Source organism: Bidens hawaiensis, unplaced genomic scaffold, assembly GCF_021521415.1.
Source record: "Bidens hawaiensis isolate Kalapana, Puna unplaced genomic scaffold, B.hawaiensis_p1.1 tig00017586_1, whole genome shotgun sequence".
Taxonomy (NCBI): domain Eukaryota; kingdom Viridiplantae; phylum Streptophyta; class Magnoliopsida; order Asterales; family Asteraceae; genus Bidens; species Bidens hawaiensis.
The window spans coordinates 70,401-137,500 of NW_027492663.1; the positions used below are offsets into that span (position 1 = coordinate 70,401).

The following is a 67,100-nucleotide window of genomic DNA, read 5'->3' on the forward strand; positions in this document are numbered from 1 at the left end:
GGGAGACGTTAACATTCAGGATACAGATGGTGAGGCTGACGATGAAGACGATTATGAGTTTAAGGATGATTCGAGGCCGGAGAGTTTAGATGACAAAGTACGAAAGAAAGAAATGAGTAAGGGTATCGATTTAGCGACAACTCTTGAACGTATCGAGAAAAATTTCGTCATTACTGACCCACGGCTTCCCGACAACCCCATCGTAAGTCTTTAACGGTCGCTATTCAAAAACTTTTTTAGGGACAACAATATTAAGTCGTTGCCAATAGCCAAATTTCCATTGTTCATGAGTTGCAACAAAATGAACCATGCAAAAGATTTTTTATATGATTTTGCTATACAATTTATTCTTACAATTGGTAAGAATATTCAAAATTTCTTACGCTTACATGATCTGTATCTCCAGATTTTTGCATCCGATAGTTTCTTAGAGTTGACGGAGTATAGCCGCGAAGAGATCCTGGGAAGAAATTGCAGGTATACGAAAACAGAATAAAAAGTTGTAAGGAATTATACATCGTCGGTATTCTGTCAGAAAAATGCCTCTTTGTGATACATGATGCGGTGTTGGTATCCGTCGCAAATACATCTTGTCAATTATCTGTCGTTAAATGCATTACCCACGCCATGCTTATCGACGAATTATCGACATAAACCACATTCACTGACAGAATATCGAGGGATCTGTCTATATATATAAAACAGTTGATTTTTCAAATTTTCAGTAAAAATGACCTAAATATGCCTAATATAGTTCACACTTTAGATTTATCTATATTTGTTTTCTGAAGGTTTCTTCAAGGGCCCGAAACTGATCCATCGACTGTGAAAAAAATTAGAGAGGCAATTGATAACCAAACGGAGGTTACCGTACAGCTCATCAATTATACGAAAAGCGGTATATTAATACACACATACACATATCTTTTTTGGCAAATATGTATCCAGTAATTAATTTGAATTGTTTGTGCTAAATATCTTTTGTGACAATTAATCAGGCAAAAAGTTTTGGAATTTGTTTCATCTTCAACCTATGCGTGATCAAAAGGTACTACTCTAGGAAATAACCAAATTCATTTACACAATATAAATCAGTCGGTCGGTGGTCCCTTGGTGAACCATCCATTGTGTATACCGACTGATATGTTTGTCAGTGACAGTCAGTTTTCTAGTAGTAGTTTTCTAGTAGTGACAAAATGAACCGTTTGGTTTCTAGTTATTTGAAGCATTTCACGAAAAATAACTTTATGTTTAAATAAATGTATATAAAGATTGTATGCACTTTTTGTTGTGTAGGGAGAAGTACAATACTTCATTGGAGTACAACTAGATGGAAGTCAGAATGTTGAGCCACTTCATAATTGTATCCCTGAAACCACTGTTAAAGATGGTTCAGTTCTGGTAATCACAAGCCTATACAAAACCAATATTATCCAGCATGTGGATGGTCACTAAAGTGTCGTGTTTTGGTTGTTTCAGGTGAAAGAGGCTGCGGAAAATAGTGATGTAGCAGTGCGAGAACTTCCGGATGCTAATATGGTAAAAACTCAAGTAACTAGAAAAGTAGATATGTGATTTGCACATAATTTTCCATGAGCAGTTAGAATATACAAAGAGGTTGTTGTAGTAATTATGACCGAACTTTACGGGAAAAAGATGTAAATTTAGCGACTGTTTTGTGACAAAAATCACAAAGTTGCAGTTTAGTGACATACTACACGGGTATTGGTCGCAACTTTTTTGGTTGTTTTAAATTGGTGACAGAACGGTCACATATTTGGGACCGAAATATTGTTAAAAACAATGGCAAATTCACTAGTCGTGAAACGGTCGCAACTTTGATTATTGCAAGACTCATTTAAGACCGAAATTTCTAGCGATACCATGTTTTCTAGTAGTGAGTATAAAAGTCGTTACATGTATTTATAAATTAAATCTTCCAACCTGTAAGCACTTGTCAAAATATAGATTTTTTTTTTCTTTTAAAAATGTTTGGATCAATGTCACAACAATTTTTGAGTGAAATTTCTTAATAATACACAGACCCCGGATGATCTATGGGCAAAACACTCGAATACAGTTCAACCGAAGCCTCATCGAAGGGACACATCAGCGTGGAAGGCTATTTTAAAGGTAGTCTATCCTTAAAAATGTCTCAGATTTGATCCGTCGCTAGTAATACACGTTCTGATCCTTTGAGTGACCGAGACATCTAACCATTTATGGCGTTTTTAGGTTATTGAGAGTGGGGAAAGGTTAGGATTAAGGCATTTTAGGCCCATAAAGCCTCTAGGTTCTAATGACACTGGAAGTGTTCATCTAGTCGAGTTATGTGGAACTGGTGAATTTTTCCCTATGAAAGCTATGGATAAAGGCGTCATGATTAACCGTAACAAGGTAAGCACATATTGCATATCTTGTTCTTTTATGTCCATAACATAATAATGGTACTCCACCATGAAAGTTTCCTACCAGTTCTAGTACTCCATTTTCGTCGTTACTTTTGCAACTAAAACTTTTCTTTGCACAAAATAGGTGCACAGAGCGTGCGCTGAACGGGAGATCTTAGACGTCTTAGACCATCCTTTTCTTCCGGCATTATATGCTTCGTTTCAGGTCAAATACCATATCTGGTTTTCATAGCTCCTAGATTTATAACTCAATCAGTGATACTAATTTGTTTAGTTTATCTTTGCAGACACCGACTCATGTCTGTTTGATCACTGACTATTGTCCGGGCGGAGAGCTTTTTATGCTTTTAGACAGACAGACGATGAAGGTCTTGAAGGAAGATGCCGTAAGGTAAAAAACCTAATTCAAACTTGATTCTTTTTTAACCGAGACGAATAAAAAAGATTCCTAATTAGTGACCAGATTGTTTGTTCAGCCGCTAATAGTATCAACAAACAAGTAGTCGCTAAATCGGTCTTAACCACAGATATGTTGCTTTTAGTGACTAAATTTGAGCAAACAAAAACTCTTATGTTTTCCGTACAGATTCTATGCTGCCGAGGTGCTCGTGGCATTGGAGTACCTTCATTGTCAAGGTACATGTTGTTTACGATCATCTATGAGTTAATGAAGCATTGGATGATGCCGACAAACCTTTTAGTGACCAAACTGTCATTGGTGGTGTAGGTATTATATATAGAGATCTGAAGCCAGAAAATGTATTGATACAAAGCACTGGACATGTAGCTTTAACAGATTTTGATCTTTCTTGCTTGACATCTTGCAAACCTCAGGTATCTCTAATCAATACTTCTTTAATTTCATTTCGTAACGCGATTAAAACATGATAAATTACATTCTAGCAAACATATTTTTAAGGCATGATTATGCGCGTTTTAGATATATTAACAACACATGTGGTTTCATGACATGTGACATCAAATTGATGTATTAGTTTCATAGTTTTAACTATTTGGGGAAAGTTAGTTTTTATGGAGTGGTAAAATATCTTTGAAAGAATTCAAAAGATTTGAAATATTCTGTGTATTAAATAAATAAAAATCAAATAATAATAAAGCAAATCAATTAATGATATTGATAAAACGTTAATAACTATTCTAGTATTCAAACTAGACATAGAATAAAAAGTAATTAGCAAACAAACTTAAAGATAAATGGTAAATTAAAAGTAATAACTATAATAAAACATAAACTCGAGAAGCATATACGAACACTTTTCTACTTGAAATCGACCCAAAGAGTCGTTGCTACCAATCTAAAATGTGTTTCAATTAAGTTTGTGGTTTAATCATTAATGAAGTCCTTAATTTCTTGATTCAGCTTTTGACTTCTGAAATAAGTGTAAAGAAGAAGAGGCATCAGAAAAATCAACAGACTCCAATTTTCATGGCCGAACCTGTTCGTGCATCAAACTCGTTTGTTGGAACAGAAGAGTATATCGCTCCGGTTTGTGTAGTTATTACAATTTTTATTTAACTTGCAAGTCAAGTTTCATATAATATACAGATTTTTATTTTAACTTTTTGCATTTTTTTTTCCAGGAGATTATAAGTGGAGATGGGCATTCTAGTGCAGTAGATTGGTGGGCTTTTGGTAAAAACTTCACTTCTATACATATTTTGGTTAACTTAAGAAAATTTGCTATTATTTAAAAAGTTGAAAGATCCATATGTGGTGGTGTTCTAGGTATTCTTCTATATGAGATGTTTTATGGGTACACGCCATTTAGAGGAAAGACGAGGCAACGAACATTCGTTAACATTCTTCATAAAGATCTAAAGTTTCCTAGTAGCATAGCGGTATGTTTTTTCCACAAGCGTAGTTTTAGAAGTGGCAGTTTTGACCCTTTTAAATGTAAATCTGGCTTGTCGAGACCTTTGTGTTCCCTACTTATTGGGCCCATAACTTCATTTGTAGCCTAAATTATACCATTATTATGTTCGGCCTTTTATGTCCCATCTAGATGGTCCATATAAGTCGGCTAACTTTTGAATCAGCTCCTAGCTTATCACATATAGTTAGCTTCATATGTTCGGCACATGTAGTATATATTCATGTGCCAATATAAGAAAAATATCATATGAAAAGAAACCGATCATAAAGAATTTGAATGTGATGCAGGTAAGCCTTTCTGCCAAACAGTTGATTTACAGATTGTTGCATAGGGATCCAAAGAATCGTTTGGGCTCACGCGAAGGCGCGAGTGAAGTGAAACGACACCCATTTTTTCGTGGCATTAATTGGGCATTAGTTCGTTGCGAGGTAACCATTTTGAACTCCAGCAGCTTACTAAAAGTTGGATTTATAAAAAGTTTACACACTTTATATTTTGTATATTTCTTTCAGAACCCTCCTAAGCTAGATACTCCTGTGTTTGGGGAGAATGAAGATGAAAAAGTCAGAGAGGTTGACCCCGGACTTAAAGATTTGGAGAATAATGTCTTTTGAGATTTATGGAAGTGTTTGTGTGTGCCTTTTGCTTAAGTTTGTGAGTTTTATTTTCATGATAATTTGGATTTTAAATAATTTCTAGCTTAATTAATGGTCGAATCAAATCAACATTATATGTACTGTAATATTTATTATTTTTCTGGTTTGTATCAGATTATTATTTTGTTACGTGTTCCGTTTATTTATTATGTAACACTCGTCTTTGCCTGTAAATATGTCACATTATTATTATGTCATTATGCCCGGGTCTAGATGCTTCAAAGATGTAGTTTAGGATAGTTATGATTAGCACCAAAAACCGTCATGACAGTTGCGGCGTTCGAAGGGTGTCTAGAACATTCAATTGATCAGTATATATTTCACACGTTTGTGTGCAAACTCACCTTTTGTGTTACATTACAGTCATGAAATTTATGAATTGAATTTGAATGTACTTAGGAATTATAAATGACCTATAACTACAGGAGTCAGTAGGTTCTTACTTCTTAGCATATTGGAATTTTATCAATACAAAGTTGTTGAGCCCAGCCCATCAGCCCAACAGAAAACCAGCAACCTAACATAAAATTGGGTTTGACGGTTTGACCTGACCAGTGACCCCTACTGCTAACACGACTTAAAAACCCGACAACATCCGGACCAACCCATCACCATATGCTCCGGCCCTCAAGTCTCCACAAAACTAGTCTCGATCCTAACCTGGTTTGAGTCAGGCCGGTCCAGGTTTGACCTCATCTCTACTCAAAATTGCAATATAAAAATATCTTAGTTTAAAATACGATATATAAACAGGATCAGTTTAACAGTTTTCATTTTAATTGTGAATTGTACAAAATTTTTAGGATGCGCCGATTAAATTACAAGTGTTTTTCATTGTTATAATGGTTTACTGGTATCATTAATTACAATTCATGTGTCGTATGTAAAGTTATATGTATCGTTGTAATTAGTTTAAAAATTGTTATAATTGGACTCTTCAGACATACCATTGTAACAAATTAGACATACCATTATAGGTGTATTAACATCAAGGCATAATGTCTTTGTTACATATAAGAATACTTAACCCAAAATAAATATAAGAATATGTTATTTTATAGTATTTTTAATAAATAATAAAGTGTATAAGACTTAACATTTTTAAAATAATATAAAACTAACATTTTTTAAATTGTTTTTCCAATTAAAAAAAAATCGATTCAAAATTTCGAATAATGGAAACTAATTAATTAAAAGACAAGATAATGGACGTAATTAAGGTGCATTGTTATTTTCATTAAATTTTTATCTGTCACCCTTCAATAATGTCATATAATTGTCTGTCTTAACTCCTATTCATAATCACTTAATCATAAATATTCATCATCAATATATCATAATGTTACATGACAAATTGTTTGAACCCCGTTCAAATCTTGATTCTCTTATGAAAATTTCCAGTTAAAATGTTGATTCTCTTATGCAAATTTCCAGTGAACCTTTGACACCATAGAGGCATAGATTGGTTCTCAGCATGCCAAATTATAAACATTTACTAAATATATAAATGGTATGACATGAACATCAAACTTGCTACTATGGGTTCGCATCTATAATTTTTATGGGTTCACTAAATTTTTTTATATGTTGGTTCTACACTTCTAAGAAGCAAGTACGTAAGTTTTTTTAAAATCAATATGTATACATAGCCTAATAGATTGTGTGGGTCCCCTCCCCCTCTTACACATGCGTGTGTTTGTGTCATTAATGTTGATTGCTTACCATCCTATTTATATCACTCGTTTCCTGAATTAAACAATATGATTTTAATTTTGTTATTCAATATGTTGATGATAAGAACAGCAATAATTTGGTTGGCATATTTAAGTTAGCTCTTCAGACTTAAGAAAATGTTATACTTGAGCATCAATTTTATGTTTGTATAGGATCATAAAATCATATCAAGCATTTGCATAGTGGCAAATAGGGGGTGTAAACGAGCTAAACCCGAGCTCGACTAGGCTCGAGTTAACTCAGCTTGTTTCTTCTAACAAGAACTCAAGCTCGAGTTCATGTTGTTTTGAGCTCCTTTTCTAAATATCGAGCTCGGGCAATGAGTAAGTTATTCAAGCTAAGGCTCTTGACTAGAAAAACAAATGTCCATCCGTTTTGAGGACCATCATTTTACACTTACAAACTATTGCTAACCATAGTTGTAATGTCTCAAAATTAGGAACCGAATTTGCGATATGGACTTAAAATCTATGAAATTAACTCTAGATATTAAAAGAAGTTTAGGATTTTTCTTTTTTATACAAGTTTAGGGATTTTAGCTTTTACTATTTAGAAAAGTGTAGTTGAAAAACAGAAAGTATATTAGTTCTTAACTACAGAGTTTGGTATAACACCATCTTCTTTCTCGGTTTAATTAACCGCTTAGCCCTTTCAGTCTTTCATGTGTGACCCATTAGGATTAACCCTTCATATATTTCTATTGTCTGATGTCCATAGTATCAAAAAGATTGGACAATGTGAAGTTTAAAAGTATGTGGGTCTAGAAATGTACAGGGGCTGGAGGGCATGAAACATAGGCAAGTCAGGCAACTCCTGCCATCTCTAAAAATAATGGATAGTTTTTTCTGTGAGAGAACCGGTAATAAATATGGATAGCTAACAAGTATGCAACTTTTTATTGTTCACCAATAAATCCAATAATGCCCCTCATGGATTCTTTCAGTATCGTTTCGATATAAGATTATGAGTTTTTGGTAAAGGTAAATGAAATATTCAAAGGAATAGAATATTTCTATATGAGAGAATGGAATTGATAAAATAATGAAATGTATCGTTATCACTATTTAATTAACCATTGAGAATGACAAATCATTACCATATTAAGTTTGGTAAGCACGAAAAAACACATGAATAAAATACAAATGACAAAAACAACGTTGCCTCAAAATAAAGAAAATTACCAAATTTAAAAATGGTAATGGCGACAGTTGTGATAGTCAGGCGGTGGCGATGGCGAAGGTGGTGGCGATGGTGCCAGTCGTCAAGTGGTGGCGGCGGTGGCGGCAGTGACAGTGATGGTACGTGATGGCGGCGGCAACGATGGTGGGGACAAAGGTGGTGGTTGGTAGGTGGTGTTGTCGAGACACTAGAGTGAAAGAAGGAATGAAGTTGAAAAAACTAAGGAGTGCATATTAGTGGTTTTGATGTGTTTAGAAGGAATGAGATTCCGTTTGGTATCATTGATTGCATTTAGGATTGTTCAAAGGGTATGGCCCTACCCTTTTACTTAATACTCTACCCAGACCCTTTACCCTTTTAGGAAGAAATGTGGACCCGATACCCTACCCTCTAAACAATAAAAGGATTGGGTATAAATAAGGGTCTCAAGGGTCTAACTCTTTACCCTTTAAAGCAGTAATTGCAACTCCGTTTATGTATTTACTAGTTGCATGCCTCATATTGTCTTTAATATATGAATCCTAGAACAATTATATTTTCAGTTAATAACACAGTAAACTCTAACTTCGAAAGTTTATCAACCATTTGAACCGATGCAAATAATATCCACATTCACAAATTACATATAGAGAACAATTCAGTGATTTTCATACATGTGTGTGTGTATATATATATATATATGTTTTCAATCAAAAGTATGGTCTTTTATTTTTATTTTTCTTAGTAGTTGGGAAATTCATGATGAATCATATATAAAATACAAACCTCTCCTATATTTCAAATTAATCGCGAATTTGATGTATATATATCTAGAAACTAGTAAACGGGTCAAGGGTTTGAATAAGGGTCGGACCCTTGAAACTCTTTTACCCTTTAAGGTGAAATTTAAATACCCTTTACCCGACCCATATTATATGTTCGGGTCTAATTAAGGGTTTTACGAGTCAGGTAAAAGGGTTTCAAGGGTATGACCCTTATCTTGCTCACCCCTAATTGCATTACATTGACCAATCAAACACCTTTTTATGTCCATTTCCTCATAATAGTCCATTCCACCAGTCATATGAAACGTTACCTATGTGCAGTGGTTTATTATAGAAAAGCATGTTAAAGTGTCACACTGTCATATAGACGGTGAGACTTCAACTTAATATCCTTTTAACTTTAATGTATTTATTGTAGTGATTTTAACTTAGTTTAATCAACTAAACAAAACAAAGAAAGGTCATCATTTATAGTTTTAACTTGCGTCCTTAGTCATTTGTGTTTAAATAGTCACTTTAACAATAAAGAGAGGAGACCATATCAACAGTTTTGCTAGAGTTTTATTAGTTTTATTCAGTTTTGTGAAATCGATCGGTTCATTTGTGCAAATCTATTACTACGCAACTAAAAACTGCTTGTAATTGTCACTTCGTCGTTTATACTTTTCTGCATTATTGTTTTTCATTTTAGTTTTTCTTTAAATGATAAATTTTTAAACTCATAAATTTCACGTTTACCTTACACTTGCAAGAATTTGAACCTATGGACGTTTTAAAATAGTTGTGTAGTGTTGTACAAGATGCAAAATAAGAAGTGTATAACTATCACCCCATAATCTATCGCGTTCTCAAGTTAAAAAAATGAAAATAAAAATGGAAATTTTATGTGTTAAAAATCACTTCATTCCATTTTTTTTTTCAATCCATTTTTTTTTTCAATTTGAAAGGATTCAGAACAAAGGAAATAAGCATATATTTTCTTTATTTTCTCTTAGTTTCTCTCTATTCTTTCTTTTAAAGAATTTGTGAAACATAATGTTTTCTAAAATCCTTCCTACTTAAGGAAATAAACATAAATTTTCCTTCAAATTCTCTCGCTTTCTCTCTATTTCTTTCATATAAAAAAAGTTGAATGTGGCTTAATAGTAGAGCACTCACTTTACTAGTGAGAGGTAGGGGGTTCAAACCTCACTATCACTAATTTATATGGGAGAATATGAGGGATGACCCTGGCTTGCCAGGGTTCGAGTCCTGATCTCACCCGGTTTTACCGGCTTCTCACTGTCGTGCCGTTTGGCGGGCGAGGGGGTCGGGTTTTATCCGGGGAATCCGTCAATAGGTGGACCGCTAGGGGCTCCGTCCGTCCGGACTCGTGGCCGGCTCAGGCTACCTTTAGCCATTGGGGGCCGCATACAGAGTACCCGGCGTTACTTAGTTGGTCGTTCCAAAAAAAAATATAATGTTTTCAAAAATCCTTCGGGCTTCTTTCTTTTTCCTCAATAAATGAAACTCGAAAACAACGGGTGTATTTGAAATTAGTTGTATTTATTTTTGGATGCTAAAAGAATTATTGTTTTCAACCATCAAATTCAACACATACCTCATGTCATTAGCTTTGGGAAGTGCACCAGAAGTTGTATATTAAACGTGTGAGAATAATTTTTCCGTAGAAGGAATTTACCATGCACGGACAAACACGTACCTTAAATCTAACTAGGTTATTACCCGACGTGTTGCTTCGGGGCGTGCTGGGCAGTTATGTGTTGGTTATACCCGGGCGTCGTTTCCGTAAGTTGACGCGAAATCGGTTGGTATCGGCAACGTTTTTTACGGTATCAAAACTGAAGCAAAAAAATAATTCCTCAAACTAACGTATTTAAAACAAATTAAAAAACAAACACCACACCATCTTACTTTTTCATTCTTGATTTAGCATGAAGTTTATAAATAAATACAAAAATCTATTTCTATTTTAAAAAAATGGCTTCAAGATGGCTCGAACTCGAGACTTACAAGTTGCAACGGTAAAAAACAATACCACCACAGCAACTTCCTTTTTTTTTTAATTCAAATGAACAATTACAAAAAAATGGGGCTCAAAGAGATTCGAACCCGAGACATACCACGTGTCCACTTGCAACTACAACACAACAAAACCACCGCACCAACTTCTAATTTGGTTGCCTTAGTTTCAAATGATTAAATAACAAAACATTTGTTGAAATATTAAAAAAAAAATTAACTTAGTCGCTGCCATGTGGCAGCCACTGATTGGACCCCCTAAAATCTACTGTAGCTAAGGGTTTTCATTTATATATAATATAATGAGGGAAAATTCCCATAATATCCATTTTAAATAATGGTTTTCCAAATTTATCCATCATTTATAAAGAGTTTCCAAAATGTCCGTCACTAAAAAAGCAGGAGGACTTTTAATCTATTTGGCCGACCTGACCGACCCATCCAGGTCCGAAGATTTGGCGTCGGAAAAAATCGAGCACCAAAAAATCCCGAACCCATAGGTAAAAAAATGTCTAGCTCCGACAATGGGTGTAGTGTGACAATATGTTATGTTGGTGAACTTATTTAAAACATATAACGGATTCTTGTGTACTTATAAATAATAAAGGAGGAAACAAAAGATGTTTTTATTTTTATTTTTGTAAAATTTACGCATAAAAGCTTTTGGAGAACCCGTGGCCACATCTTGTTTTTCTTTTCAATAATCTCATCATGGGAATTGTAACACCCTAAGCAAATCCCACATAGGCCGTGGACAGGAGAGATCCTTGGTTCATAAGTAAATGCACTGCCACTCTTAAATCACCAACGCGTTTTGGCCTTAATGGTAGTGGACGAGAGGAGAGCTCCACAGTTAAGCGTGCTCAGGTGGGAGTAGTAGCAGGATGGGTGACCTCCTGGGAAGTCTCCACTTGAGCAACCAAAAACAAATCCGTGAGCTCTTCGTGGGCAAAGCGGACAATATTGGTGGTGCGAGGGGCCGGATGTTACAAGTGGTATCAGAGCCACTTGTGCCGTTCGGGATGGTGGGGCAAACCTCAACAGAGAAGGTAAGTCCCCGGGGGTGTCGCGAGGTACACCTTAGGCAAATCCCACATCCTGGATTGGATGGTGGGGCAAACCTCATCGAGGACGATGAGTCCAAAAGGGGGGGGGGTGTTTGTAACACTCTAGGCAAATCCAACATCAGCCGTGGACAGGAGAGATCCTTGGTTCATAAGTAAATGCCCTGCCTCTTAAATCACCAACACGTTTTGGGCTTAATGGTAGTGGACGAGAGGAGAGCTCCACAGTTAAGCGTGCTCAGGTGGGAGTAGTAGCAGAATGGGTGACCTCCGGGGAAGTCTCCACATGAGCAACCAAAAACAAATCCGTAAGCTCTTCGTGGGCAAAGCGGACAATATTGGTGGTGCGAGGTGTAACACCCCGGCTAAAGCGGAAACGCCTGAGTGTGACGTACAGATTGCTCAAACACACGTGACACTATTAGGTGACCATAATAACATTATTTCATTTAAATCTTCATGTAACACAAGTTTATTAAATAATACAAGTTGTAAAAAATAAATAAACAAATGATAAGTTGTTCTTTGAATATCCTATAGGCATGCTATGTGTCTTCTAACTTTCATTCTCGTATCTTTATACCTGTAACATATGTATAAAATAAAGTCAGCTATGAACATAGCTGGTGAGATTCCCACAGTTTGATATAGTATGTAAAAAATCATACAATTCATGGACAAGTGATAAACGAGCAAGTAAAGTCCTTTCCAGTTGGTATCAACCAACGTACTCGGGTAATCGCGCAAGTAAGGTCCTTTCCAGCTGTTAACAACCAACGTACTCAGATAATGAGGCCCTTTTCCACTCGATACAAATGGACCTGAGTGCAAAGGGGGGCGTATGATCATACTTATTGAGGCTACCACGTGCAAGTAAATTTGAGCAAGTAATCAAGTAACACACAAGTCCTTATAGTGAATTGTAGTTTGTAAGCGAAATCGTAATACTTTGAATTTGTAATAAGATACATATGCTACCCCAAAACATGAAAACGTTTAAAAAGGGGTTGTGAGAAACTCACATTGAAATCGAAGCTAAACTTGTAATATAAGCCGAAAACATGATAACGAAACGAAGCAACCGAAAGTGTTGTAAGGTTGTAAACGGCGTATGAACCGAACGCGTCACAAAATCCGACTTGAATGATCCACACTAGCTAGGATAAATAATACGAGACTTTAATCGAGAATCTAACGGGATTATATATTGATAAGTTATGTTGAGATTATAATACAAGTTTTACCAATCTTGATTATTATAATATTATTCTAAGTCTTAATGATTTTAACGAACTAAATATTATTTTAACTAATTTTCGATTAATAGTTTAACACAATTATAGTAAATATAATGTTTGCGAATTACGGATCTTAATGATAAATTTAACTCGAAAGATATTATGTTAACAAATTACAATGGTTTACAAAATTGAACTATAAAGTTATCTTTAATGGTTTGACGAATTATAAGTTAACGAATTAAAGTTTAGTGAATTAAAGTTTAACGAAAGAACCTAACGAATTTTAGTTTAACGACCGAATTTAAATTAATGATTTGTTAAGTAGCTAACATGAGAATTATATTACTTGTTGAACACGGAATTTAACGGTAAAATCTTATTTTTAGTATATTAAAAGGTATCAAGTAGTTAAATAGTAATATAATATTAATCGGGTTTTTCAAGAAACTTTAACGAAAATAAAAGTTGATTTTTAGATGAGAAAAGATTATATATATATATATATATATATTATAAAACTTTATTTAGTTTGAAAAAATAATTTTATTTGATTCATTATGATTTTTATAAGATTTAATTGATTTTAATATAATAATTAATAAAGAATAATTAATTTAATAAAACTTATATTAAAAAAATGAGGTTCTGACGAAACCCGGGTCCAGGCGCTTTAAGTTCAGCGTTTAAACCAGTTGATCCAGGGAGACATTCGTTAATAGTTTGATTTTGAGTACTTATATATATTATTTGATTTAAATCATATTAACAATAAAAACAAAATAAGAAAACTGATATATGGTTGACCCGGGTTTTGAACCCGTGTCTCGTGTTTATCAAACCATGCGCTAACCAATCAGACTATCAAAATCATTCAGTTGATGTAACATCCTAGAAAAATCCATAATTATTTTAGACTAAAAATGTCAACATTGAAATTTGAGGGATTAAAAATAATCACAAGACAAGTAATGGGAAAAATGAGATAAGGAAAATAAAGATATCTCATTCCATCCCACATGGAAAGATGGAAGAAAATGGAAGCATTTTACATGGTATAAATAAGGAAGATAATTTTCATCCCATATGGAAACAAAGAAAGAAATGGAAGCTCTTTATAAGGAAGCAAGTTTCCATAATGATGTTTTAAAGTGGCTAATCAATCTCCAAAGTCCTAGCGGAGGGTGCGAAGCACCCGACGCGCACAGACTCTGACACGGACACGGACTCGGGCGATGGGCGTAATGTGGCGTTTTGATGGCGCACTTTGCACTTCGCACACTCGCATCGCCAAGAGCCGCTTTAATATTTTTGGAAAATGAAAGTATGATCAAGAAGTGGCAAGTTATCAAAGACGAGGGACTAAAAATGGAAATCTGAGTTTTGGAACCCATCGCGCTACGCGATGAGCCCAAACTCAAGGCCATCGCGCTACATGACGGCCTATGATGACACAGCAACACGTGTCGCGACCAGGGGACACGTGGCAGACGCTAGGGCTGAGTCAGCAGCTACACGTCATTTTTCTGACATCGCGCTACGCGATGCCCTATGTTTAAGGGCCGTCGCGCTACGCGACGCGACCCAATATCGACTATAAAAGGGAGGTTCATGGCACATTCAAATCACACCTCCAAAACACACTTTTTCACACACTTAGTCTCGTTTTGCGTGCCGACCTCTTAGTACGTGCCAAGCCTCAAGGTTCTGACGGTTTAAGCCTCAATACGCGAAAGAGAGTAGAAGTACTGCCCATACCAGCTTAGGCATATAAACTCCAAATACCCGTGTAAGGTAGGGGTTCTGCCTAAATATTATTTTATTATTATATTATATGGCTTAGACCATAGTCAGGGGTATAGCCCAAAACCTTGATCGAATAAATGTTTCTTCATGCTTAAGAAACGTAAGCATTCACATACAAAGGATATAGTCAAAAATAATATTTTATAATTAAGAAATATAACATTCACCGGTTATAGTTAAGATAATGTTTCTTCATGATTAAGAAACATAAGCTTTTACATACAAGAAGATATAAGTCAGAAATAGTTTCTTCACAATTAAGAAACATTATATGCAAAAGATATAGTTAAAATTTATGTTTCTTCGTGACTAAGAAACGTAAGATTTTACATACCAGGATTATAATCATTCAATGTTTCTTCTTGAAAAAGAAACTCAACACATGATTTGTAAACAAATGCAAAGACTACGGGTCTAATATTTTATTCAAACAAATGATCAGTCAAGGTTTAAGGCTATTAAAACCAGACTAAAGATATGTAGCTGGATCAAGAGACGGTCCAGATATTTATATAAACCTATTTTATGATAGGTCAATCATCATTCATTCATAAAGGTTTTCAAACGAGGTCACCACATCATTCAGACAAGCAATCACAATCACTATCACAGGTGAATACGTTAAACCTTTATAAATCAGTCAAAACATATCTATACTCTATAAGATAGACAGGTTATTTGTCTTATAGAGTCAGTCAAATGTTTACATGAGGTTACGTGATCTCTAAAACGTTATAATACAAATTAAATAGTAAGAACAACTCAGACCAAATACACATGTGTCTGGATCCAAACATAACTGTTCAGCCTAAACAATCAAAGGCTACGTGGCCGCGGGCTAACGGTCATATCTTGTCCTCCGGAATGGGCTACGTGGCTCGGAGACTTATATGTGTGTAGGGCAGTGTTACAAATACCAGGTATAGCAATATAATTGCTGAGATATGTTAAGAAATCTGTATTTGTATTATGATTGTTATTTAAAATGCTTTTAGAGTCAACGATTCACCAGCATATCGCTGACGTATTTTTCCCCACATTACAGGAAAGCAAGCATAGTACAGATAGCAAGGTATAAGAGTCATTTATGGAGTTAGATGCTCACAGATGGAGATGGCTCGGTTTTAAATAAATAAAATATTGTAAACAAGAATAAACAAGGTTTGTAAACCAAATACTTGGATATTTATTATCCAAGAGATTTTCATACTAAATTATTATTTTATTATAATTAAAGACTTCCGCTAATAACCCGCAACTCTGATGTATTTACAAAACAGGTACCAACTATTGGTCACACGCATAGGCCCAGATTCGGGGTGTGACAGTTGAGTACGAAAATAGTGATATATAAATATAATTTCCAGATTCATCTTCTTCGTAGATAAACCCTAAATTATCAATTGATTAAATCAAGTTCTGTTTGATTTAATTGTGATATGGATTTTGCTTATCGGCTAACTATGATCACAAACATATAATTAATTACCTAGTGACGAGCCTATTTGACGAAAAAGACTTCCTCTCCGGAGCCGGACTTCAGGAAGGACAATCTGGGTTTAATGAGTGATGGTTAGCTTAATTATGTGATTGAATGAGTTTTGTCATAGGTTAGTGGTGTATTTATACTAGTTATAGGAGCGTATTATCGTTTAATGTGATTGACTGAAAATCCGGCGAATATCGCGGATTAATTGTTGGTAATATGCAATTACTATATTGATTCGTCCGTAAAACAAGGGTCTAAGATCGTTAAGTGATTTAAACGAGTCAACACGGGGATTACGGCTTGTTTTAAGCCTTGCCGGAAAGTCGCTGCCGCCACCGCCGGTGGTTCGTCGGAAAAACGGGGGGTCAGGGGGGAGTTGGCTGGGTTTATATTAAATTAATATATTTTAAATATTTTACACAAAAATCCCCTGAAGTATCAAGAACCTTTAAATTGGAATTGAATACTTATAATTTCATTTTTAACCCTGAACTTTGAGGTGTTATAATTTAAATAATTTTGATTTTGAAATATTTACGCGTTTAACCCGTGAAGTTCGTTTATCGATAATCTTGGGATGTTATAAACGAATCTTGGGAATTTAATAATACATCTTTACGTATATATAAATATAAATTTTTGAAAACAAAAATCCAAAAAATTCGAAACGGTTCGGATTTTCGGGTTTGAAAAGTAACGAATGTTACACGAGGGCCGGATGTTACAGGAATTGTTGTTGAGAAAGATCCAATATATCAAACATATGCTGTATTAAAACATATACATGGATAAAAATATGGGTAATTCTGAAAGTGATTTGAAGTATTCAAACATCGCTGCCCCCCCTTGCGAGTTTAAAAGTTTTGTCATATTCTCTTTAAACTTGTTGCCCCCCCATTGCGAGTTTATAATTTGTGGTTAAACTCGCAGCCCCCCTTGCGAGTTATCTAGTTTTACAAAAAATAAAATAAACCACCTATAAATACAAAGGGGTCTCTCAAACCACCTAGAATTACAAAAATTCAACATGTGTACATAAAGCTGACGTGGCGACTGGTTCGTGTAGATAATCTAAACGCCAACAAGCAGTCGGCCCGATGACTGCATTCATGTGTATGTCGGGCTGACTAGATCGTGTAAATGCTGACTAGATCACGTTATTAAAAACTCGGGCCGACTGGTAAATTATGTGGGACGAGTAGATTGTGAACATGAAGATTTCAAAAACGTTATCAAAAAATAGGGCCGACTAGATCATGAAAAAGCCGACCAGATCGTGAAAATGCTAACTTAATTGTTAAAAACAATAACGGTCCAAATAGATCGTGAAATGATGACTAGATCGTAAAAACACTAAATAGATCGTGAAAACGCCGACTAGATCGTGAAGTTTTAAAAAATGTTTTAACAACTATTGTGTATTATTTAAGTGGATACATACACAATTCATAATTGGATCAATTTAAATTATAAGAGTTTTGTATTCCCCAATAACGTCAACTATCTGCAACAGACATGTTGGCAAATGCAAAATGTAGGTTCGGATGGTTGGTTAGCAAATTGCAGTTTGAAGGAGATATTGAACGAATTTTATAGCTATGTTTATGTTTTAATATTAAATTCACAAAAAAGTAACAAACAAAGTTATATGATTAATATCATTGAATTTATTTTTAAAAACAAAATACATGATATTTAATAGATGTATCGCTTTCTTTACATCCTTGCCTTTGACGGCATACACATCATAATGTCGGGTGTTCAAGGTTTCGGTTGGGTCGTCTCTTTAAGTATACAACATGACCCCCTAACAAAACATTCCCAGCAAAATATGGCAGATGGAGCGAAGGCGATGGTAGCAGGAGTAGTGTGATATGGAGTACACCCCCACTTCCACACTTATTGCTCACGTCCTAATTCCGTGGCCACCTATTCTAGCAATGGAGACAGGCCATACTAATATATGTTGATTTTGGATCTGGACATAGTTTTGTTTTTTTACAAATCTGGAAGGCGTTTTGCAAGGGTATTGGGCAAGTGTTTGGGTATATCTTGATGGTTCATATTAGCTATTCGGGATTCTTGCCTATTTATAGTATAAAATGTTAGTATTTACAAATTAGTCGAGACAGTTGTGATTTAACATTCTAGTCGGGCGTTTATGATAATCTAGTCGGACCAGTTTTTTTAATAACGTGATGTAGTCAGCATTTGTTCACTATCTACTCGGCATTTTCACGATCTAGTTGGCCCTATTTTTTATAACGTTTTTTGAAATCTTCATGTTCACGATCTACTCATCCCACATAATTTACTAATCGGACCGGGTTTTTAATAACGAGATCTAATTGGTTGTGATCTAGTCGGCATTTTCACGATCTAGTCGGCATGTTCATGATCTAGTCGGCCTGACATAGACATGAATGCAGTCGTCAGGCTGACTGCTTTGTTGGTGTTTAGATTATCTACACGAACCAGTCATCGTGTCAGCTTTATGGACACATGTTTGTTTTTTATTGGCTTTACGAACTAGTCGTCTTGAATGATTAAAAGGTCGTCTCGCTATTTTAGTGATAGACATTTTGGGAATTCTTTATAAATGGTGGACAAATTTGGAAACCATTATTTAAAATGGATATTATGGAAATTTTCCCATTTAATTATCATAACATTCTTTCTTAGAAACATTTAGTTTTTTTCCTTTCAGTTAATCTAGAAACTTATGTTTATAAAAAAATAAAATAATTTCTCTTTGCCATGAACCAAGTATTATTTATCTTTGGTTTGGGTCATAATAAGTTCACCGTTTACACTTGTGTATCGAAATATTATATAAATCTATATATCTATATGTTAATGGGCACAACATGACTTTAAACTTGGAGCATTTATCTCCTCGCTAAAACATGCAAAGCGTTCACTTTAGCATGTCAAATCAGATTTCAAAACTCCCTAAAAAACCTTCATTTTTTCCACAACACCAAATTCACGGACTTGAGCTCTACAACGCATGCAAGCAAGTCCCTCTCCTCTTGCTCGGGTCTCCTCCATGTCATCTGGACATTGGGTTCCAGTACACGTTAGAGACTTGTGTTATCCAAATTGATTGAATGCAACTACTAAAACGTAAATAGGTAATAAGGAAAACATTAATTTACACACTCTTAATATTGTTAAGCCTAGTCTTTAAGTAAAACATTTGTTTGATCAAACACTTTTAAGATGCAATCTATCTTCAACGAATTCTATATTAGTTAATCAAAGCATCTAAAATTTTTGTCATAATATCAAGTTCTTTTATACACTGTCTTTTATTAGGTATCTTTGTAATAATATTTTTATATATTTAGAGTAATCCTTGAGATAATGAGACCTATTTTAGAAGAGCATATATGCATGGTCGGTACAACTCACACACCCTAAGAAATTACATTTGTACCATAAACACGAGTTCCATTGTTCCAACATCTTATTTTAGTTGCTTCAGAAGACTCGTTTTAATTTTGCGAAACATCAAGTAAAACCCATTGTATGTTATATCACAAAATCAAATTTAGGAACATGACCGTTACAAATTAAGGCATGAACATTTTTATACAACATTTTAAAGACATCAGGGATTCAGGGGCATACCTAAACACATAGGCCTGTAAATGAACCAAACGTTCGGTGAACTATCGTGAACCGTTCGGCGGGAAATTCGTTTATGTCCGTTTATTTAATAAATGAACGAACATGAACAAAAAGTTTGTGTTCGTTTAATAAAACGAACGAACATGAACACTTGTTCCGTTCGTTCATTTATGTTCATGAACGTTCGTTTATGTCGGTTTATTTATGTTTGTTTACGTGTTAATAGAAAATAATTAAATATTATCTACATAGGTCATTTGCTTAAAGGTTTTATATTTGTTAATTTGTGTTCATTTAAGTGTTTTTATTTAAGTTCATTTATGTTTTTTTGTGTTTATTTACATTTGTTCATGTATGTTCGTTTATCTTTGTTCAGTTATGTTCATTTAGATTTTAAAAAAACGAACACAAATGTCCCTTTTTAAATAAACGAACATGAACATAAATATTTGTTTGATTGATTGTCCGTGTTATTTTAAAGTTAAATTAACGAACACGAACATGCCCTTGTTCCTGTTCATTCAATTTGTTTACAGGATTTCATTATTCACATTGATGAATACATCGGTCTCAGTCTCTAGGCTCTGCCGATTTTATTTGTGTTCGTGAACCGTTCGTGAACAAATTAATTTCCTTAATGAACAAACACGAACATAAAATCCCGTTCGTTAAGTGTTCGTGAACACATTATTTTCTTAACGAACGAACATGAACAAGGCCTTGTTCGTGTTCGTTCGGTTCGTTTACAGCCCTATAAACACAATAATGGGGGCAGTTGCCCTCATAAAATAAATAAAGTTATTTATACCCGAAAATCTCGATTGCCTCTATAAAATTTTGGTTAAGTCCCCTGACCACCCTCAACGAAAAGAAATCATGGGTTCGCCACTTGAAAACATGGCGGGAAAGTAAAAGGTGTTATAGCCACCCAACATTTTATAAGTGAAGCAGTAAATTTATAAGTATCCATATGATTTTAGCATTACTAAAAATTGATTTGTGCCTTCCATGGGTGGGTTTGGGCCACAATTCCTTGGATTGTTATTCAGTTCGGTTGGTACGAAACTGTTGTTAAAGTTTGATGCTTCGATGGATTAGGATGTTTTTCCTGGAATACTTGGCTCCCAAACAAAGTGAACACCTTCGGGTGAAGGGCTGCTTTGGCCCGAATTCCCACTATGGTAGCTCTTTGTTCAAACCAGTTCGGTGTTATGTCCATTTTGTGAAGAACAGGCGAAATCGGCCAATCACATTTTCACGACCTGTATGTTCTCGGCATAAATCTAGGTCGCGTCGTGGTGCCACTTGCCTCCTGCTTTTGTTTTCTTGACTCGGGACGTCTTGAGTTTGCATGTGTTTGTTAATGGTTTCAAAAAGTTTATAGGAGAATGGTACAGTCAATTATGCTTTTGCCGTGTTAGGTTATTTGGAAAGCTAGAAACAAGATTATCTTCGATGAGAAGAAAGTGGAAGCTAGTTGCATTATTCAGGAGGTTTAAGATGCTAGGCTAGGCAGGGCCAAAGCTAGAGCAAAGGGTGAAGCTTTGGATGAGATTCAATGAAGTAGGTTTGACTTTGGCAAGGTTCGTTTACGGGATGTTTTTCGTCTTTTTTATGTATTTGTTTCCCTCCTTTCTTTTCGTTTTGTTTGTTCTAGCTTCTTACTAGTCCGGTTTACTTAATGAAATGCCGCTTTAAAAAAAGGATAGAAAAATAAATATTTGTGTGTGTGTGTGTGGGGGGGGGGGGGGGGGTTTGAAAAGGAATATTAAGGTTGGTAGTTGGGTTCAATATTGTGAAATGGACTTAGAAAGAGGTGACAACGTGGGCCACTTTGGACGGTTAAATGCTGGCCTTGTTTATTGGGGTTGTTGGAGCATATATAACATGCGATCAAACCAAATTCGAATGTATGTCCCCACTAGGCTATAAACAACCCAACAAATATAAATAATAAATTTGTTTGTTAAAAAAATAAATTTTGCTTGTGTGCAATATAATAAAAGTGAGTTCAAAATTTTTTGAATTGAGTTTAGTGGGATAGTTTGAACTTTGAAACTTAGGTGATTTGTTCTTTAGTTAAAAGTAAAGCAACACATGACATAGATGCAAACCTTAATTAACAAACAAATTACAAACGTAAATGATTGAAACAGACGTTGATCACTTAACTAAACAAAAATATATTTGCCCTCATTGATGTAACGAACTTCTGATGAATTATTAAAGAAGAAGTGAACATCGGTTCATTTATAATCACATATTACTTTATATAACGACATTATTTATAAAATTAATATTAGTGAACATTTGATATTAACTTATTAGAAAGAGGAAACTGAATTGAAATAATCAATTAAATAATGTAACATACATGTGTCTAAATCTCACTCACATTTCACATCATTGCTACAAAATATTTTTCCATCTCATTTGATCATATCCCAGGATCATTGAAATACAATCACTAGATCATTCTTCCACCCAAAACCATTAATTAATTAATTCAAACAAAATTATCGCAATATAATAAATTAGTTATTCTATTATAAATTTATAATAAACCGTAATTACAAATTATATTATAAATAGTTAATTCATTAAAAAAATCATAAATTAATATGTATATGCAAGAGCGACATCACCTAGAGCTTAATTCGGTTGTTGGAACAAGATTTCTGTCTGCCCTATGACTAGACATATTTGTTATTTTTCTTTCTTGTCTCACTGTTTTTAATGGTCTCACCAAAAATTTTGAAAAATATATTATAAAAAATTAAATTGATTTTCTGTTTGAAAATTGTTTATTAGTGTTAAATTCTATGGATAGGATTTGTTAATAAATGAACCACCAAAAATTCGATTTATCAAAAAAAAACAAAAGAAAATTTGTTTACAACCTTCTTGAGACTTACTAATTCAAATGTAAGTATTTTCATAAATAACAAAGATGTGGTATGCTAAGGCCCTAAACCTATTTTGTAGAGGCAAGTAATAATGAACACATACGTTAGCTGGTTCCACCTTTTAGGCTATCCGTGTGGGGTGGTTCTCATGCCACCTCACAACCATTTTAACAAGATTTCGCCTCTTAAATGACAAGAGTGGGTGGATGGGGTACACTGCTTTCCACCAATGATCACATGTAAACACACATTTATTTATTATATATACAACGTTATAGTTAAATTGTGGATTAGTTAAAGTTGTTTGTCTACATGACAAGACGTAATTTGTAGTTAGCCAACAACATATAGTCTTAGTACGAGTTGCTTTTCTTTTCTTTTTTTCCCCAATAACGCTCGCTTCCAGAAGATGGGATTTTGACTTAAAATTATTATGACAAATGTTTACACCTAGATATCTCCATCAAACAACTTTTACCACTCATCAAATAAACTAACGCGATGTGGAAGTATTTAACCCGAGTGGAGTGTATGTGGTTCCTACCAACCCATTCATTCTAGTCTAAAACTAGGGATGGGCATTGAGCAATAACTGAACCAACGACCGATAAAACCAGACCAAAAGTAACTAAAAATCGTTATTTTTGTATCCTCGTTTTAGCTTAAATTAACCAAACCGAACCATTCATATTTTCATATATGTCTAGCTTTTATACCTACATTTAATGTGTCATACCACCATTTCGTGCATCTATATCTACTTTTAATGTAAATATACATTTATTTCATGTATTTATGCATCAATTTCATGTGCTTCAAGTACAATTTTGCCCAAATTTGATTTTTGTAATTAACCGAACTAAACCGAAAAACTAACCAAATAAATCGAAAACTGATTAGTTAATTTGGTTGAGCTTAATAACCAAATCAAATCGAATTGTAAGCACCCCTTTCCAAACCACGTGGTTGTGGATTCGAGTCCCACGGATGATGCCAATAAAGAAACACTAGTTCAATCTTTGGGAGGCTAACCTAATATCTCAACTGAGGGGTTAGTAGAAATCGGATCTCAATGAGTTGATATCAATCGGACCTGCAAAACAGAAAACCGTGAGCTCGTTACGAGAAGGGGAATATAGAGGGAGTCTTCTCGTAACCACAATCCGACGTGTCAATCAGTATGAGTATTGAGACAATAGTTGTAAGAGTGATAGAATGTGGATCCTTCAATCGTTGGTAGAAGTATGGTATTTATAGCCGGAGAGGTGGAGAAGGGTTTGGCCAGGATGTCACTATATATCAATAGAACCTTTTATTCTCGTGGGCCAGCACGTACAAGGTTTCTGATTGGGTGTGACAAGTGGTGGATAAGAACGACTGTCACTAGGAGGTACAGTGTTGGCGTCCGCTGATAGGCTCAACGTGCATTTATGGTCCTCTTTGTAATAGTTGTCGCATAAAGGAATCTTGTACCATGATTGGCTTAGACTGGCCGTTATGTACTTTTTGTCCCCTCCGCGGATGACAATTCTTGTGCTCGTGGAGCCGCATCCGTGAGCTTCTTACGTTCTATTGAGTTGGTCTATATGTGGCAGTAAGAGATTCGCGGATAGCTATGGCTATTCATCGGATTCTGTTCATGACTTCACAATTCCCTTTGAAAATGTGGATGGGTCGATCTAGGACCCTATCTCTACACATGGATTGGCATTGATTTGTATTTCACAAAGCTTCATGTTGTGTGATGTTATATAATATATATTGAACTTTTTATGAGTTAACTAATTTAATATTATATATATATTAAAAACTAAAATATCAACCACTCACATTTTCTACTATTCATCAAAAATACAATTAATAATGCTTCTCTTACAAGTCCTAATAGCACTTTACTTGCATTTATTCTTTAGTTGCACAAGTGTTGTGTTGTGTTGTGTTGTGTTGTGCTTTAACTCTTTTTTCTTTTTTTTTCTAATGCCACTATAAAAACTAATCAGTAGTTGCAATATGTGTATCTTTTGTAAGTAGGCAACTTATAACATGCTACATGCTAAGAAAAAAATGTGTAAAAATATTTGTCCTAGGACCTTTATTATATTATTTAACGCCAAATGCATTATGCTTCTGTCTATTTTTTTTTTTTTGAAAGGAGGCATAATTATATAAAAGGAAAAAGAAAAAACCACGACTAGCAAGAAACTAGACGAGCCAAATAGAGAATCACCTTTAGTATGTCACAACTGTTCATATGTCACAACATGTACTAATTGCCACTAAACAAAACACACATGAACGCCAAATATCCCGTAGCGCGCGGGTAAAAAACTTGTATATATAATAAATGTTATCGATATATTATATTAATTAAACGCTATATTCTGTACAGAAGCAGAACATGCAAATGAAAATGTGTAGAACAAAGAGAGTTATTTTAGGAAAAGTATACCTGGGTAAGCATACTAGCATGTACCAGCTGAAACTGTGAAATAAGAAATTAAAGGTCTAGATTAAGGTTCCAGTAACCTCTCCTGCTAGTGGACTATGATCCATCAATCAAAGTGTTGAACTTTTCTGAATTTTTTTAATATTCTGACATTGACTTTTTAAATAATACAGTTATATCATTTTTTAATTATTTTGCCATATCTCAATTCTGAATTTCTTTAGTTACTGCTAGCATGTGAAGTTTTTCTATGTTATATAATATTTACTTACTGCATGAAGCAACATAGGATACCTATATTTAAGTAACAGTTAGTATTATCATAAGTTAAATTGCTATTATATCTAAACTTTAAAACTATTTTGTATATTATAATATTTTTCAGAAATTTAAATACTAAGGAAAAACAATTCCAATCAAGAATACATAGATACCGTTAATAGTTCGTCTATAAATAGTAACTAATCGTACATAAGACAACTCATTTTTCGTTAAAGAATTAGATAATTATATATTACGTATATGCAATACATCATATTACACAAAAAATATTAGTACTATGTATCATAATATGATATACTGCATACAGTGGCGAACCATGTTATTTTGCGCAGCAGTGTAAATTTACCTGTTTTCGTCCCAAAAATTTTATACTTTGTGTAAATTTACCCGTTTTGAGTTAAAATTGGACCCCCCCCCCCCGATGTGTTTATAAGACGCTTTTTTTTCCATATCATAAATTACATAACTAACACAATATACCAACATTACATAACTAGCGCCTCTCACATCGATCGATCGAGTATCATCTAACTAATCTACTTTTAACAATATACATTCTAAAACTGAACTTGTTTATAAAACAAATAGTTAGCATACCAAAATTAATATCTATGTTGATTTTCTAAAGGTATAAGAAAAGATAGAATAACATCTTTACAATCAACTTTAACGACTTGCCGTTAAATCCAGGAATCTAAACTAAAAACAATGGTTGCATGGCTACATCAATCTAATCAAAGATCCATCCATTTTTTATTTTTCTTTATTTGTCAAAAAGTACATAATAATAAAACATCATCCACTCACTTAAATATCACATCACTAGTTCAACTCCTCTATAAATAGCTCAACTCTCACACAAACAAAAACCACTAACCAAAATAACAACAAAAAAATTAGACCAAAAACATGACACCATTGGTCGCGGTTCCAGTGACATCAAGCGGCGGTGGTGGCGGTGGAAGCAGGTGGTGTCCGACACCGGAGCAAGTGATGTTGTTAGAGGGAATGTATAGAGGTGGCCTTAAAACACCAACTGCAACTCAGATCCAACAAATCACATCGAGGTTATCAATTTACGGCAAAATTCAAGGCAAAAATGTCTTCTATTGGTTTCAAAATCATAAAGCTCGTGACCGTCAAAAACTTCGAAAGAAATTAATGGCTTTGTATCAGCAACATCACCTTTATCCTACTCATGATCATCCATTTCTTCCTCTTCATCCGGTATTAATTTATTCAACTTCTGATTTTCTTACAAATATTTTCTTTTTAAAATGGCTTAGTTTGTAAATTATCAAGTTAATTACACTTGCAGCTATATAATATATAGACTTTTATTATGTATTTTTGCCATCTTAAATAACTAATTACTATAGTACTTAAACTACTTATCACAATTCTTCTTTCATTTTTGTGCATTACACATAAAACTTCTTTCAAATTTTGTAAGGTGGGCTACACTTTCTGGGGTTCTTGATTATATATATTTTATTTGTAAGGTGGCTAAATAAGTATAAACTTTTGTAAGGTGGCTAAATTTTGTAAGATGTGTATGTGTGTGTGAATAAGTATAAAACTTTATCAGAAATTTTTAGGGTTTCTTGATTTCAAAGTTAAATTGGATCACTCTCTTATGTATTATATTTTTGGTACCAAGGGAAATATATACTTCTTATCTTTATATATAAAGTTGTAATCTTTAAAAAAGAGTTGAAGGAATATGATTGCATAAGAAAGAAAACAAAGAAATCATGAAACTTTATTAATCCTTGTTAATAAAAGAAAATTCCTTGGTAAATTATTGTTAAAAAAGCTCAATGCTTTAGATCATATGGAATATTTTGGAAGCATTTAATTATCTATCAACAATTGTAATAGATTGTATAATATGAAATACCTGTTTATGGTCATTTAAAGACTACAATTAAAATGTTCTTATTAAATTTCCTTGATAATTTTATGTAACATGTGAATAGGTTGGAGTTGGAGAAGATGTATCAAAATGCCAACCAATAATCAACAACTGGAATGTGGATCTCCCATCTGATCAGACCTGCAAACTCATGTGTGATTGCCCACTCATGACAATGATGCTGATGGATCATCATGGTACAATTCCAAATACCACAAGGGTGCCACCCAAAACCCTACAACTATTTCCACTCAACACCACAGATATCAATGAAGATGATCAGTCCAAGTCCACACCCTCCAAACCCTAATTAATCTGCCTTTGACTTACAATTCTTGATTTCATAGTAAAATATGAAAATCAAGTTAGGGTAAGCTAGCTAGGGCTAGAGTTAGACCTAGGTTTTTAAAAATAAGTTGTGGGTTTCTGTTGTGTTACTAGACCTTTGCATAGCATATGGCAGTACTAGTACTATATATATAAAGAAAGATGAAAGATCTGAATTGCCTAATAAGCTAGCATTCAGTATGTTTTATAGATGAAATTGAAGTGTCTGTTTCAAAATCTTGGAGTATGCACAAAACTTCATTGTTTGGTTATGATAGTGTCTGTGTGTAAATTGTTGATATTAGACATAATGTATAAATAAGACAATTTGGAGAGATATACACCTAGCTCTGGTTGGTGGTAAAGTTTCAGATGGCCATCAGTACTTTATGATTTGTGTAGACATGTCCTGAAAAAGTCAGCATTAATTTGCTTGTCTTACAAGACTGTCAGCAGCAGCAAAGTAAAGTCAATAGTATTGGACACAAATGCAAAATCTACCCCACTACAATCCATTGATAACAACAAACAAGCATACAACTTGTAATCTTTAATGCAGAGCATAAATGTGTTTAATGATGTATATATATATATATATCTATGCATATATGTAAACATTAGTTATAAGAGTGAGGCTTAAGTCTTTTAAATTATATTAAGAAAAATGTGTTGTAAGTGAGTCGCGTATTAATCTATTTAAAATCAAAGACAACAGATTAAAGAATCAAAACTTGAAGTGAATAGAAATTGACCACCAACGATTAACGACTTTATTGAATTGAGGTGCAACGATATTATGAATGAGAAATGAAGTTATAATCATCCCAAATCTATCTCTAAAATTCTCTCCTCAACTGTAATGTAAGAAGGTAAAATGCTTATCGATTTCCATTCAATATACGATTATAATATATAGAGATAAATATGTCTTTGAACTCGATATTAATCCCTAATAGTATAGGTTCCAATATCAACATTTATATACACCTTCGTATAACCTCCTCTAACCGATCCTACCATGAAATAATATGATACAAATATTTGTAGATTTGAACCAAAAAAGATCATTTACTATTTGTCTCAGATAGTGATTAAGAGACGTATTTCAATCTAGTGTGGTAACTTGTAAACCGGTTTAACATGTAAACTTGTAGAGTTGACCCAATGATATGGTGTCAACATGACATTTTGTTTATTTAATAATGTTGATGTGATATTGCTCACTCACATTTAATCACTCTTCTCTGGCCACCACCATCACTCACTAAAGAAATTTGAATTCCCTCATATTTACCTTCTTGCCCAACTTGCCATTGTCGCTCTCCATTGCACAATCGCCACTATATAACTCAATGCTCTCCTTGTTATTCTCCCAAGAATGACTAGAGCCAATTATATCCTTTTCGCCACATTAATGGACTCACAAGTTACACCAAAACGTGTACATTAATGCCAACAAAATTCACGTAAGAGTATTAATACATCTAACTAAACAAGAACGAGGAAAAGAAAGAACTTCACATAAATTAATGTTGCTTAATAAGATCACCACAATAGTTTTGAGTGCAAGAATGGGAGAACGTACATTGTAGAATATTAACTAACGCGTACAGGTTCTATTTCCATCAATTGAAATGGAAGATTGTGTACTTAATAGAAACATGAGATGAGCTAGTGTAACGAAATAACATCATAATGACTAATGGAAAGAGGAAAGTATAATTTTAGAGTTCATTGGAATTGAATTTTAAATCGAAAGTATAACATGTTTGGTTGAAGAATGAAGAGAATCAGAATTGGAATGATATTTCAAATTCCTTCACACGTAGCAACTCCACATTTTATCCAAGTTGTATAGGAATTCAACAAAGAAACTAAAATATCCCACTTTCCCATTGGTGATAGCCCTCGTCACCTCATAATCACCACCACTACCATGTTTGTTACTCCGATTCGAAACTAGTAACAAGCAACATTAGCTGGAAGACCGGTTTTTGATCAAGTCCAAATTAAACTAGCAACAAGCATGATCAAGTGGAAGAAATTTACAACATGATAATACGTATGAAGCCTAAAAAATATTCAACTTTTTCTTTCACGAATCGTGCTTTGAAGCAATGAAAACATTTGATAACATGAAGAACCAACCTTTCAATTATATTATTCTAATGTACAGTCGTACAGACCCATCTTCTTTAGATCAAAACCAGCTATAGTTCAAACTATTTAAACCACCCTATCCAAATCGATACTTAAACCATGAACCAAACCGTACTGAATCATAGCCGACCAACCACATAACAATCCAATCTTCGCTCCGTAATTTCATCATTCTAGTATCCATTCTTATTCACATAAATAGACCTAAAATAAGTTGAACAAAAATGACAATATTTACAAAGTAGAAGGACCTTACTGAGTTTCCTCCACAGCAAACCAACTCGAGTGAGTCAACTCAGTCTCCCCTTCCAACACCACCAGCCCACCCCCTATCCCTCTGCAAACAAAACTACACCATTCTCTATCACATCACTAACCCTAAATATTCCACCTTTTTATTTTAATCTTTTCAATTAAAGCCCACAATCTAACGGCGCATATTAGCCAACATCTCCATCATCCTCTTTCTTTTTCTTCTTCACTCACCCCTTATCACCTCAAGATCCCCTTTTTAGGGTTTTCAAAACCCTTAAACCGCCTGCAAAATTAACCAGCTTTAACACTCTCGTCTTCGATTCTCATCATGTATTAGCCAAATTCAGGTAATTAATCAGTCCAATTTCAATACCCTGATTCTAATTTGCCCTAAAGAGTAATTCTTGGTTTAATGATTTAAATTTGTAATCTTTATTTAGGGGTTTTTGATGGTGATTGAAAAGATTGCTAGATTAGAGTCTGTAGATAGTATGTCAAGTGAAGAAGACGAAATTAAGAGAAAAGGTGTTGAGTTTGATGAATATGAAGATGATGATTGTGATTCGGGTGCCGGTTCGGATGAGTTTGATTTACTTGAGCTCGGTGAAACCGGTGAGGAGTTTTGTCAAATCGGGGATCAGACGTGTAGCGTTCCGTTTGAATTGTATGATCTTCCCGGGTTAGAAGATATTCTATCAATGGATGTTTGGAACAATGTTTTGACTGAATCCGAACGGTTGAATCTTACCAAGTATCTCCCGGATATGGACCAAGAACATTTCATGAGAACTGTGAAAGATCTTTTTACGGGCTCGAATTTTCACTTTGGTGTTCCGATTAATAAGCTTTTTAATATGTTGAAAGGAGGGTTATGTGAACCGAGAGTGTCGCTTTACCGACAAGGGCTCGTGTTCTTTCAAAAGCATTTGCATTATCATGTTATTAGAAAGCATCAAAACACCATGGTCAGTAATCTGGTTCAGACCCGTGACGCTTGGTCAAAGTGCAGAGGGTACAGCATTGATGAAAAGATTCGTGTTTTGAATATCTTGAAAAGTCAAAAGAGCTTAATGTATGAAAAAGCGGAAGAATTTGAAACCGAGTCTGAAGAAGAATCTGCAGACGGGTTATGGAATAACAAGAAGATTCCGGGTCCGGGTTCGGGTCGGGGTCAGTATCTTGAAGTAAAGCACGGGTCTTTGGGTTCATCATCGTTTCTTGAAGAAAAGTCAATGTATGATGTGACTGTACATCCAGATGCTAATTTGAATGATAAATTTGGGAAGAAATATAAAGGTTTTAGTGGTGAAGAATTTCAAGAAACATTTATGAGTAGAAATAGGGTTGTAAATCAGTTATCGGATATTAAAGTGTTGACTGCAAAACCGTCTAGCTCAAGATTTGGTTATGATTATGGGAAGAAAGTCAAGCCCGATTATAATCAGTTTGATAATCAACAGGATCTGTTTTGGAATCAATCATTAGGGGAGCCTATTGATCTATACGGGTATGTTGATTTAACTTTTAAATTGTCCATCACATTTACTTAAGGTCATTTTTGTCATTGTAGGCATTATTACTTTAAAAAATGGTTAAAGTTGCACGAACAATAAATTATGATTTTGATTGTTTAAAATAACAATAGCCTTTAAAGCATACATCCAACTCTGTATCAAAGAATATATTCAATTCAGAGGTTATGATAATATGATTTTTGGCAGGGGTGTGCACGAAACCTAAATAACCGAAACATAACCGGAATAACCGAACGCAATAAAAAACCGATGGTATGGTTGTATGTTTTTTCAAAAACCAATTTTCTTGTTCGATTTTGGTTTTGCTATCAAACAAAAACTGAACTGCACCAAATGGAACCAAAAAGACGAAAAACCAAATTTATGTAATTTATAAGCACCAATATATAGTGTTGCCCAAAAATGATAGGTCCAAATAATCAATCATTCATTAATTAACAAAAAATTGGGCCCAAAGTTTCAGGCCCAAATTCATTATTTTGGGCCATTTTTTGACCGAAATTTTCAAGCCAAAATGGTGAAACCCAAAAACTGAATTTTTGGGTTGAGCCCAAAAGGCCAAAACCGACCAAGTTTGGTTTTTGGTTGGCTTTGAGCTCAAAACTGACCCATGCAAACTACTAATTTTTGGCATATGAACCACAGGATGGGAATGAAAAAAGGTAGAATGGTCAATACACAAAATGGAGGACGAGTTGTGACAGCTGCTGATGGAATGAAAATGCTAGCAAAAGGCGAAGAAACAGAATCAGATTCATCCGAACAATTTGGTGAAGATAACGATAATAACCCTCTAATGAGAAGCAAATGGGCTTACCCAAGTGGCATGAAATCCCAGCCAAATTTCAAAAAATCAAAACTTGATGGGCCATTACAAAATTCAAGAAACAAGGGTAAAACACACAGTAACAACCTTTTTAATGGGCCGAATGGTGATGCATATATTGAAGGTGTGTTTTCAAGGAAACCGTACTGGAAGAAGAGAAAAGGAGAATTTGAAAACGACTATTCTACGCTTCCGTTGTTGCACATTAACGAGTATGCCGCTGATGAGTCCGTAAGACCCGCCAAAAGAGGTCAAATGATTGACGTGTATGGTCAAGATCATTTGGGGTCCAAGAAACGAAAAGCAAAGGATGAATTGATTTACATGGATGATCGCTATCAAGGAAGTCATAGTCAACTTACTGTCGGGAAAAGGAAATGGGTCGAGGATATTCCTTTCGAGAATGTGATTCCCGAGCCAGCGGTAGTTGATATAACCGAAGAAGATGCAGATTTCGAAAATTTTGAAAATAAAACACAGAAGAAACCGTTTATCTTAATTACCCCCACGGTCCACACGGGATTTTTGTTCTCGATTATACACCTTTTATCGGCCGTAAGAATGGCAATGGTAACTTTACTTCCAGAAGATAATATAGATGATGAGGCAAAGCCGGAAGTTGAAAACCCAACTGTCCCATCTTTGACTGTTAAGGATATAGTCAACCGGGTCCAGTCAAACCCAGGTGACCCGTGCATTCTCGAAACCCAAGTACCCGCTTCAAGAGTTAGTAAGAGGGGTTTTAAAGATATTCGCTTCAAAAACCGCACCTTTAGGAGCAAAAGGATGGAAAGCGCTCGTTTCGTATAATAAGCCCGCTAAAACTTGGTCATGGGTAGGGCCCGTTTCTCAAGTTTCACCCGATCATGAGCTTGTCGAAGAAGTAACGTCTCCGGACACATGGAAACTTCCACACAAGATGTTGGTCAAACTAGTTGACTCGTTTGCTAACTGGCTAAAAAGCGCTGAAGAACCATTGCAACAAATCGGAAGTCTGCCCCCTCCGCCTTTGACTTTAATGCAAGCCAACTTAGACGAAAAAGAACGGTTCCGAGATTTACAGGCTCAAAAAAGTCTCAGCACGATAAACCCGAGTCCAGATGAAGTTCGCGATTACTTCCGTAAAGAAGAAGTTCTACGGTATTTACTACCAGACCGGGCTTTTGCGTATACTGCCGTCGACGGTAAAAAGTCAACGGTGGCCCCGTCAAAAAAGGGTACGGGTAAACCAACCTCGAAGGCCCGTGACCATTTCATGTTGAAACGGGACCGCCCGCCTCACGTAACCATTCTATGTTTGGTTCGAGACGCAGCTGCACGGTTACCAGGAAGCATGGGGACGCGTGCCGATGTTTGCACATTAATTCGTGATTCACAATACATAGTAGAAGATGTTTCGGATGCTCAAGTGAACCAAGTGATTAGTGGTGCATTGGACCGTTTGCATTATGAGCGGGACCCGTGTGTGCAGTTTGACGGTGAACGGAAACTATGGGTGTATTTGCATCGGGAGAAAGAAGAAGAGGATTTCGATGATGACGGGACTTCGTCTACTAAGAAATGGAAACGCCAGAAGAAAGAAGCGGCTGAACCGTCTGATGTTAATAATGATGGGACCGGGGAGGCAACGGGGTTTGATTTGAGTATCGAAGCGTCAGGTGTTAATATTGATGGGGCCGGGGAGCCAACGGGGTTTGATTTGAGTATCGAACTGTCGGGCGTTAATAATGATAATTTTGAGGATGGGGGAGGGGATGATGATGATGTTGAGATTTGTGTTACTTGATGAGTTGTGGTTTAAGGTAATGAATGTTTTGGTTTAGTAATAATGGTTTTATTGATGGCTGGTTAATTAGTGTTTATTTTGGTGTTTTTGTTAGTAATGATAAAAGAAATGCACATGAAATTTTGACATACAAAAAGGGAATATTTGATGGTTAATATTAAGTTTGGTGGTATATAGGTTTTGTTTTTATCTATAACTAGTATTTTTAACCCTCGAGTTGCGGGGAGGGGAGGTCGATTTGAATGTTTCTAAATGCAATAAAGAGTTCGGGTGTAGAGTCACAGACTCTGTTACAAAATATTAAGGTTTCTACATATATGTATCTTGTCTAAGAACATATCTTGAATTATACCATTAGAGTTAAGTGCCATTTTAGTACCTGTAGTTTGCCCAATTATGCAACGTTAGTATCGTTTTTGAATTTTTTGCAAATGGCTACTTCAGGTTTGTAAAACTTGCATTTTTAGTATTTTTTTTTCTAACACCGTCTATTTTTGTTTGTTAAGTCAGAGATATTTTGCCATTTGCAAACTCTAGGGGCCATACTTGCCAAACACACAAACCTAACCAATCCCATCCCCTCTGCTGCTCATCTCCGCCTCGTTTCTCACCGTTGATCGAATCAATTGGCTAAATTCCCTCGTCAGCTGTAAGACCATGATTCAAGCGTTTACTCGCATCAGTATCATTTCAAAGGATTAACTTTACCATTAAACATGAGCTAAAGACCCAAATCAAATTCATTCAGTTGTGATAGGTCTTGGCATATATAAACTCATCTAAAATACCCTCCGAAATTCACAGTCTTTCAATTACTCTCTGAACAATCTAACTTCAGACGAACCGAAACTCCAAGCTCGCGAATCTCCATCAATAATTCACCCATCCGGGTAATTGTTACAAGGCTTCCACTCGTTTTCATGCTTTAATCAAAAGGCCCCTATCAATTTTGATTGATAGAGGCGCTTTGTCGTTCAATTGGAGTAATTTGATTTCTAGGTTCATTGTTTCAATTTTGGGGTTTCCTGTTTAAAGTGTTTATTTATAAATAATTGCAGGGAGTTTCTAACCAGATATAAAGGGGGGAGAGGTTTAAAAGAAAAGAAAAATAAAGAAAATAACAAATTTACTAATGTACCCTTGACTTAACAGACAAAATAAACAGGGTTAGAAAAAAGTATTAAAATTGCAAGTTTTAGAAATATGGAGTAGCCATTTGCAATATTCAAAAACGATACTAAATTTGCGTAATTGGACAAACCACAGGTACTAAAATGACACTTAACTCATACCATTATTAAAAAACCTTAAGGTTTGCCTTTGACACATTTGGTTTCTTAACTCTGGATGTCGTGGAAACAAAGTTCAGCGGCTCATGCATAGTAGAATTGGATTTGCTATCCAAAAGGGGGGTTCGACGCAGCTTGTTACCCGCTTACCTGCCACTCCATTGTAAATAGTTGGATGTTTATAATGTAAAGTAAAATTAATGTAAAAATAAAAATAAAAAAATTACAAAACTTTATATGTTAGCCAAATATAATGATTTTACAAATTGTGTTCCTTTCGGATCCATGAGAATTAGTTATAGTATGTATGCTACAACAGCTTGGACAGGTAAAAGGAGAGTGGGTTAAATAAAATTTAGGGCTTGACTCGTTTTTATTTATTAAATTATATAAAAATTTTATTATCTTATATATTATAAGCTCGGCTTGAACTCGTGCGCGTGCAATACCTTAAACGAGCCAAAGCATGGCTTGAGCTTGGCTAGGTAGTGTGAAATTAATACATAGAAGTCCGAAAGAGGGGGATATATACAATTGTTCCAACTTAAACATGCACAAGGCTCGTTAGGGCTTTAGGAGCCTAAATGATTTTCCCATACAAGGCTCGAGCTCTGGCTTCATAACCAAAAGAGCTTTATTTGAAGCTCGAGCTTGATAATGTTTGGCTTGTTTCAAGCTTTTTATTATTCTGATCTCAAGTAGCCTGCATGCGGCTTAGCTTGTTTGCATCCTAAATGAGAGGATCAAAATCTTCTAAGGTTTTGTTCTATATGAAGATTTATATTATGTGAAAAAAACATTTCAGACATTCCACAGGCTGTATATTAATATAAGCCTATTTTTTATTTTGCAAAATTATGACGCTACTATATTTAACCAGTTTAATAAGTGAATCGTGTTTCGACTGACTTGCTTAATTTAATTGGTCAACTTGCAAAGCTGCCTAACTAAATAGGTCAACCCACTATCTCATCAAATACATTTTTTAACAACTCATCAACCCGATTAACAATCACATTTACAAATTGATTAGAAAAGGTTTAGATAAATGCATTTGACAAACCATGTTCAGGTTACATAATAAGTGTGCAAATTAGGATTGCTCGTTTACACACATAATATATGGATCATGCTCAGGCTAAACAATTCAACCCGAAACTCAGTCAAGATTGAGACCTCTATATACAAGTATATCACTCATATTGTGCGTAAAGATACCCACTTTTTAACAAATTCACAACCAAACAGAATTATATATAAAAAAATCAAATATGAATATCAATAAAACAAAATTTATAATCTGGTTCTATCAAAATCATTCCCTATAAAATCGCTACAAAAATGTGTTTTTTCTTCTCATCTTTAAAGATTTCTTGGAATGTGAAGGTTTTAACAACCTTTTAAAAGGAAATGGCACGGGTCGCTTTGAGCCTCCATGTTTTCTTCTAACTCTCCCTGCATACAAACAATTCCATGTAAGTATTATATGGTAATTAAAGTTTTTTCTGACAGACGGCGGTGAAAGGTTGTGACCAGCAAGGTCAACATGACAAAAATTCAAAAATTAATTTGTTGTAAAAATCCGCATAAAAAATAAGCAAACTCATACATCATGAAAAAACCACAAATAATCTTGGGTGTGTTGTAGCATAAAGTGATATCAGAATGCAACTAGCATGTATAGATTCACAGATACATTATTATTCGTGTATAGAATAAACATATTTAAGATTTAGGTGAATATAAGTAGATAAGCGACCAAATATTCGCATCTCATTGCTATACGTGAAATGTGTTCTGGCAGACCATACAGGTATAACAACACAATGGTCACTTTCGCTATTTTCTCTATAAAATAATATAAATGAAATAAAATTTTAAAAAATATTGAAAACACGATAGCATGTGGAAAAAAAGCCAGTTTCATGAAGTTGATTTAAAATAATATATGTATAAAAAGGGAACTGCTAGCAAGGAAGCGGGAAATAAATATACATGTGTCATAAATTCATAAATAGATTAGATTTAGGTTTTAATGATATAATTACAATTTATATGAGTGTGGTAAGCGGTAACTAAGTTAAGTACCTGATGAAGACTTCTGTGCAGGCAAATGATTCATCCGACTATCATCTTTGACCTCTACGTTGACTTCCATCGACACTTCTAATGGCTCATGAACTGATGAAGACTGCTGTGCAGACAAGTTATTCATATGACTATCATCTTTGACCACATTGACTTCCATCGACACGTCTTCTGATGGCTCATGAACTGATGAAGACTGCTGTGCAGACAAATTATTCATATGACTATCATCTTTGACTTCCACATTGACTTCCATCGGCACGTCTTCTGATGGCTCATGAACTGATAAAGACTGCTGTGCAGACAAATTATTCATATGACTATCATCTTTGACCTCTGTGTTAACTTCCATCGACGCATCTTCCAACAGCTCTCGAACAACTGAATCACAACCGTTGATTTGCAACTCATTGTGAGGTCTCAAAGTGGTTAATGCACTGGAAGGTGCAGTTGAAACATTTTCCCGTATTACACTCGTGTTTTCTTTTAGAACCTCTTCATTCAAAGATACACCAGAAGAGGGCAAACATGAAGTGGCAAGTGTAACTGCAACATCTTTTGTATCACTCCTGTGTTCTTCTAGAACCTCTTCAGGAAAGCATGTTTCTTTTGTATCACTCATGTGTTCTTGTAGAATCTTTTCAGATAAACATGCTTGTTTTGTATCACTCATGTGCTCTTCTAGAACCTCTTCAGGTAAGCACACTTCTTTTGTATCACTCGTGTGTTCATCTAGAACCGTTTCAGGTAAACATGCTTCTTTTGTATCACTCGTTTGTTCTTCTAGAACCCCTTCAGGTAAACATGCATCACAGAAGCACAACATACTTAAAGAAGCATAATTTTTGGGATGCTTAAACAAATATTAATTAGTCGTAGGAACCGACCAAACTGTCCAAACCAAAACAACTTGGCTGGTTTGAGATTCAAACGGTTCGGTTCGGAACTCGGAACCAGCTTTTTAACCTTCATTAATTATAATTTTGTTTCCATTTTCGAAATGTGTATGTGTAATATAATCATGAACCGTCTTTATCATATTCAAATTTTTAATAGAAACTAATGATTTTGAAAAAAGAAAACTCGATTCAGACCCCCAGAGCCATTTAACCCAACCAACTCGGTCAGTTTGTTTTGTCAAAACCGGTCAAGCAGGGTCATGAATAAGAATGTAAACAAACCAAGCCACTCGTGAGGTACTCGAGATCGGCTTGCTAAAATCTTGAATCAAGCTGAACTTAAACGAGCTCAAGCCCAAGCTCGAGCCTAAAAATGAGCTTATGTAATAAACGAGCTCGGCTTAAATACATTAAATACAAAGTTATATAATTATTAAAAAATTATAATTAAAATCTACATATATATAAAAAGTGATTTTAAATAATAAACATGCAAAGCTGAGCTTGGAAAACTACTCACAAGCCGAGCTCGAGCTTTAGAAATAGAACTCAAGCTCGTACTCGAGCTCTAGTAAGTTAAATGAGCTGAGCTTAAGGCTACTCGAGCTTGGATTTGACCCGGCTCGCTTACGACCCTGCTGTGAACACAAGCAACTATAAATATAGCTTCCATCGTTGTGAAAGCAACTCTTTTGCGCATGTAAAAAGATAAGAAACAAATTTTGTATGCCATAAATTATTTAAGCAATTGTGAAATCAGTGTGGTGCAACACTATTTCTCTTACTCAGCTAAATACCTGCTGCATTTGACGCCGGCATTGGTGGAAACATAGAGGCATTGGGAGACAATTTGTTGGCTTCCTCACCCTGAATATCAGAAGAACAATTATCCTCAAATGAGACCAAAACAACTGGATTTGGAACATCATTACACATACTTTCACTTTCTTTTTCAACAATAGCAATTTCTTCGTGCATGTCCTCATGCCCTTTTCTTTCTTCTTCAACAATAGCAATTTCTTCATGTATATCCTCACAAACTTTTAAAGGCAGATTTTGCTGCTCGGGTTCATCTATAATCATAGCACAAGTTTCATCCGCTTCAACACTTGCCAAAGTTTCAAGATTTTCATTTTTTGATGAGATGCCACAACTCCCAACTTTTAATAACCTATCTCCCTCATGAGAATCACGCAAATTAAAATCTAGTTTTGTTTCGGTTACCATATCAGTGATTTGCAACCCATGTGATGGCAATTCATTAATAACTGAAACAAAGTCAATTGCTTTGTTGACTGTTTTCGGTTCTTTATTTGAATCCGCAAATGATTTTGCCATGTCATCTAGTTGTAAATCGCCTTGGCCACTGGAAATCGGGTCCCACTTAAGCCAGTCATCAAAACCATCATCGTTTGATGAGATTAATTCAGCCTTAATGGCTTCTTTGTGGAACTTCTTCTTCCTTAAAGAATTCTCTAGTAATGTTCTGCAGGATGTGTATTTTAGACATAAATTGATATTAGTTGTGCTAGCAAATTCCACATTTCAGATAGTCCTTTGTCGGTGTTCATAATCTGATAATCATACCTACATGTTTTTGAAACGGATGCTTTTGCACGCTCAATTGAGAAACCAAGTAAATATGCTAGATTCGCAACATCATATGGTCCTCTAAATTCGGTTACAGAAGCAGCAGCACTTGAAAATATTATATTTTTCCCTCTTGTCCAATCCACCAAAAGCTGCAAATATCATTTCTTGAGTTATATTTATATGTCTGCGTGTATAACAAGCTATGAAGATAACTAATGCTTGTATCAAGTGTAATGCAATAAGACTGCATTTACTTTATGTTGATCAAATTATCATTTAGTTATGTGAGTGATTACAATGACAAGATTAAGAACATGCACATTTGACACTGTTTTCATAAACCAAAAAAGTCTGATTCATATACAGGTTCATCAAACTCAGCAAATTTTCATTTCATTTAAGCTATGTTCTTACAAAATAGCATCAAACTATACTCAAAAACAGAAAATATAAGATGTTACACACTTATACCTTAGCATTGGATACCATCTGTCTTCTCAATTGACGATCCAGAAGGCCTGAGTATGTAATTTCAAAGCATACTCCTCTCTGCATATTATCAATTATATGAATATTAATTAATAGATCTATAAACATGTTCAAATATAGAAAGCAGTGTTGTGAAAATCACGATTAGTCACCAAATAATCGCTAATCGGTATTGCTACCGATTCGATTTCACCCAATCGGATTAACAAATCAGTAGTTGGTCAAAGCCAGTCCAGATTGGCCCAAATTGTTCAAAAATCGGACAATTTCGGTAAAATTGTCAAAACTGGTCAAAAGCTTTAAAGTATTGGACAATTTATACTTATTAATCCAATCCAATTTATAAGTTTGAACAATTATATATAAAATTTTGATTTGTATGTATGTATGTGTGTGTGTGTAAGTGTATTTTGAAAAAATACATAGAAAATTCCAATCCGATTAATTGTGATAGTGAGTTCTACAACACAATAAGAAGATATATAAAACATAAAACAATGACCTCAATTGCAGCTTTAATCAGCGGCTGTTTCAACCGAAACCGAGTCTCCGAGAAATCAATGGCAATTATATCAACCTAAACATAAGCATATCAGTCACAGCACCAGTATCGTAAATTTCTACTATATAGGGCTCTAAACAAAACAACACCTTATAATTTTTACAAGCCAATAGATCAAACAACTCCTTATTAAAAAAGAACCCAACCCAAGTAAAAACTATGAACTAACAAAACAGTATAATTATCAAATAAACTTAAACACTAACAAAGAGATTTATTTACGCCTAAATTCATTATTTTTAGACAACCTTTTTTATGGCCCAAACTTTTCAAACCCAAATGCCAAAACCGGAAAAATCAAAACTAAAAACCGAAACCAAAATGGCCGAAGAGTTTTCAAAACTCATAAACCCAACAAAAACCAAAAAACCGAAACAAAACAATTTTTAAAAAACTCAAAAACCAAAATTTTGGTTTATGGTTCGGTTTTAACTCAAAATCGAACCAAACCAACGAAAATCCAAAACCAAAAGAACTGAAAAGAACATTTTTTAAAAGAACTCAAATACCAACATTTCGGTTTTTGGTTTAGTTTCAGCTCAAAACCCAACCATACTCAACTAAAAACCGAAACCGAACGGTTTATAAAAACCCAAAAACCAAAACTTGGGTTTTTATTCAATTTTAGCCCAAAACCAAACCGACACCAAAAAATGTCCTAAAACCGAACCGACCTACGCACACCCGTACCAAACAATACCTCATAACTTTTACAGGCTAAATCAAACACCTCCTGCTTCACCGGCCTCACCGCGACAACATCGTAAGTTTTCAACACCGGATTTCCATTATTCAAACACGCTCCTTGCGCCGGAGTCTCCACAACCACCGTTATCCGCGTGTACTGCCGAAACGGCGCCGTATCTGGCACATTAAGAAGCTGTCTATGAAAATTAACGGCGTTAGAAATTGACGGAGACACTTTGAGAACGGACTCAAGAGGAAATAAAGCGATTGAACAACGGTCAGCTTCCGACATTACGCCGGTGATGGTACGGTTGTATGCGACGCCGGAGTAGCCTAGTTCCATGGCTTTGATTGTGAGTTTTAACCGTGTGGACTTGGCGGTGGGGGTATTTTGTTTGGGGGATTCGGTGTATGGTATATTAAGATCGAAAAACGCCATTGTTACAGAAGAAATTAAGCAATTAGGGTTTTATTGACGAAGAAGACGACGACATAATAATAAGGTTTATTAGAGGTTTAAAGTATTGTGTGAGTCCAGTTTTAGTCCCCTCATTTGTTTTCCTTACAATATGCACCCAACATATTCTGCCCTGAGTAACCAAAATATAACAAAGTTGTCGCTTTAAATATAAAAAAAAGGATTTTTACATATTTCCCATTCCTAACCCTTTGAAATTACATATTTCCCCAAAATACAAGTTTTTAATGCGAAATGTACAATGCTCTTTAAACATGGTTTGAGGAAATATGTAATTTCAAAATTTAGGAAGGGGAAATATGTAAATGCCCCAAAAAAAATAAACAACTTGGGTAATCGTGATTCATGTAGTACAAGTGTAAGTTGTGCTACCAAGTACAATGGAACAGATAGAAACAGGTCTTGGGTCGGCTAAGAGGGCATTATTAAGATTCGTTGGTGCGAATAGAACAGGCTTGACATTATGTTGAGGTGGCAAGTGTTTAACGTCGGCTACACCACACCATGACATTATGGAGCAGCCACTAATGATAAAATGATAGGGACACATTATATTTGGTGGCCGCTGGATGAGTTGACCATTCAAAATATATAAATAAAGTATATATACCATATATGTGTGTGTGTTTACACACGTTTATATACACTACATCTTCTTCCACCATTAATTCAATCCCGAACATAAACGTGTGGGATGTGAGTCACCCTTTATGGATTCAGATTCAACCGACCTAACCATATACCCCCCCCCCCCCCTAAACATGTGAGGTTGTTTATCGATTGATAATGTCAACCACATAAACCCTCAAGCCTCAACCATTACGTCACATGGTTTTCCTGATCCAAATGTTACAAATACTAGAAACTCAAGCATCACCAGAATCCAACATCAATCACAAACCGACCACTTTCAAACAGCATAACAAAAAAAACGGGTTAAGGAGCATAAAAAGAAACGCAGGATGTGGAGAAGTGAGAAGTGAAGGAAGAGATCGAATTGGCACATGCGTGGATTAACATGTCTGAAGACCTGATCAACGGTAATTTTGTTTCACACATAATTGGTTTTTCTCCTCTTTTTTTGTTTTTCTTTTGGGGTGTTAGATTGTTTAGATAATAAGTTTTATCCGATAAATCTTATGAACCAATAGGAGTTGACAAGTGTCGGATAATGTATATCAGTAATGATTAATATTTAGTTTATTATAAAAATATATTTTTTTCCTATCTTATGTTTTATAATAAAATTTATACCCGCGTGTTCACAAAAAAAAAACTAAACAATACTGTGTTTTTAGATTTTTTTAAAAACTTATTTATTAAAAGTTATTAAGAAAAAACAATTTTAGTGTTAAAAATAATTAGTATATAAAGAAAAGGAAATATAAATTAAAATTTGAACCGATGCATGAATGACATGTGGACATGGTGAAAGATAACAAACTAGGTTGTGGGTGTAAGTGGTTTGGCCATTTATGGTGAATTTTATATTTTTTTTTTTTATTTAAATAGTGTTTCAAACCAAACTAGTTTATCAATGGGGGTGGTCTTACAACCACCACCGCCCACCGCCATCACAACTGTCACCCATCGCCACCACCTCGCCGAAAAAGTCCATAAAAACATAATGAAAAACACTATGAAAAACACAATGGAAAAATACACTATGAAAAAAAAACACAATGATAAAAACACAATTGTATGACACAATGGAAAAAATACAATGAAAAAAAAAACATAATGAAAAATACTATTGTATAACACAATTTTGTAAAACACAATTCGGTAAAACACAATTTGTAAAAAACCCACTAATTTTTTTTATTTTTATATTACAATATGGTACTCATATAAAAGATAAAAAGACACTCGTTATTATGGTGAATTTGTTTTTCAATAAAAACGTCGTAAAAAAAAGTTATGGACGTTTTAAAATGATGGGGGAATTTGACATGTGTCTTGCATGTGGAGAGAGAAAGTATAACAAATGTGTTATTCATTTTATTCTCTTTACCTTATGTTCACACTTGATTTCCCCCTAAACTAATCTCAGCCCTCCATATTCAAAATCAATGGACAAAATTCCTTCTTATCCTTACTACAAAATACTTTCTATTATAAACTAACCCTATATATATATAGTTTTAATAATATTTTAATAGGGTTTGTAAAGGTTTATTACTATAGAAAAGTTAAGTTTTTTAAGAAAAGTTTGAAATCTGGCATGAAATTGATGTATAAGAGAGAAGGGGGCACTTCACAGCAAGCTTTGAACCCATGTGGTAAAACCCCCGCCACCTATGTACCCATACATGACTTCAAACCCATGTGGTAAACCTTTACCACATAAACCACACCATTTTCCATTTATATTCTAACAACCAAATTAAAAACAAAAAAAATAAACACTCAAAGGTAATCGGTAGGTGTTAAGTGATTTTATCCTATTCCCCTCTAAGTTTGTTGTTAAGAAAAAAATTATTATGCTGAGAAAGTTATATTAAACCAAAACCAACCTGAGAATTAGGCTTTAACAAAAAATGTAGTAAGAAGTGAATTCAATAAACACCAAAACAAATTTTTACTTTAGCATAAATAACAAAGCATCAAACCAACACATATCCTAATTCCCGTCCCGACCAAACCCCAAACACAACAACCATAACCCATTACTTTCTTGACAGCAAGACTTGTTAACACACAACCTACAAACCCTAACCCATACAAGGTCCTTCCTTGTCTCTTCAACGCGTAAACCACATCCATGGCCGTAACAGTCTTCCTCCTCGCATGCTCGGTGTACGTCACCGCATCTCTGATCACATTTTCCAAAAATATCTTCAACACCCCACGAGTCTCTTCATAAATCAACCCACACCGCCTCTGCGAGCCAGTCTTCGGATTGCAGGCTTTGTGATTCCCTGAATGTTGTCACGGAGGACTTTCCGGTGTCGTTTTGCTCCGCCCTTGCCTAAGCCTTTGCCTCCCTTACCTCTGCCTGACATTGTTGATTTTGATTGTAGTTGGAATCTGTAAAAAAACAATTAGATGAATTGATTGAAGAAATAATTGACTTATATTCGATAAATTAAACGAATTGGGTTGATTGAATGATTAAATAATTAACTGCAATCTGATGAATTAAACAAAATTGATGAACTGGGTATAGATTTATTAAATTCAAGTAATAATCAGCTGATATTTGATTAATTAAACTGAAATTGATCAACTGGGTAAATTGATTGAAGAAATAATCAGCTGAAATCTGATGAATTAAATGAAATTGATGAACTGAATTTATTGAAGAAATGATTGGATGAATTAAACGGAAACTGGGTTTAAAATATGCATAAAAATTGTTTCGAATTAGACGAAATCTGATGAATCAAGTGGATTAATCGAAGGAATTGCTAACCTGAAGCTTTGAAGATTGGAAGATGTTAATGGCAGATTTATGTTTGATGAAGTTTGGGGGTGTGAATATATAGTGGGGGTAAAATGTGGTGTACGTTTTGTGGCCGTACGATTAATCAAAATGGACGGTGGATATGTAGGATTAGTCACACGGATCGGTGACGTGGCAAGTGCGGGTTTTGTTTAGAATATGGGCTGGGTTTTAAACCGTTTTCGACTTTCGGGTCACCGAGTATGGGTTGGGGCCTAAAGGAGAAACATTCATGAGGAAACGGAAGGGTGCCTGTTTTCTTCGAATTCGGCTGAAGAACGCATGCTTATGACTTGCTCTTTAGCGGATTTGGTATGGCAAAGTATTATACGTTGGTGACTAAAGTATTGTGTGATGGTGTAAAGTGGCGGAACCAGAAATTTTAAACTAGAGGGTCAAAATAAAAGCGTTTTGCATGCATTAGCATATATCATGGCTCGAGTAAGCAGTGCCTTTCATTAGTTATTCTCTCATCTTTTCTCTCTAGTATTAATCGATTAACAGATGATTGGTTTATGCCAAGACTGATCACGAATATTTATTTTAATAATTTAACAACTTATTCGTACTTTTAATTTTAATACTTATTTCATTAGTATTTTAGTTTATTTCTACAGATGATGCATGAAAATAATAACAAATAAATATTGAAAATATTAAATTAAAGAACAAATTCTAAAGTAAATTCTATGATGAATAAGTTAAATATTATACATTAACTTAATAAAATCAAATAATATTAAAAAAAATCCATATATATTTTTGGCTAATATAAAGTAAGTAAAATATTATGAATTATGATTACAAGATATATCTAAAAGAAAAGTGATGGTAAACATAGAAATATAATAACTAGTTAGCCTGATCTATCTCTTGAATGGAAGTACAAAATATACTTTAATAAATACAAAATATTAGGTGGTATCTCGATTACAAGTTATAAAATATTTTATTCCATATCTCGAGTACCGATAAAGTTACTCTTTACCTTCTTTTTCATATACCCTTCTGTCCCTTCCTCTTCAAACTTTACGTGCAAAGCGTATTCCCAGCTGCCGGAAAAGTTATACATCAGATGTAGATTATATTTTCGCTTCTCTTTTTCACTTCAGATACTGAAAGAAGGATAATCCAGAGGGTCAAACTGACCAAATGATTCTTGGTTGCATGCTCTGGTTAACATATAGTTTAGCCACCTAGAGTCAGGTGACCCCCTTGACCCTCCCCTGGTTTCGCCGATGAGTGTAAACTTCCACCTTTGTACGCTGCTTAAACTATTTCGAACAGAACCAAAATAAAAAGAAAGCTAATTCAAGATAATTTTCTTTCGGGTTAAACTTTGGAGCATATTGAAAACGAGAAACAATAAGATATTCAAAGGAATCAATACAAGCCCAAACAAAATGGTGGAAAACATAAAGATTTTGAGTTTCATATGAGAAGACATTAAGATTCTAAATTCGACGTAACCACTTAAAATGAGTTATTTCATTTTGAATAGAAAGAATGAGACTACAATTTGAATGGCAATTCTTCGAAGTTGGTAAAATAGATAAAAAAAAATATACCAGAATAAATCAAAAATGCACAAACCGGTTAAATAATTCATGGTTAAAAAAAGAATTTGAGTGTCTTGGTAATCTTCAAACTTTCAAATGGTAGGTTTTGAATCAGGTGGTGCAATGGTTGTAACTTGTAAACTCTCAATGAATTTAATAAGTTTTAAAGAATCGAGCATGCCATTAGGTTAGATGACATCCGTTGCATTAACTCTTATATTGTTATTGTGTTAACACTTAAAATACATTTAAATGATTTTTAATAATTTGGATGTGAATTTTATAAAGGGGAAAGTGAATATGAGACTGTTATACATCTAACTTAGATAGATAAATCAAGATTACAGTTTTAAAAAAAAAGGAAAAGGAAAAAGAAAAATCGGGTTCAAAACACACATGCAATCCGAAGAGGTCAACATGAATCCAGCTTTGTTAATGTTCTCGTTCCAACGAATATTAGAGTACGAACACATAATAAAGAAAAGAACAAATCTGCTAACGTCTACCAAAACTATTACTAGAATCTTATTAAATGGTCCGAACTACCCTTGCGGTTTTCAACCCGACCAAGGTCGAACCACAATCAGTATACTTATACTGTTAGCCCACAATATCAAGGGTATTTTAGCACATTCATCACTCTGTCTTCCGCTTTGAAGACCTTGGGCCCGTTTGACTCCCACTAGTCAACCGACCCACAAATTTAAGAACCTCATCAATCAATATAACTGGCAAAGCAACCGCCAGCACCAACAACCACTCGTTCAAGCTTAAAGGTACTATCCCGAACACTTGTGCAAGAAACGGGACATATAGGATCAAGAAATGAAGCCCAAATGAGACCGACATTGCAATAAGTAACCATGGGTTGACCCACGGTGGCATGGTCAACAGGCTCTCGTCTTCTGAAAGGGCGTTTAAGGAATTAAACATTTCGATAGCAACCAATACGGAGAGCGATAACGTCATGGCTTTGACTTTTCCACCTTGGAAATAGTCACACGGGTTCGAGTCAAAGTTGAACACTCGGTCTCCGGCTGTGAAAGGCGAAACCGTGAAATTTTCCCATGTTTTGCATTGACCCCAGTTTGCTAGCTGAGAGTAGGCTACTAGTGTATGACCATCTTGACTTAAGTCAATACCAAGAAACGAGCCGTGTGTGTACCAAATGACGAAAATACACACGGTTGCTATGCCAACATAGAGTCCAATTACCTGCATAGAGTTAATGGTCAAAAGACTCAAAACATGACAAAGGTCAAACGTTTGTCAATTTGGCATGAAAGTGAAACAATACCAGATAGCGGAACAAAATCCATGCACTAATTAATGAATCATCACTTCTGCGGGGAGCTTTCTTCATGATGTATTTATCAGGTGGATTAAAACCCAAGGCGGTGGCGGGAGGCCCATCAGTGACCAGATTGACCCATAGAAGCTGCACCGGGATCAGGCCTTCTGGAATGCCGATAGCAGCTGTCAAGAATATCGAGGCAACCTCACCAATATTTGAAGAAATCATATATCTGGAAATTAGAAAGAAGAAATTTATAACTTTGAACCAATTTTGATTTGTTTTTATTATTTAATCAATTAAATAATTTATGAAGGGAGTGTCCCACCTAATAAAGGCCTTCATGTTGTTGTAAATAGACCTGCCTTCTCCAACAGCAGCCACAATTGTGCTAAAATTATCATCTGCTAAAACCATGTCAGAAGCTTCCTTTGCAACCTGTCCACATATTAACAAATAAATTGAATAATATTATTTTTCAAGAAATTACATATGTAAAAACACTAGATAGGAATGATTTAAAACACTTTTTGTTCAAACTTAATAAAAATTGGTTAAAATCAAGTCACATATTTATTTATTTATTTATTTTTGACCCGTTCTAAGTGAGTGGGTCAAAATTGACACATTCAAGTCAAATACAGATATCTCAAGAACAAAAAGAACTACCTCAGTGCCAGCAATGCCCATTGCAATTCCAATATCAGCCAATTTCAAAGCGGGTGCATCATTAACCCCGTCGCCAGTCATTGCAACCACTTCACCTAAATCTTTAAGCAGTCTCACTATTTCTTGTTTGTGACGTGGCTCAGCCCGAGAAAACAAAAGTCCACCTTTGTATGCCATGTGTCCTTTTTGATCATGGTGTTCCATAAATTCTCTTCCGGTCAAACTTCTTGCCCTGATATCTTCATGTTGACCAAACACTCCGATTTCACGGCATATTGCTTCTGCGGTGTTCTTGTTATCTCCCGTTATCACAATAACTTGAATTCCGGCTGCTCTGCAGTCTTCAATTGCTTGACGAACTTCTTTACGAGGGGGATCCTTGAAATATACAATCGCATCAAGAATTTAGTATTTGGTATGAGTTAGGACGGTAAACGAACCAAACCGAACGAGACATTGTTCATGTTCATTCATTAAGCATGTATCATTGTATCAAGCACATGGGCGGTTCATGGACACATACCGAACAATACTTCTTGTTCGTGATTGTTCCTTATGGAAATTATTTGTTCGTGTTCATTTGTGTTTGTTTGTTAAAGTTCATAAACAAACACAAATTAACATATCTTAATTTGAAAAAGGACAATCAAGATTCTTAAAGTCAAGCTTTGACATAATTACATAAAAGAAATCAATATACTTGTCGTAATAATCAAAAATATACTTGGCATAAACTAAAAATTAAAAATATAAAAATTTTAAAAAATATTTAATGACCAAACATAAACAAACGAACATGGATGGACGTAAACGACCGAACATAACTTGGTCATGTTCATTCATTTATTAAAGGAACGTCGTTGAACGTTCAGTTCATTTACAGCCTATGTATGATGAAATCAAAGGACTGGAATGAAAACTAGCAATACCCTTTATTTTTTCATATACTTTGGTTCAATTTTCTTATTTTCTGAAAATAACTACTTTGATTAAATTTTCTTATTTTCTGAAAATATAAGATACAATTATTTTGAAATCTTATTCAACAGTTTCTTGATCTTTATTTGCTTATTTGTATCATTTTCCTAATTGGAATACCAAAAATAAAAGTCAACTCACCCTGAGTCCAGCCAAGCCAGCAAAGATTAAATTACTTTCAATTTTGGAATAATTTGATGGATCGAGTAAAAGATTATGTGCTGGATGATCTTCATCGCCATTATATGTTGTGAATTCTGGTGGGTCCTCCTTGTATGCAAAACCCAAAACACGTAATGCTGACGAGGATAGCTCATTAAGGCTATTTAAGATGGCTGCTTTTGCCCTGCTGTCAAGTTCCACAACTGACCCATCAACCAACTGTATGTGTGAACTCCTTTCCAGTAAGTTTTCAACCGCACCCTGTAAAAGTCAACTTCTACTTCATTAATATGCTCATAAGAGTCCAAACCATTGACCATATTTAGTCAATTCATGTCAAACAGTTTGACCACATTTGGCAACACATGTCAAACAGTTTACCACATTTTGGTCAGCACATGTCAAACAGTTGACTGCATTTTGAACTTTTTATTGATAACATGATGTATTACCTTGACAAGTAGTGAGTTTCTCCCAGATTTTGATGACACGATAACCCCCATTGACTTCCTATCACGGTCAAACTCAAGAGTGGCAATTCTGCTTTCAACTTTACTCCATTCGTTAGAACACACTGCATATCTCAAAATCACATAGGGTCATTTTAGTAAACGTGAATGAATAATAAAGACAAAAGAGATCACTGGTGACTAACCCATAATGTCACTATTATCGGTAGATGAGCGGGAACCAAATCCAACAAGAAGACCCATTTTCTCAACAAGAACCTAAAACAAAAACACAAGATTAATATGTGATCCTTAATAAGACAAAAATGCAGGCTTTTAAGGTTACAATACCTTTAATGCTGCTTCAGTTGGCATTCCAGTAGCTACATAACCTTTTTCAGATCGTTCAATGCCAGCATCATTAGCCAAAGCAGCAATCTTTGCAATTGTTTGAAGGTTAGCATCCAATCTGCCAGCTGGCCAGTCTTGTATTTTCCCATCCAATGGGTTGTATGTGGTCCCTTCAACACTGAATGATCTGAGAACATTTGGACCATGACCCATAGCAACAAGCTTAGCCACAGCCATCTGGTTGGTGGTTAAAGTGCCAGTTTTGTCAGAACAAATTACGGTTGTACACCCGAGAGTCTCAACACTGGGTAGTTTCCTGACAAGTGCATTCTTTTGAGCCATCTTACGTGTGCCAAGAGCCAAACAAGTGGTAATGACAGCTGGCAGGCCTTCTGGGATGGCAGCAACTGCTAGTGCTACTGCAATTTCAAAGTAATAAGTGCATTTTTCAAATGAGAATTTGAAGTTTCTAGGCCAGCCATCAACAATTTCCCATGTGAGAAAGTACTTCACGTTAATTAGCCAAACGAGAAGACAAATTAACCCAATTAGCATAGTTAAAACTTCTCCAAACTCGTTTAGTTTCTTCTTTAAAGGCGTGTCTTCTTCGTTTTGTGCTGCTTCTTGAATCTGAGAATGCACTTTTCCGATCTCAGTTTTCATTCCTGTTTCTGTAACCAAACAGATACAGTTACCATTAACAACTGTGGTCCCAGCAAACACCATGCATTTCTTCCCTTGAATATCAGTTTCTTCAGCCACAGGTTTAGTAGTTTTACTAACAGCTTCACTTTCTCCAGTCAAAGAACCTTGTTCAACTCTAAGAGTTGAACTAATTAAACTAATAACCCTCATATCAGCAGGGATTTTATCACCTACACGAAGCTCCACAATATCACCAGGAACAAGCTCCTTCGCAAGAAGGCTATAAACCTTTTTCCCATTACGGATCACGGTTGCTTGTTCTGATTGTATCTCTTTAAGAGCTTCTAACGCCTTTTCTGCATTACTTTCTTGCCAAACACCAACAATTGCATTAACAATCAATATGAGAAAAATCACCAGTGGCTCAACGAATGCTGTGATCTCCATCTCTCCGCCTTCTTCACCATCATACCAGGCTAGAACAAAAGAAATCACAGCTGCAGCAAGCAATACCCTAACTAAAGTATCATTAAATTGATCCAAAATTAGACTGAAAATAGATTGGCCTTCATGCTTTTCCAACTCATTGGTCCCGTATTTTTGCAGGCGCTTCACAACTTCACCATCAGAAAGACCAAATTTGCTATCCACTTGGTAGTGTTGTTCACATTCTTGAATGTCCTTTGACCAAGCAGGATACTGATTTGGATCCAGAACTGATGTGCCTGTACTCTCTTTCTTACCATAATTTTGGGCTCCTTTACCCATTAATCCTCACTTGAAATCACTGATAAATACCAGATTTCAGTAACAATAAAAAATTCTCAGATGAATTACCAGCAGGAAAACTTAACAAGCAAAAGAACAAAACTTTAGACGTTCAGATAACTGAAAATAACTATACAAAATTACAAATCATCACAAATGGCAAGCAAAAACTGTTTAATTATCAAGTAAATATCACAAACCAAAAACACGAAAATCTTGAAGAAACTCGTTGTACTCTTTTTGATTGATTGAAACAAAAACTGAATACAATGAAAATAATTTCTAAGCCTTATTTATAGGCAACTACAAACTTAAGAAATAAGAAAGCTTAGAACAGGAAACAAAATCACACTAGACTTTTAATTTAATAATTTAAATAAAAAGATAACTTAGGAACCAAGTTATTCACTTTGATTCCTGAATTTCAGATCTCCTCAAAACCGCCACATGAGATCTTACGTACCACCTTTCAGTTATTTCAACATTGTCAAATTCAATAAAAAAAAAACTCCAAAAACACGCTTATTTTAAGCGGCTCAAACTATCAAACATGAAACAATACGAATTCAACGATAAATCATAACTCTCTCGCGGTAACAATCCAACTAACTAAACCATAACTTAACAAAACCTCCAATAATCTGAAGATCTACACTAATTCACCTTGCAATCAGGAATCAAAAGCAGCAATCTGAAAAACTACAGTAATCAAGTGTTATATATATATATATATATATATATATATATATAACACCTATATACAACAAACTCACAAGTATTATACAATAACCAAGTGAAACAAGTAAAACTGTTAAAATCACCTAACATCATATACAATTCAAGCAGATAATCCAAAATCAGTATCAATTTGACAGTAATCTAAAGCAATCACAGTCTATTATTATGCAACCAAATCACAAATTACATTATTATAACACAATAACCAACTGAAACAAGTAAAACTGTTAAATCTACCTAAAATCAAAGCATATGATCCAAAATTATGATCAGATTGACAGTTATCTGAAGCAATCACAGTCTATTATCAACTATTACGCAACCAAATCACAAATTATAACACGATAACCAACTAAAACAAGTAAAACCGTTAAATCACCAAAATATATACAAATTCAAGCAGATGATCCAAAATTAGGATGAAATCGCCTGTTATCTGGAGCACTCAGCCAATCACAGTCGATTACGCAACAATAACACAAGTATGATACGATAACCAACTGAAACAAGTAAAAGTGTTAAATCTACCTAAAATCGAAGCAGATGATCCAATTATTGGATGAAATTGACAGTTATCTGCCACAAGTGATGCTCTGTTTTGAGTTTATGAGTTTGATTTCTGCATAAAAAGGCGATCTTCAACAAAAAAAGCTAGGGCTATTTTTTAATTATAATTTAAATATAGATTTAAATAGCCCTCATTAAAAAATAGCCCTCCATTAAAAAATAGCCCTCCATTAAAAATAACCGGTTCGTTGAAGCTTCGTTAATTATAATTTAATGATTTTATTAATCTAAAATATGTTTGAAATATTGAAAAAGAAAGCGACCTCCATCTGACTCTTACTTTGCGGTGGGCCGTGTCATTCGCATCCAATGATAGCGTGACAAGTAGGTCAAGATGACGTGGTGGAATATCATTGGTGAGGTTTAGCATATTTTGTGATTTTAAATATAGATTCCGGGTGTAAACGAGCCAAGCCGAATCAGGTCAGAGCTCGAACTGGCTCGAGCTTGGTTCGTTTTGGCTTCTGAGAGTTTGAGCTTGGCTCGTTTTATGCAGTGACGGATTTAGAAAAATTTTTCACAGGGATCGGAAATTTGGGAATCGTTTGTCTAATGCTGAATATTAAATTTTTACAATATCTTCCGGTCGGGTCGGGCCACATAAAAGAAGATAAAACAATACTAAATTATAAATACGAAACAAAATTACGTCAATCGCGAGACTCATTAAGGCAACAAGGCCTGGAGTCGGTGCGCAAACGCACACCTATTTACATTTACGCTAAAAATATGAGTAAACTTTAGATGTTATTACATAAACACAACGACAAAGTCAAAAACTTATATAAAATAAAAGGATAAAATAAAATAAATAACAAAGTACAGTAAAAAAGAAAGAAGTAGTTGATTTGATCAGCAAAGAAAAACCAACAAAAAAGTATGTGATAACTTGGATAAAACCTTAAAACTTATGAAAATACTCTAATAAATCATTTATTATTTATGCGGTATTTATAGAAAAAAATAATTGAAAAGGACAAGAATGAAAATAGTCATGACAATAATAAAATATAAAATATCAATTTCTCTTCTCTTCCCCAATATCATCTACCCCTTGACCCTTTCCCGCTACAACCTAAGCTCGCCGGAAAATTTTCAGATTCTTTTCTGTTCTCTTTTTTCTCCTTTTTTTCTTAGTGTTTCATAGGGGTCGGTGCCAAAATTTTACAGGGGTCGATCAGAGTTTTATCCATATATATAACACTAATTTTTTTTTATCACAGGGGTCGGCCGACCCCCGTATGCTGGCTGTAGATCCGCCTCTGGTTTTATGTATTTCTCTAAAGCTCAAGTGTGGCTCATTAGTTATTAGTTTATACATGTTTTTTTATATATTATTTTTATATTTCTTGAGAAAAAAATCTTAAGCGAGCTTAAGTTCGGCTCAAGCTCATGTATAGTCCTGAACGAGCTAAAGCTCTGCTCAAGCTGGGCTCATTTCAAGCTTTTTTTTCTTTTAATGCTCGAGCTCGACTAATGAGTTGTTTTTTCATGCTTGGTCTCGGTTCATTTTATTGTTTATTAATTAATTCAGACACGTTTTTAATTATATTTATACATTTTGAGAAAAATCTTAAACGAGCTTAAGTTTGGCTTGAGTTCATGTAGTACCTTAAACGAGCCAAAGTTCGGCTCGGCTGTGCAGTGTGAACGTAATACTTAGAAGTCCACAATAGGTAAACGAGTTTTAATTATTTGTATGAGTTTAAGGTTTGACGAGCCTAAAAGAGCTTACCATACAAGACTCGAGCTCGATAACTAAACGAGTTTTATCTGACGCTTGGGCTTCAGTGGTTTCGAGTTCTTTATCGATCCGAACTCAAGTCGCGCTAGCAACGCAGCTCGTTTGCCCTCCTAATTTAGAGCTAGTGTTAGGCTTTATTTTTAATTATTTATAATTGCAGAAAGAGACGTAGAAACTTCCGTGCAAGTTGTTGAAACAACAGAGATGACACAACAGATCCGGCGATCCGCCGTATATTCCTTTTCTTTTATTTATCTTAAAGTAAAATTTGATATAAGGAATTAATGATATTGATATTAGTCTTTATTATTGTAATATTGTTCATTATTATTCACATAAATCAGTCTGCATATGTCATGGTTAGATTTAAAATAATAACCATACAGATTTTTTTAACAACTAATGTTGTATTCTACATGGATTGAACTTTTGATTTTTTATTCTTCATCCAAACAATAAATTTATAGTTAATAAATTATGAATAATGTGCAGTCATTAAAAAAATACAATATTTATAAACTAAATGACTATAAATGTTTTTATTAGTTTGCAATCAGTTTTGTTGAAGACGGATTAATCTGTAGTTCTGTACATTTAGGTGTTTCATCTTTACAACTCAGTTTGATGTAACTTATGATGACATCTTGCACATTACAAGAGCATATGTTACAAACTTGTTACACTTTGATAAACATTGACAAATTTGAAATATATATCCTACACAAATAGGTATTGTGTTATATTATAATATTTAACGGGTTAGTCTTGTTTACTATTATTGTAATGCTATGTTGATTGCTAGCATTAAGTACGTAAATACATTAAAAAAAAAATAACATCGATGTCATTTTTTTTTTGATTTTGTATTTGATTAGTGAAACAATTATTGTTTGGTTTTGTGTATAGTTGTTTGGTTACAAAAGAACTTTCAATGTGCTTGTGATTTTTATTTTAAAAAAGGTTCGAGTTATTGGAACTTTTAACTGAATAGCATTAAAGTTAACTATATGTCTATGTACAACCAATCCCCCCTTGGCGTTATATTTTATTGATGAGTTAGATTATTGTTTACTATAGGTAGTGGCAAGTGATTAGTTCTATTACCTTTGTGTGCGTGTTTCATTATCGATACAGAACAATAATCTTGTGGGCATGTGTTAAACAACTTCCAGAAAGAAAATTCAAAATCATATACAGATAAAATCCGATCATAATCAGAATCAAGGTCGATACACCTTTATCACATAATCCAAGTTAATAAAACAAAGTAAAGATATCACATCGTAGAGTCAACACATATTTTAAATCAAGTGAATCTCGTATCTTTAATTAGATGTTAATTTACGTTGATTTTTACAATGATATACATAAAATCCACCATTCGGTTTACCCCGTAATACTATGAAATCCTCTTGTAAGATTCGCTCTTTGATCAATCAATACCAAGCACTTGTCGTCAAGTCATTTGGCTCTCATTAATTACCATCGGATACATTTAGAAGAAGACGATGGCAAGGTATGATAAATCTAGTTAGATGAATTTGTCTCTTAGTTTTTTATATGTATTATACTTTACAATATAACAATATATACGGTTTTAATATGGGTAAATATGCATGAAAATTTGTTTTCGAGAATAAGACAAATATATGTCATCATTAAAACAACATATCAATCATATTTCCCTCTTCAAGGCTATGCCTTTACATGTATTCAAATCAAATTTTGATGTTAAACCATTAAATGGCAAACCTAACATGATGTGCAATTGAACCGTTAGGAGCCCACGTTTAGAAGACACAAGAACGTCCCGTCTAATAAAATAATATTTCGTACCTAATAAAAGTTACATAAATAATTTAAAACTATTTTTCTTCCTTGCTCGCACAATAAATGTGATTTACTATAGATATATGCAAATACGATGAATATTTTTAATTTTTTATAAACATGTTTAATAACGCCGTGTATTATTAATTATCAAAGAAGCATGTTGTGGTATCTAAGTAATAAATACAAGGTTACAATAGAAATAATCGCGCTACAAAAGAGATAACTGAATATCAATCATAGAATTGTTAACAGAACCCAGGAACAAAGTGTTCAGGTTAGGATCTAACTGTAGGATTATAGTTGGGACTATAATGATAATCTACAAATTCACAAAAGTTGTGATATCGAATTAGTTCAACAACCTTATTTCTCTATTACCATTGTGCTAACAAAGGAAGTCTATCCCCTATGTATTTGTGTACCTACAAGGTGTTGTAGGTAAGATTTTTCTTAAATGTTGTACCTACAATTCTTTCCCCTCAATTTTTTTATTAGGGGGGTTGTTTGAAGTTACACACGCTATGGCTTATTTGTATTTTTAGAAAATATGTAATTTCAAAAGTTTAGGAAAGAGAAATATGTAAAAATTCTTTTTTTTATAAACTAAAGAAACGTATGATATACAAGAGGAAGCAAATCATATGATTCTGTTTTCATAAATAAAATAAATAATAAAAACTCACCACATGTCAAACATGTGAAAGTTTTCTGTAGAAAAATATAGGCAGGAGCATGACACGAGTTTTGATAAGTTAATATGATATTTGATTATAAAATCATGTATTTGAGCACTTGTAGATGTTTTGTGTGTGCTTTTAAAGGGAGATGATGTGATTTGAATGAGAGAGAAGAGAAACTTGGTTTGTGGAAGAATGCTTTTAAACGGACTTTTGTGAATGAAAGAATATGATATGATCAGTAAGAGTGTATAGATCAGTTATTCACGTTGGTAATGGAAAACATGAATATTATAATAAATTTATAATTAAAACATACCTGTTACAGTAGAGAAAGTAGACACGGCTGATGAGAATGCTCCAGACGACATGATAGTTAGCTTTGTTGAGTTCCCCTTTATAATGTATATTAGTGATGGGGATTATGGTTCTTGAGAAACCGAAAATATGGAGAGAAAAGGGGTCACAAAATTCTTATGTGAGGTTTAAGGTTTATGTTCTGATGTTAATAAGTTTCTCCATATATTTATAAATGGAGACCCCTTCACACTCAAGGGGAAGCTCTTAATTAGCAAGAAAGGGTATTTGGTCTCAACAATTACCTAACTAATATAATAATAAGGTATAATTTAATTATTTTAATCTATTATTATATAAATGATATTGATGATCATATATAAATATACATATCCATATATTTATTCTTACATAGTATTGTGACTTGTGAGAGTGTAAATTTTGGGGTTTGAGTAGTTATGTGGCAATGTGTTTGGAGCTCATATGGAGAAGCTCTTATTTCCGCAAGTGCCCATTACTTATCAATTTAAGTGGTTAAACGTTAAGACTAATTCATTTGGAATCTTGGGATGCATGTTAGTTGAAAATTGATATTAAATTTATCTCAATAGGCAATTCGAATATCAAACACACAACTACACTTCTAACAAACCTCAAAGCTTTTTACAAGTTTAACATATATTTGTTTTATTTTTAAAAATTATATTATATATTAACATATTCGTTGTTTCGATGTGGACAAAAGGGTACGAGTCGGATGTTAGCTAACGTATCATCCAATATAAAAAACCATACGATTTTAAAATTAATCTCATATCAGCATACACATCATATAATTCAATTCTTGAAACTTCGTAATTAAAACACCAATTATGAATGAACCAAATCCATCAAATGATATGATTTGAAATAAATGATAGATTTGTAATAACTGAACTTTAATAATGATTTAAAGCATAAATTTTCTTCTAAGCAATGCATTATATTTCTTCTTATTATGATAGTATTTATAAAGGTGACCTCATGATGTCTCATGCACACCCATGAGGCCAAATCATTTTCACTTTATCCTACACACTCATCGTCCATCCTAAACAATGAAATAAAGTCACACTTTAATTACATTTTACAAACCATCATCTTCATTCTCTCAATTTCAATATTCTCTCTAAACACATCAAAACCAACCTCCAAAAACCCTTGTCTCTAAGACCATCATGGCTTCCGTATGCATGTCAAAATGCATTGCTGATGATGCACGCATACCCGTGCGGGCTACATATGTAAACCTCTACAGATGGCCAGACTCTGACCGGGAATTTGTCCGGTCAGTCAGTAGAAATAGTCACCAGGACAATGGAGACAGCGGTGGACACCCACGGTTGGTGGATAGTATCTCGTGCCGCCAACTTTACCTTAGAAGTTATACATTTTCAAGAAAGGAGAGCTTGAATGAGAGAACCATGAAGTGTATTGGAAGAGTTAAAGAACGAGCTAGTGTTAGTCGAAAACCAAGTAGTGACGGTGGTGGGAGGTGGAGAGATGGTGGAAAGAGGAGGCGGAGGAGGAGGAAGTGCACGATGGTTATGAAGGCGAAGGAGACAACGTATGCTGCCTTGGCTTCTATATTTCGTAGGTTGTTATCTTGCACCACAAAAGTTGATGTTGTGGATTGAGTTGTGATATTCATCTAGAATAATTATTTACCTTTTCAAGTTGATTTTATGGTGTTTTTTTATTTGTTATTTATGTTTATTGATTATTGATGTTAATACCAATCAAATAATATATGTTTGAAAATTGAATTTTTAATAATATTAAAACTGAATTTTATTAATCTAAACTATGAGTTATTGATTGATAATAACTCGTATAAATGATGTGACTAATAATAAATATAACAATTATTTTTGTTGCAGAGGGCAGTTCACTCGAACGATGAAGTATATATGACTCAAATCTTATTTTTGTTGTTTTAGAATAATTTATGATATTTTGATTGATAAAAGTCGTTAAAGTAACTTGATCATCACTCATCAGATTATAGATTATAAGTTCATATTGTGTTTGTGCAACTTTAAATTTAGTTTGGTGTTCCATTACGTCGTAACGTACGTGTAGCCAAATACCAAATACACGAATTCCATTAGTTTTATACATATAATTGAAAGAATTTATGCAAATATATGTCAACTAGATTTTATCCCCCGTATTACGGGGGTTGTTTTAGATTATTCGTTTTTAATACTTATATATGTATATTTGAATTTGAATTTTATTTATTGTAAGAAAGTTAATAATTAATATACTTGAGGTTTGATGATAAAATAGTTTCACAAATAAATGATATGTTATAATCCGGTTTAAAAACTATCTGGGTTTGGTGATACCCATTACCCGTTTATTTTCTTTATTATTAAATTGTTTCTTAATTATAAATAATATCTTTTTTTTAAATAAAATTTGATATTAATTTTTAGTATATCCCTATTTTATATGATTTTCATATCAAATATTTTATGAGATTAATTTTTAATATAATGAGATGTTATAACCAGTTTAAGAGCTATCTGGGTTTGGTGAGAACTTTTTCCGTGAATTCGGGTCAAATGCGTGAAAACCTTCATTTACAAATAAAGTTTTCTGATGGCTTGAGAGAATGGTTGTTTTACATTTTTCGTTTTTTAATATTTATTTTTTGGATTTTAATTTTCTTTATTGTAAGAAAGTTAATAATATACTTAGGGTTTGATGAGGAAAGTGTTTCGTAAATAAATGATATGTTATAACCCGTTTAAAAGCTATCAGGATTTGGTAACCTATAACCCGCTTATGTTTTTTACTATAAAATTGTTTATTAATTATAAATAATATATTTTTCTTTTTATATTGGATAGTAAATTTTAGTATATCCCAATTTTATGGGATTTTCATATCAAATAATTGGTAAGATTAATTTTTAATTTAATGAGATGTTATAACCCGTTTAAGAGCTATCTGGTTTTGGTAAGACCCATACCCATGAATTTGGGTTAAATCAATGAGAGACATCCATTTAAAAATCAAGCAATTTGGTGGCTTCCATAAAATACGGGGGTTATTTTACAGTATTCATTTTTAATACAGTATTCATTTTTAATATTTATATATGTATATTTGGATTTTAATTTTATTTATTGTAAGAAAGTTAATAATTAATATACTTGAGTTTTGATGATGAAATTGTTTCACAAATAAATGATATGTAATAATCCGGTTTAAAAGCTATTTGGGTTTGGTGATACCCATTACCCGTTTATTTTCTTTATTATAAATTTGTTTCTTAATTATAAACAATATATTTTTTAAATAAAATATGATATTAATTTTTAGCATATCCCTATTTTATATGATTTTCATATCAAATATTTGATGAGATTATTTTTTAATATAATGAGTTGTTATAACCCGTTTAAGAGCTATCTGGGTTTGGTGAGACCTTTACCCGTGAATTCGGGTCAAATGCGTGAGAAGCCTTCATTTACAAATAAAGCAATCTGATGGCTTGAGAGAATGGTTGTTTTATATTTTTCGTTTTTTATATTTATTTTTTGGATTTTAATTTTCTTTATTGTAAGAAAGTTAATAATATACTTAGGGTTTGATGATGAAAGGGATTCATAAATAAATGATATGTTATAACCCGTTTAAAAGCTATCTGGATTTGGTGACCCATGACCCGCTTATGTTTTTTATTATAAAATTATTTATAAATTATAAATAATATATTTTTATTTTTAAATTGGATATTAAAGTTTAGTATATCACTATTTTATAGGATTTTCATATAAAATAATTAGTAATATTAACTTTTAATTTAATGAGTTATAACCCGTTTAAGAGCTATCTGGTTTTGGTAAGACCAATACCCATGAATTTGGGTTAAATCAATGAGAGGCATCCATTTAAAAATCAAGCAATCTGGTGGTTTCCATAAAAGAGATGAGCGACCATATCACGACACATAGGATTTTAGGGTGTTCGTTTATATAATTATAGATATAGATAGATAGATATATAAAGGCCAGGATTTACTATGGGATTAAGTTACGTATTGTTTCCATCATTATCTCCTTGATTGGTGCCACGATTGTTTATATTTTCCTTTTATGTTTGACCCTCTCATGTATATATTTAGAGTGACCCCTCATTCGTATTTCGCTTTCTCATATCAATATCGATACGCATCAACCTTTTATCATGATTATAAAAATTATTATAGTCTCAGAGCGGTAATAATAGGTAATAATAACTTTACGTATAAATAAAGCTAGAGAAGGACACACTCTCATCTAAGAAAGGTGAGAAAAAAAAACATATTAAAACACTGTTATTAAATGGAGAAGTGTTCCTCACTCTTGTATAAGATCAAGTACGTGACTAACTAATAAGTATACAATACGAAAAATAAAAGGTTTATTGGATTTTAATAATCCCTATTTAATAGTATTGGTCGATAATAATCCATATTCATTTTATAGCCACTGGCGGTCCCAAATTTAAAAAAGTTGGTCTCCAATGGTCCCTCGTTAAAAAAGGACTTAACGGCATTATACTTTTATCCGAATTTCAAACTAATGTTTTAGGGTTTTTGATGGAAAGGAGGATACGAGTCGATTGATGTAAAACTTAGCTCGAAACGTTGATCCAAACGGCTTGATTTTTGTTAATTGTAAGTTCAAAGATCCAAATCGAAGCATTGTTTCATCATTTTAGAGCGTCGTTTCAAACGAAGTTTTATATTAGTCGACTCGTATTCTCGTTCCGATCAAATGCCCTAAAACATTAGCTTGAAATTCAAAAAAAAATATAACGACGTTAAGTCCTTTTTAACGAGGGACCATTGGGGGCAACTTTTTTAAATTTATGACCGCTGGTGGCGATAAAATGAACAAGGATTATTATCGTCCAATACCATTAAATAGGAATTATTAAAGTCTAATAAAACAAAATAAAATGAGTAAAAAAAAGAAGAAAAACATAAGAAAGAAAAGAAAAGGTTATCACTGAATGATGAATGATGATTCTATGCATAAAGTCAAATACATGCTGCTTAGAATGCAAGAATGGTCGTCTGTATCAACAGGATTACTTTGTAATATTTTAGTCGTACACACGTTCCCATGGATTATACTTTAATTTTATTTAAAAAAAATACCAAGCTAATTTCTTTCTTTGATGTTTTATTGAAATTTATTTATGATATTTCGAGTTTGAATGATTCATGTGGGTTACGGATATCGTATGTTTTCTCTTTACCTTCTACAATTACTAGTTTTGCTTCCAATATTTTCCTTAAACGGCCGTTTTTTAATATAATATACGCAGGTAGAATAAACACGCTGCAACGATAAAGTACGATACATAATGTAACCTTTTTTTCTTCTTGGGATCTGTGAGAGTAGCTAGTTTCTTTTTTTTTTCTTTTCTTTCATTTTTTGAAAATCTAGATCTTGAAAGAATAACACGACTCTCACTTTATAAAAGAGCTCTTAGAGCATTCTCATCCCACCTTTTATCCTTAAAACAAAAATTACATTAAAACTTTATTTACTCTCTCTATTTCAATTAAATAATATTTTTTATACCTTTAATCATTACCTTTTCTTTTTCCTTCACTCACAACTACTTTCAAAATATATTAAAAAATTATATGGGGTGAACAGTAACTTTTCAAATATACAGAAAAATCACTACTTTTTCTAAAATATAAAAACTCTTCACTCTCTAAATTATAAAAACTCCCCTTACATAAAATAAGGGGTTAAAAACTCCCCTTACATAAAATAAGGGGTTGGATCCAACCCCTTATTTTATGTAAGAGAAGTTTTTATAATTTAGAGAGTGATTTAGGGTATTGTGAGTGAAGAGTTTTTATATTTTAGAAAAAGTAGTGATTTTTCTATATATTTGAAAAGTTACTGTTCACCCTATATAATTTTTTAATATATTTTGAAAGTAGTTGTGAGTGAAGGAAAGAGAAAAGGTAATAATTAAAGGTATAAAAAATATTATTTAATTGAAATAGAGAGAGAAAATAAAGTGAATTTTAGTGTAAATTTTGGTTTGGAGATAGGGAGTAGGATGAGAATGCTCTTAGAGCATTCTCAGCCCGTTCCCTATAATTATGTGAGGAAGGTTTGTAAATTATATGGTATGGTTGTGAGTAGAGAAGAGAGAAAATGTTTTAGGGAAAAGTTAAATTTGATGATTCACTATTCATACCCTGTAATTTTTTAATATTTTTTAAAAGTGGTTGTGAGTGAAGGAAAGATAAAAGATAATGATAAAGGTATAAAAAACATTATTTAATGGGAAAAGTGAATACGGTGCTGTTAGTCGTCTAACCTTACACGCCAAACCAGTTAAAACTACGTAGTTTTGATCAGAACCCTTTAATTCAATTAAAGTCGCTTCCATATATGAAAGATTCTTAAAATCACATCCCTCCCATGGTGTTCCTCCTCTTAACCAACATGCAATCATATGGAAGCCACCAGATTGCTTGATTTTTAAATGGAGGCCTCTCGTTGATTTAACCCAAATTCATGGGTATGGGTCTTACCAAAACCAGATAGCTCTTAAACGGGTTATAACATCTCATTAAATTAAAAATTAATCTTACCAATTATTTGATGTGAAAATCCTATAAAATAGGGATATACTAAAATTTAATATCTAATTTAAAAAGAAAAATATATTATTTATAATTAATAAACAATTTTATAGTAAAAAAATAAGCGGGTCATGGGTCACCAAATCCATAAAGCTTTTAAACGGGTTATAACATATCATTTATTTATAAAACACCTTTCATCATCAAACCCTAAGTATATTATTAATTTTCTTACAATAAATAAAATTAAAATTCAAAAAATAAATATTAAAAAACAAAAAATGTAAAACAATCATTCTCTCAAGCCATCAGATTGCTTTATTTGTAAACGAAGGTTTCTCACGAATTTGACCCGAATTCGCTCTTAAACGGGTTATAACATCTTATTATATTAAAAATTAATCTCATCAAATATTTGATATGAAAATATTATAAAATAGGGATATACTAAATATTAATATCCTATTTTATTAAAAAAAAGATATTATTTATAATTAAAAAATAATTTTATAATAAAGAAAATAAACGGGTAATGAGTATCACCAAACCCAGATAACTTTTAAATCGGATTATAACATATCATTTATTTGTGAAACCATTTCATCATCAAACCTTAAGTATATTAATTATTAACTTTCTTACAATAAATAAAATTAAAATCCAAATATACATATATAAATATTAAAAACGAATAATGTAAAACAATCCCCGTAATACAGGGGGATACAATTTAGTATTATGATATATATGGATATAGGGCTGGGAATGCTCTTACAAGTTAGGAAAAATAGTAATGGTGATTTAAAAAAAAATTACGAGTACAAAGAATTGAAATATATAAGTGTCATCAATAATTATGGAGGTATAAAAAGATAAATAAAAAAAAATGAATAGATTTACAATTTTTATAGATAAAAGCCATGGCATGACCTTTTATTTTAGTGTTATGTTTTTTCTTTTTAATAAATAAATAAACTAAGAAAATTTAATGATGAGTAGATGCCATGCAGTTAATCATAACGAGACCATGCCAATAAATACAAATCCATGTCTTCATTCTAGTTATCTTCACAACAGATAAAAGTTTTTAAAGTGATGGTATTGATCATAACAAACAAATAAAGTCGAATATTTTTCCTCACTCTTTACTCCATGTATTGATTAGGCTATGTGTTATGGTTTAACGAGCAAAAGCTAGTTAAAACGTCATTCAACGCTATGTCACTGTCACATAGACGATTTTAACTAGCCAGCCTTTTAACAAGCACATTGTGAATTTACTAGGTTCAACTAGATATTGGGAGGGAAAAAAAAACAATAACAAAGATGAAATTGGAAATAAGTGATAAATTGAAGAGTAGTTGATGTTTTTGAAGGATAACTGCAGTTCTTATGTGACAACCGACTCTATGTGCTTATGAAGTTTTACTTTTAGCAACCAGCATTGAAGATGCTAGAGGTTCGTATAGGTCAGCATATATGGGTTGATAAATTAATTCGTAGTCATTACATAAATTAAATGACATTACGATAACATTAATATTTAAGGGACCTCTGATGAATGCTTAGATCAAAAAAAATATGTAATTCAAAATTAAATTATAAATAGTAATTTTATAACAAGTTAAAAACATAGAACAAAGTTAATAGAACATTTAAACTTTATACTAAATCAGATAATAGGCGGCCCAATATGTTTCTTAAATTTAATTATTTTTCACTACTAAATTGGATAGAGGCCCACTAAAAGCTAAAAACTCAGCCCATCGGTTGGAATGAAGTCGTGAACTCATTCTAACATGTCGATATTCAAAACTCGAGTTTAACTTATAATAAACCTTTTTAACTTGAAATG

General features: G+C 33.7%; 5 protein-coding genes and 1 pseudogene across 6 annotated transcripts in view; 4 read left to right on the forward strand and 2 right to left on the reverse strand.

Moving 5' to 3' along the window:
- The window catches only part of LOC143554315 (phototropin-1-like), a 6,767-nt gene extending 1,692 nt beyond the window's left edge, over positions 1–5,075 (forward strand). Inside the window, exons 3-19 of the mRNA XM_077044098.1 lie at positions 1–202; positions 407–477; positions 792–898; positions 999–1,048; positions 1,297–1,401; positions 1,480–1,539; positions 2,044–2,133; positions 2,236–2,397; positions 2,536–2,616; positions 2,699–2,802; positions 2,998–3,047; positions 3,139–3,245; positions 3,793–3,918; positions 4,014–4,065; positions 4,159–4,271; positions 4,594–4,734; positions 4,819–5,075. The exon at positions 1–202 is cut by the window's left edge and continues 51 nt beyond it. Of these exons, the coding sequence (XP_076900213.1) occupies positions 1–202; positions 407–477; positions 792–898; positions 999–1,048; positions 1,297–1,401; positions 1,480–1,539; positions 2,044–2,133; positions 2,236–2,397; positions 2,536–2,616; positions 2,699–2,802; positions 2,998–3,047; positions 3,139–3,245; positions 3,793–3,918; positions 4,014–4,065; positions 4,159–4,271; positions 4,594–4,734; positions 4,819–4,920 (1,723 nt within the window). The 3' untranslated portion in view covers positions 4,921–5,075. The remainder of the gene's footprint in view (positions 203–406; positions 478–791; positions 899–998; positions 1,049–1,296; positions 1,402–1,479; positions 1,540–2,043; positions 2,134–2,235; positions 2,398–2,535; positions 2,617–2,698; positions 2,803–2,997; positions 3,048–3,138; positions 3,246–3,792; positions 3,919–4,013; positions 4,066–4,158; positions 4,272–4,593; positions 4,735–4,818) is intronic.
- A 21,359-nt stretch (positions 5,076–26,434) lies between these two features.
- On the forward strand, positions 26,435–28,050 carry LOC143554318 (uncharacterized). The gene is made up of 2 exons (XM_077044100.1): positions 26,435–26,752; positions 27,505–28,050. Exons 1-2 carry the CDS (start codon positions 26,435–26,437, stop codon positions 27,748–27,750), a joined length of 564 nt encoding a protein of 187 aa, XP_076900215.1. The 3' UTR covers positions 27,751–28,050.
- Positions 28,051–30,471: 2,421 nt separating this feature from the next.
- On the forward strand, positions 30,472–34,337 carry LOC143554319 (uncharacterized; annotated as a pseudogene). Its single transcript, XR_013138991.1, has 3 exons — positions 30,472–30,529; positions 30,623–31,689; positions 32,363–34,337. The product of XR_013138991.1 is annotated as an uncharacterized LOC143554319 (transcript).
- A 3,447-nt stretch (positions 34,338–37,784) lies between these two features.
- LOC143554320 (uncharacterized) lies at positions 37,785–42,375 on the reverse strand. Its single transcript, XM_077044101.1, has 7 exons — positions 41,950–42,375; positions 41,190–41,264; positions 40,670–40,747; positions 40,193–40,347; positions 39,403–40,091; positions 37,852–38,498; positions 37,785–37,799 (listed from the first exon to the last, which is right to left on the reverse strand). The coding sequence occupies exons 1-7, from the start codon at positions 42,373–42,375 to the stop codon at positions 37,785–37,787; spliced, it is 2,085 nt and encodes a 694-aa protein (XP_076900216.1).
- A 5,443-nt stretch (positions 42,376–47,818) lies between these two features.
- On the reverse strand, positions 47,819–54,051 carry LOC143554316 (calcium-transporting ATPase 1, endoplasmic reticulum-type-like). Its single transcript, XM_077044099.1, has 9 exons — positions 54,001–54,051; positions 51,322–52,814; positions 51,177–51,249; positions 50,974–51,095; positions 50,501–50,782; positions 49,382–49,759; positions 49,041–49,150; positions 48,716–48,944; positions 47,819–48,633 (listed from the first exon to the last, which is right to left on the reverse strand). Exons 2-9 carry the CDS (start codon positions 52,732–52,734, stop codon positions 48,055–48,057), a joined length of 3,186 nt encoding a protein of 1,061 aa, XP_076900214.1. The 5' UTR covers positions 52,735–52,814; positions 54,001–54,051; the 3' UTR covers positions 47,819–48,054.
- A 5,756-nt stretch (positions 54,052–59,807) lies between these two features.
- LOC143554321 (uncharacterized) lies at positions 59,808–60,266 on the forward strand. The gene has a single exon (XM_077044103.1). The coding sequence runs from the start codon at positions 59,808–59,810 to the stop codon at positions 60,264–60,266; it is 459 nt and encodes a 152-aa protein (XP_076900218.1).
- The last annotated feature ends 6,834 nt before the right edge of the window (positions 60,267–67,100 follow it).

What these genes read in the sequence shown, in the direction of transcription:
- LOC143554318 (XM_077044100.1), top strand. Translation starts at nt 26,435, where the DNA reads ATGACACCATTGGTCGCGGTTCCAGTGACATCAAGCGGCGGTGGTGGC. An exon ending in CATTTCTTCCTCTTCATCCG is followed by an intron (nt 26,753 to 27,504) that starts GTATTAATTTAT and finishes ACATGTGAATAG; the next exon opens with GTTGGAGTTGGAGAAGATGT.
- LOC143554320 (XM_077044101.1), bottom strand. Translation starts at nt 42,375, where the DNA reads ATGGCGTTTTTCGATCTTAATATACCATACACCGAATCCCCCAAACAA. An exon ending in TGATTAAAGCTGCAATTGAG is followed by an intron (nt 40,748 to 41,189) that starts GTCATTGTTTTA and finishes GATAATATGCAG; the next exon opens with AGAGGAGTATGCTTTGAAAT. An exon ending in GCCGGCGTCAAATGCAGCAG is followed by an intron (nt 38,499 to 39,402) that starts GTATTTAGCTGA and finishes GTTTACCTGAAG; the next exon opens with GGGTTCTAGAAGAACAAACG.
- LOC143554316 (XM_077044099.1), bottom strand. Translation starts at nt 52,734, where the DNA reads ATGGGTAAAGGAGCCCAAAATTATGGTAAGAAAGAGAGTACAGGCACA. An exon ending in GAAACTCACTACTTGTCAAG is followed by an intron (nt 50,783 to 50,973) that starts GTAATACATCAT and finishes TGACTTTTACAG; the next exon opens with GGTGCGGTTGAAAACTTACT. An exon ending in TGGGCATTGCTGGCACTGAG is followed by an intron (nt 49,151 to 49,381) that starts GTAGTTCTTTTT and finishes ATATGTGGACAG; the next exon opens with GTTGCAAAGGAAGCTTCTGA.
- LOC143554321 (XM_077044103.1), top strand. Translation starts at nt 59,808, where the DNA reads ATGGCTTCCGTATGCATGTCAAAATGCATTGCTGATGATGCACGCATA.